Consider the following 72,089-nt stretch of genomic DNA (forward strand, 5'->3'; position numbering starts at 1 on the left):
TGTCCACTTCTCAGTTTTCTTTTTTGTTTCTTTTTCCTTGATTGAAAGTTGAAACTGCATCAAATCTCTCCTTTTAAGAGCTCCTTCATCCTTTCTTTGTCCTTCTTTTCTCCTGTATTTTTGTTGCTTTTTATCTCTTCGAGTGTTCAATCTGTAAGAAACACTTGGTCTCTCCCTAGCTCATGTTTCATGTTCTTCATAGGGTCAACTTTCTTCTCTTCGTTCCCGACCTAGAGCCAGCACCATTAATTACGATGAATGAAGCGCAGAAGATAAGCAGGTGGTGCTTGTTCTGTTGCTGCTCTCGTAGCTCAAGAGTGCAACAGCAACAAGCACCCCGGTTGGGCTTGTTGCCGGATTCTGAACCAGCTCATAACAATTGAACACTCTCTCCTGTGTTTCAACAATCATATAAGTAAAGCTCATTAAAAAAATATATAGAAAGCAAGGAAATTTAACAGTGGAGATTTCTAGGGGTTTTGTCTGTTTTTGTTTCTTTTGTTTACATTTTTTAGATGGGATGAAGAAAAAGAAAAACAATAGTCGAAAGGCACATTCAAAATCGATGGTTTGGCTTTCTCCAACAATGGAGATTGTGATAGCTAATGCAATCTCTGATGGCCAGAACTCAAGGAATCCAATGCCTGCCCATTCAACGAGAGCAATGGAAACAGTATATGAAATCTATAATTTTTAAGATCTTGAAATTGAATGTGGAAGATATAAAGAGAAATAGAGGCATTAGAAACCTTTGGTGGTGATTAAAATCAGCTCTAATAACGAAAAATCAAAGATTTAGGGTTTGGATGTTCTGGGTCTTTGAATTTTGCACAAGAAATAGTCAATGAAAGAAAGAGGCGTCACTTTGTTTGTTCTCCATTTAAGTATTGACAACAACATAAGCTCCATTCTTTGAATCGTCTGAGCTTTCAATCAAGGAGCTTCAACAGTGGCTCACAATGGACGGTAGAGCCTGAACGGAGAGCTTCAACAATGGCTCATGGTGAACTAAGAGCTTTCAACTGGTTTTCCCTTTTCTTCTTCCCTTCCATTCTTTTAACACTCAAGCGCAATAGGCAAAATGGTCACAAAAATATTAGAAAGGGTAATTTTGCCATTTTGAAAAAAATATGTGCAACTGATGTCACGTGATGGTGTTGACTGACGGTCAACTAACCGTAGAGACCTGATAGATACAAAATGAAAGTTCAGGGTATTATAGAGACATGTTTGAATGTTCGGGGTTTGACTAGACACAACCCCCAAAGTTCAAGGTACTAATAAGGAATTTTCCTGTTGAACTTCGAAGCTGTTGGGAGGGTTTGATTGTGTAATGACATATAGATCATTGGTTTTAGGCTAAAGATGCGTTGTAGTATAAGATGTTTCAAAATGGAAATTTTAATAGATGAACGACGAAATCAAAGAATTTAGGGCTGAAATTTGGTGTGATTGGATGTTCAAAGGTTTTGTTTCATGTGATAGAATCTGATTGGGAGACCGACATTGTGGTGTGGCATAACCGCGACCATTAAAAGGGAATCTTGTAGATTTAATAGTGGATTTAAGGGGATTTAGGATGAAATTTGGTTTCCTGGGGTTTTGGCATGTTTTAGAGAGAATGGTGAAGTTTGATTAGGAATTCGTGGTGCAAGAATTGGGTTAGAGAGGGGACCGAACAAAGTCCAAGTGTTAACAACACTCCTATTAAAAAGTGGTTTAATATGATTAGGACATTGATTAGTTTGACTTAGGATGTCTGAATTAGGAAAGCTCCTATAAACTGCCCGCTCCTAATTAGATTAGGATCTTAATAGGGCAATTCAAATCGGAAACTCAAGGCTTTAAAATCCTTGAAGTTGTCCATGTTGCCTAGTGGCTAAACCCAAGAGGGAGTGAATTGGGTTTGGCAAAGAACTTTGCCCTTGTTTATACTCAAAATATTTAACAATTTACTATTTGTGTGTGTGAATACAAGTTAATGAAATATATAATGTAAAGCACAAAAGAACACAAAGATTTATAGAGGTTTAACTATCCTACCTTAGGGGTGTCAATGGACTGGATTCGGGTTGGACCCCATCCAGTCCAAATGTCTTTTAGACGGATTGGATGGTCCAAAAGATTATATGGACTTGGATTAGTCCAAATATAAATGGTTTGTACGCATAGTGGACAAAATTTTGACAAAATTGATTGATCGGTAGTCCAAAGTCATTAAATAATCACAGTGAAAATGGTTTGGTCATGTTTAATATAAAATTACTTTTATGAAACTAATCTTATAAAAACACTTCAAAGTACATTGAAGTATTTTTACAAAATCACTTTTATAAAAGAACTTTTACGAAAGTGTTTTTATAAAATCACTTTTGCGGAAGCATTTTTATGAAAGTGCTTTTACAAAATTATTTTTATAAAAGCATTTTTACGGAAGTGCTTTTATGAAAGTAAAGTACTTTTATGAAAGCACTTTTATGAAAGTACTTTTATGAAAGCACTTTTATGAAAGTACTTTTATAAAAGCACTTTTGTAAACACACTTTTAGGAAGTACTTTTATGAAAGTATTTTTACAAAAGAACTTTTACAAAAGCATTTTTAAGAAAGTACTTTTGTAAAAGCACTTTTATTCATTTACATTGGATTGGATTTGGACCTAATTCGGTCCATTTGCATTTTAATTGGACTGGATTGTATTACAGAATGTGTTGTAGTTTTTTATATATTTTTTGGATTTCTCATGTTATTTTGGTTTTTTATTCAATTTGGATTGGATTGGACCCAATCCGGTCCATTTGCATTTTATTTGACTAGATTGTACTTGGTTTATATGGGTTTGGACTGAATTTGGTCCAGTCCATTTGTAAATGGACCAATATTGGATTGGACCAAATCTAGTCCAATTGAGAGCCCTACCTAGCCTACGTCCTCTCCTAAAGCACATTACTTGAAAGTTTCATTAATGGGTGCTATCCCGACCTTCCTGTGTTTGATTCTAAACACCAATGCTAGAATCCCTTTAGCCAAGGTGAGCACGAAGCTCAACAATTAGGCCTCGTTTAATGATTAAGTGGTTTTTAAAACAAGTGCTTCTTAGAAGTACTTATTTTAACAACCACTTAAGGTTGTTTGGTAACTCACTTTCCAAATCATTTATTATGTTTTTAAGCACTTATTGGGGTGGGGATGTTTGGCAAGCTACTTTCCCCATAAGTGCTTATATTGACACAAATGACAATTTTAGCCCTCACTTCACTCATACATATATACAATGCTTTTCACATCTTATGCTATACATTTTAACTGAGAGTCCACGTGGACCCCACTTCATGACAACTGAGAGCCCACGTGGACCCCACTTCATGACAACTGAGAGCCCACGTGGACCCATACGTGAATCGCCATGTGGACCCAATTGAAGTTGCAAGCTTCACAAGGGTATTAGTGAAAGCCCTGTTAATTGGATTTTCTCACGTGCTCTGGTCTTTGAGGCAAGGCTGCATACCAGCAACCAAATATGGGTTTCGATCCTAGAGTTCGATCCCTGTGGCAGTGTATTCGATCCCAGATTTTTCTACTAGAGTAAGAAGTTATGGGGTTTGAACATGATTGATTCGATCTCAGATTTTAACATCATTGTTTGCATAAAAAATAAATCAAATATTTCCAAAAAATACAAAAAACAAGACAAAAAATGGGACTTTCAAGTTTAAAAAAAAACCCAAGAAGAAAAAACTTGGAGGGGAGGAGTTTGGTAAACTAACCTCTTGTTGCCGCTGGCTGGACGGTGAGACTGTCACCATTAGAATAGGGGAGTTCAAGTTTAGATCTGCAAAGAACAGGGGAGTTCAAGTCTAGATCTGCAAAGAACAGGGGAGTTCAAATTAAAAAAGCCAAAAAAAATTATTAAATGAGAAGAATAACTTCAAAAAATAGAAGAAAGTGGCCAAACGACAGGTCCACTGGCCACTTTTCCTCGTCACCGGTGGACCTGTAATTGGGTGCGCCGCTACCTGGTAGAGATGTTCGAATGAGAGGAGATGGAGGTATAACCCTTGCACGGGGGTATTTTAGGTATTATAAGAAAATATTAGGGACTGGTTCGTCCCATTCTTTTGGAGAAGTACTTCTTCAAGAAGTGTTGAAAAAAAAGCCAACTTGAAGTAACTTTTTTAACGATGCACTTCTTTAAAAAAATACTTATTCCCCATTTTTTTACCAAACAGACAGAACCACTTAATAACCACTTAATGTGTGGTCCCAACTCTTAAAAGAAGTATTTCTTATTATAAGTTTTCTCAAACAGGGCTTAGTCAATTAAATACAATAACAAACGAAAGCAATATAGCCTTTCAGTAGTTAGATGATAAATGATACAAACTCAATCTATTTACTATGTAATGAATGTAATAAGCTAGGATTCAATGATACAAGCTCAAGCCCTTGATGTTCCATTCCTAGACACAAGTATCTCATATACTTACGAACATAAATCTTAAACCTTACATGTTCATATCTTATGCTCGACATCTTTCATGCTTACATGTTTATATCTATTACTGTACATCTTACACATCTTACACTCTACATTTTGTATCGTACATTTATACATCCCACATGTATAGTGCATTTTGATAACTTCTTTTACTAAATACTTTACACCCTCACACCTTGTATTTCAAATACTTGCATCTCATATTTTGAAATTTTTGTGCTTAGCACTATTAGCTCAATGAAATCAATATGATTTAAAGTTATTAATATATTGGAAATGAGTCAAATGACAAACATTTGTGCTGTAGCCGTTTTGGTCACGTACCATTTTTTGTGATGTATAAATTTTTTGGCTAAGTACCTCGTTGTTTGACCCGGTGGTGACATGCCTTGGTGATGAGCTACTTGGTGGCGAACTGCCTGGTAGTGCTCCCTGGTGGCGAACTGCCTGGTGGCGAGCTGTCTGGTGGCGAGCTACCTGGTGGCGTACTGCCTGGGGGCGAACTGCCTGGTGGCGAACTGCCTGGTGGCGAACTCCCTGGTGGCGAACTACCTGATGGTGAACTGCCTGATGGCGAACTGCCTGATGGCGAACTCGTCACTTGACTTGCTCCTAGGCAGTCTGCAACTCAGAGGATGGTGGAGCTCCCTGGTGCAGCGCAACCCGACTACCCTCCGCGTGAGGTGATTTTCTCTCCTTTGTAGACGGCGGGAGCTGAGGGACCTGCGAGAACTGAACCAGAGGACCCGGGGGTATTTTCCCGGTGGGGACTCTCCGATGCCTAAGTTAGCATTTTGATTACAGAGGGCTTGGAGAGAAATGAGAGAGCTAGAGAGCGGGGGTTACCATCCTTTTTTCTCCCCTCTGCCTTTGGGGGTCGGAGTCCTTATATAGTGGTGCCCTTGCGGGTTAGGTGGGTGAAAAGCCTTCAAATGGTAAGACGTCATATCCCGTCAGAACCGGGGTACGGTGATGAAATCCTCGAGGTTGTCAGGCTGGCGCTTGTGCCAGGCGGCCAGGTCGGTGCCTGGGCCAGGTTGTCAGGTCGGCGCCTATGTCAGTCGGCGGGTCGGTGTCCGGGCCAGGTTGCCAGGCCGGCGCCTGTGTTTGTCGGCGGGTCGGTGTCTGGGCCAGGTTGCCAGGTCGGCGCCTGTGTCCGAGCCAGGTTGTCAGGTCGGCGCCTGTGTCAGTTGGCGGGTCGGTGTCCGGGCCAGGTTGCCAGGCCGGCGCCTGTGTCCGGGTCAGGTTGTCAGGTCGGCGCCTGTGTCCGGGTCAGGTTGTCAGGTCGGCGCCTGTGTCCGGGTCAGGTTGTCAGGTCGGCGCCTGTGTCCGGGTCAGGTTGTCAGGTCGGCGCCTGTGTCCGGGCCAGATTGCCAGATCGCGCGCAGGTCGCGCAGGCTATGCGGGCCGCACCAGGCCGCGTGCAGGCCGCCCGTGGGCCACGTGCAGGTCGCGCCAGGCCAGCCAGACCGGTGCCCGGGGGGGACACCAACTTGGTAAGTTGTTGCTTGGGTGCTTGCCTAGTTGTCACGAGGTGCCACGTGTCGCAATTTCACTGGAGGGCCAAATCTGCCCTCATCAGGACTCTCTTTCCAATACACTAAAACTACAAAATGTTAGCTATTTTGCATAGTGCATTTTGATAACATCTATGCATTAAATGGTAATGGTAATGGACACCAGTTGCATAATTATAATACTATACCTCTACAATTACTGCCCATAATGTATGGTTTCAACATTAGGCTACGTTTATTTGTAGTGTAAATGCTGAACCAGTGTAATATTACATTCTGGTCCAGTTTTGTAACTGTTTGGATGGAGTGTGAAACAAGAACGATGATTGATATACAATTCCTTTTTGATAAATTTTTACATCAGTAATCGATGTAAAAAATACATAAAAAAATCAATGTAAAACCTCTTTTCTTTCTCCTTCGAAGTAAAAGTACTCCCAGCATAACGTCTCTTTTCTCCATCTCTGAATTGTTCTATCTCGATATATTGGAGAAATTGTGCTTTCTCCGCTTAGTACCCTTAATTGGGTAGGAAGAACAGACGGGTTTTATTAAGAAATTTTGAGAAATAATGAAGGACAAATTTGATATTTCATTTTTTTGTCACTATTTAATGCTGATGTCCATTGTTAGAAAAGTTAAAGGTTTTAAGTAATTCTTGAAATTGTAGGGTTTATTTTGTCTATTTGCTAAACCATAGGAAGACTTTAAAAGTATTTAATAAGACCCAACTGGGTTCCTATTGCCTTACATTTACAGTCTAAGGTAGAACTTTCTTTTGACAAAACCCTCCAAACCCCGCTTTGAAACTCCGTTGACAAATATTCTGTTTTAACTTTCCTTCATAACCTAATCTGCTCTTTTGTCTGTTAAAGCTTCTTCTTCTTTATTTATGTTTATCCTACGGTGGTGAAAACAAACAAAAACACAAGCCCGGAGGATGTGTTCATCAGGTGCTATGTTGTGGCATCTGCCAAGACTGCTATACCGATCTCCACCAGATCAAGAATGGCCTCGGAATGTTCAACTACCCTATGGTTCTTGGGTATGTAAGTTATATATGGAGAAGTATGGACAGGCCCAATGCAGATTTTTGAATCCTATTGCAGATCTATAAACATTCAAATGTCAAATACCTACACTTTATGCATCAACACCCGCCCATGAATTGGCATCAATTCGAGCTGGCACCTACCCCAACAGTACATTGGGCCTACAGATTTTGGTGCTGGGTTGAACCGTCATCCTCCCAATTATATATTTCTTCGATCGTCCCATTGCTTGTAAATTATATATTATTACAAGACTAAATTGTGTTTTGTATATTTCAATGATTTTGTTCTGTAAATAACTCAAGGCATGAACTCTTGGGTGAAGTGGTGGAGGTTGGGTCTCATGTGACCAAGTTCAAAGCTGGTGATCATCATGTCAGAGTTGGAGTCATAGTTGGGTGTTGCAAAGAGTGCTCTCCTTATAAGTCTAACATCGAATATACACATTCAAATATTAAAATGAAAACAAATGATCAAATTACTTAAATAATTCAATGGTCAATTGGGATCATTTCTTCTGTAACACTGAGTGCTTGTTCAAATCTTCACGTTCTTAAAAATATTTTGGAGTTTATTTCAAGAGAAGTTCAGTTTCAAGGCCGGTTCCACTAAGGCCAACCAAGGCCTGTTCATTGGATTGGTTCAGGGAGGTAAACCCCTAGACCTTGGAACCGACTTGGATAGGGGTTGGTTCCAAGAATTTAGAACCGGACCTTACCTTGTAACAAATTGGATAGGGTCGATTCAAGGCTGATTTCATTCGGTTCTAGGTAGAATCTATCCATTTGCTCACCCCTAATAACAAGAACATTTAGTCTTATAATGATGTCCACCCGGATGATAAATCCACCCAAGGAGGGTTTGCTGGCACCATGGTCGTTGATCAAAAGTAAAAGAAACAAAATCCAAAATCACTTTACTAGTCTCTTTCTTTCCTCCTTTTTAGTTTTTAGTTCCACCCCATGATAAAAATACCAAATGGATTGGCACTAGAACAAGTGGCCCCACTAATGTGCGCTGGGTTGAAAGTGTATAGCTCATTGAGCCATTTTGGATCGGACACATGGGTGTGAAGATTGCAAGGCAATGGGTCACCATGTCATATGACAAGAAGAGAGTTTTATTTGGAAAATTTGAGGAATAGTGGAGGTAAATTTGACATTTCATTTTTTCCATTAGTACTAACTTATGGGTGCTTTAAGAGAATAGGTAAACAGTAAGGGTAGAGTTAGTCAATTTTCTAAAATATAAGGGTACTTTAGCCCTAAAATAAAATTCAAAAATCTGGATTTTAAGGCAGTTCAGATCTGTTCCCCACAACACATCCATGCCATGTGTTGGGAACATCTTCCGATGATGACATTGTCATTTTTGATACTATCATCTCATGATGTTCCCAATACACGTTGTGAGGCACCCCAAACTAAAATCTGCACTCTCAGACATTTGTACTAGTGCAAATAAAATTGCACCGAAACCAAACACAGCCAGGGTTTTTAAGGGTTTAAGATAAAAGAATCGTCAGTCATCCAATCTCAGACTTGCAGAGCTTCAATGGCAATTCGAGCCATTTCGAGATCCAAAGTCCCATTTTTAGTTTCAATGCTCGTTCGAGAACTTATAATACCAATTGAAAGGGTATCCATGCCTATAAAGTTGCAAAATGCCATTCAAGAAATTGATTCTAAGAAGCCCTTCTCCAATTTCAGGCGTTACCACGATGGTAGACCTAGAGGACCTCTTTGGAGGGGGAAGAAACTCTTAGGAAAAGAAGCTCTTTTCGTGATTTTGGGTCTGAAGAGATTCAAAGACGATGAAGAGAAGCTCGACAAGTTCATCAAGTCGCATGTATTGAGGCTCTTGAAGATGGATATGATCGCTGTCCTGAACGAGCTCGAACGGCAGGAGGAGGTGCCCTTGGGTCTCAAGGTGAGCTTTTAGAAATCCCAACTATGTGCTTACCTACTTTTCCCCTATTGGGTTTTGGAATGGGTAATTGGGTTCTTTTGATTCTAGGACGATGTTGAATGAGATTAGGGTTTTAATGTCTTTCTATTTTGATCTGGAAGTTTTATTCATTGACTTTGTTTTTTATTCTCAAAGTCCTTCTTTCTCTCTTCTGCGTCTATCTAGATTAGCCTAATGATTATTCGTTGTCAACATAATGAGTTGAGTGTCTAAATAAATCAATTCATATGAAATGTTGTTGGGTTTTTCAGATGTTCAAAGTAATTCAGAAGCAGGACTGGTATAAGCCTGACGTGTATCTATACAAGGACTTAATTATAGCATTAGCAAAATGTAAAAAGATGGATGAAGCAATGCAAGTGTGGGAAACTATGCGGAAGGAAGATTTGTTCCCTGATTATCAGACGTATGCTGAAGTTATCAGGGGTTTCTTGAGGTATGGTTCACCTGCAGATGCCATGAACGTCTATGAGGACATGAAGAAGTCACCTGATCCACCAGAGGAATTGCCCTTCAGGATTTTGTTGAAGGGCCTCCTTCCACATCCGCTCTTGAGAAATAGAGTAAAGCAAGACTTTGAGGAGATTTTTCCTGACCGGAATGTCTATGATCCTCCTGAAGAGATATTTGGAAGAATTTGAGGTAATCATACAATTTCTTACTCTTTTTTCCACCTAATTATTGTTCAGATAGTTGCGTCTGGAGTCTTTGTATTTACTTACATATTCTTAAAGTTTTCTTCATACTTCAGATGCTTTTGAATCATCAATGTATATGGACTGCATTGTAAGAATTGAAGTTCTAAAATCCCATGGACTTGTCTGTAGCATTGTGTTTTCTCTTTCTTAAACTTTTCTTCATACTTCAGATCCAGATGCTTTTGAATCATCAATTAATATGGACTGCATTGTAGGAATTGAAGTTCTAAAAGCCCATGTACTTGTCTGTAGCATTGTGTTTTCTTTTTCTAATTTAATCATAATATGCATTTGTGTCTTTAGTTTTAAATCACTTATCAGTAGACAGTATCAAAGCTTTTCCATGAGAAAAGATAACATCACGTGTATCTATTTTGCTCTTTATCATTTTTATATTTATTTTTTAAGTCCCTTAAGCCCATTGTTGGATTTGCAGGGTTCAACCTTGTGTACAGCTGTTGAATTATGCTAGTCATACCTGTCCCTGTGAAACAAGTTAATTTATTTGCCCCAGTTCATTGATAACATCTTAGGGGCTTGAAGCTGATCAAGTTCTTGTCTGGTTGTAATTTTGAAACTTTGTCACTTACTAAGGGATGGAATCTATTTCTTTTAGAACAATGAAACTCATTTTTTTTTTGTTTTTTGTTCTTTTTATTTTGTGGTTTTACTTGAAAATTATGGGCATATGTTTGCAAGAATCATTGTTAATCTCTATGATCTGGTACCAGTGCAACATACACACAAAATTATTGGTTGTTACTTGTTACTTGAAAACCATCTTATGCTCCAAATTAATAGAGTCCTGGTGAGTTTTAAAGAGAGCGGGTAAGTTAGAGGGATAGATGGTACTTAAAACCACAAGATAGATACATGTTAGAGGACCTTGACATGCAATCACTGTGGAGATAAACAATAATTTCCAAGTGTAAAGAACACCCTGAGATGCTTTGCAAATGAGCAGGTTATATTTGTCTGAGTCAATTACTTGGCTTCGAAGTACAATTGCAACAGGAAATACTTGATGCTGTTAGAGAGCACCTGGTGATGAAATCATTTCGTTTTTCTTCCATTACATTTTAGAAAACAATTTTGTTTCAAATTATGGTCATCTCTTCAAAATTTGGAATTATAATTTTTTCTGAAGTTTTTATGTCTAATAGAATCATCATCACATATATCCACTTCACCAATCCATCAATAGGCTCCTTTCAGATGCTATGAAATTCAAAATGATGCTTCTATCATATTTCTAGTTGGATTTCTTCTTTTTCCACCTAATTCATCCTTACATATATCAACTTTGCATTTTTCTTTTGAGATATATTGTATTAATCAAAAGGAGGGAGAGATTTCCTGAAAGATGATTTACAAAAGCAATGCATCTGGCCACTACAGTCTACAGCCCAGAGAAACTCTACAAAAAGTATACGACTGTATGAGATGTATCTGGTATTCACTTGTTTTCACAATTAACAAAAAGAACTTTCTCTCATTGCTTTGTGAGCTGCTCCTTTTTCATGCCTGGAAACTCTTTCAGAACACTGGCCCATTCAATCATGCACTCTCAATCTTCCCAATCAGTTTTTCAATCTCTGAACTTGGCCCAGCACACAGCCCCAGGAACCAGATGCTACAACATCATGCACTTGCTATTGAACACTTTAGATGGTCAAGATGCAGTCAGAGAAGCCAAAATCCCTTGGAAGCGCCATAACCACCCTGGCACCCTTTCAATTGCTTCCATTTTGTTTTTGAACACCTCCTTGATGCAGATGGAAGCCTGGACTTCCAGAACTAATCTTTGAACACCTCTTCTAACTTGAGCATAGTCAGCGTATATATACCTCCCTAGACCATTATTACTCAGGTTAGGGTCAGATATGAAAGATTGAGACAGCAACCTGCACAAGCTGTCAAACACAGGCTTTCCTCAGTGTTAAATAATTCTGCATTCACAATATCAAACCTACTATTGCTATTTGAAATCAAATATCAATGAAGGCATTCAGTTTAAATTTCTTAGAGATATTGATCTATTATTATAAGTACATATTGATTCTTTTGTTTTTTGGTCAACAGAAAGTGCAAAGGGGGGTTAACAGTGGATATGGCTTTAAATAGAACAGATTGGTGAACAGGATTCATGTAGCTGACTTCATATAGTTGGGATAAAGCATGGATGATGATGATGAGAAAGTGCATAGGGGTTGCTACCTTAATATTGAAGAAGAAAGTAAAATAGAGCTCCATGCTTTTACTTATCCATTCTTCTAGTTCTGTTTTATACTGTACATTAAGAAACCATGAGTATGCTGCAAGTGGGGGTATGGTTGACCAGTCAAAGCAATAGCCATAACCATAACCATCATAAATGGATTTCCTTTTGTTGATGATTCCGCTAAAGGAAGAGTGGGTGCTGAACATATCCTTGGTTTCATTAGCAGAGGCTTCCAAGAGGAGAGATAAAGAATTGGAACTTGGGAAGGCTCATTATTTACCCACTCTAGTTTAGTTTAGAGGTTTGGGCTTTGCCCTTTGTCTCTTCTTGTTAAATTGCTTTTTCCCTTAATACTTTATTCCAAGTTTTCTGTAAATGTTGCTATACCTTTTGAGCTTCCAATGGGCTAACCTATATTTTATATGTGCACTTGTGTAATTCCCAAGTTATTTCTTTCATTGATCTCGTTACAGAGAACTTGATATTTGGATTAGTGAGTCATGTTTAGTGAAAACACAATTAGAAGCTTATCTGTGAAATTGATTGGATTTCCAAATGGAGTTTAAAAATTACAACAATGAACTTCATTGGATGTTTTGCTTCTGTTGTATATAATTTGTATGGATTCATATGTTTTGGATTGATATATGAATAGATTTCACTAGTTTATGTATATAAAGGGTCATTAACCATCTTGACTCTGGCCATCAGGGATGGTTTGGGGGGGGGGGGGGGGGCGGGGATATGGGTTGGGTGATGGGCTACCCCCCATTGTGTAGCCCTTAAAAAAAGAAATGATACATTTGATAAGTTCCTTTACCATTGAAGTTAGTACCCCGCATGACTACTGCATTTTTGGATTCCTGTGGTGCTTATGGAAAAGGGTAAACCAGAGATTTTTTAACTATAACGAATTGGATATGCTTAACATTTTGAAGAAGTTGGGTCTAAATCAGTAAAGTATCTTTGCGGGCTGAGTTCCCACGTTCACAAGGATTTGTAATCCATTACTTTCCATCTTTAGTATCAACCAAAATGATTGGAATGTTATTATGTATTCTTCTATGCCCACCGACAAAATTCTTACATAGCTAGAATTACAAGTAACCATCTGATTCAGGGGTAGGAAATTTATAACACATATTCACATGATTGCCATGCTAGAGGAGGAAGTAAATATCAAGTTTTTGTGCCATCTGCTATTGCATTGAAATAGTCTGCAATTTTTTATCTTTAATAGATTCTATGAGAAATTGGAGAAATTTTGTCAATGTCGTTTTAGTTAGGACCTTATAAAGAAGATTTTGTAGATAATTTTGTATCGTGCTCCCATAATTTTAGGATTGAGTATATTTGGATGCTTGTTTGTGTGGTGGATTGTGCATTGGTGATGGGAGTGGTTCCTCCGTTCTTTAGGTAGGATAATAACCAAGGCTGAGATATATTGCAAATTACTTATGGGATTAATACACCATTCATGAGGGAATTCCTTGTCAAGCTGTAGGAAGCATGTTACAAAGTGAAGTAGGAGAAGCCTGACTAATCAAGTTGCAGGAAACATGGACAGAAGCTGCTTACAGAATGAGGGAGGGCAAGCCTGATTACTCAAGTGACTGGATTAGTTTCTTAATTAAACACTAGGGCTCCATTTCGCTTGCAGTCAGTATCGGAATCAGAATTAAAATGGTCTATTCCCCGGCTATTTGGTTCAGATGGGAATCTGAATTGGAATCGGCTGGAATGGATTCTCATCCCTAAGGGAGGGGGAGGGTTCATTCCTTCAAATGGGAGAATACCATTCCACCAAAAATAGGACTTGAATATTCCAATTTTGTCTAATCAAACAGTTGGACCATTCTGATTCTAGCTTTCCTCTTCAATGCAATTAAGCTATGCAATCCAACACTCATGGTTACTTTCCCTTTGGCAATATATCATTTGGATCTGTGACAATAATTCCATGTAACGATACCTTACATAATGAACACAATGACCTTGTTTTAGCAGGGGGTTCTCATAAATTATTAACAATTTTATATTGGTACCTTAGTCTAATCATTTTAGAAAATGCTAGCTTGAAAAAACCATCCATAAGCATTTAAGTGAGGAAAGTCTGAATTGGCTGGAAAGGAAGTTTGATGAGGAGGAAATTAGACGGATAGTGTTCATGATGGACAGATCAAAAGTTTTAATAATGGCCTTTTATCAAGATTGTTGGGAGGTGGTCATTAAAGAATACCTACTTGGGGTCTTTAAGGAGTTTGTTGATAGACATCAAGTGAGTTGGGGAGTCAATGCCACTTTCTTAGCCTTAATTCCTAAAAAGTTAGATGCGAGTCACTCAAAAGATTTTAGACCGATTAATTTGGTGATGAGTATCTACTAAATTTTGGCAAAGACATTGTCTATGAGGCTAAAAGTAGTACTATCTCTTCTAATAAGTCAAGCTCAAGGGGCCTTTGTGCAAGATAAATAGCTGATCAAATACTCATAGTCAATGTATATGTGGAAGATACGAGGACATATCAATAAGGTGTTGTTTATAAATTGGACATTGAAAAGGCTTATGACTTAATGGACTGGGGTTTCCTTTTGGAGGTCTTGAGGAATTGTGGTTTGGGGGATAGGTGGTGTAATTGGGTGAAGGGCTGCATTAGCTTTACTTACTTTTTAGTGTTGGTAAATAGTGTCGTTAAGGACTTCTTTATAGCTTTCAAAGGATTAAGGTAGGGAGATCCCTCTCTCCCTTTATCTTTACCCTTATAGTAGATGTTTTTAGTAGGCAACTCTCAAAGGTTGATAAGAGGATGAAGACTAGGACGGAATAAAGTACCAGTGACCCATCTCCAATTTATGGATGACATTATTATTTTTAGTGAGGGGTTGACATAAGGAAAGTGAGGAATCTCAAAAATTTGCTTGATTACTTTGAGAGGGTCTCAAACATGAAAATAAATATGGAAAAGAGCAGTGTGGTAGGGATAACTTGGATGATGGTGTTATTAAGTCTATGGTAGAATGTTTGAGGTGTCGGGTTGCTTCTTGGCCTCTATCTTATCTTGGGCTTCCTTTAGGAGCTGATTCGAAAGAGAGCGGTTTTTGGACCTTATAATCTCCCAATTTTTGCTTAATTTACTACCTGAACCCCTAAAAAATAATATATATGCATTCAAAATTGCACGGGTTCCGATTAGTAATTAATTAAATTAAATTAAACCAATTAACTTAATTATAATTATTATATATTTCATGACAAAAGATTAAATTCTATTTAACTGTAATTTATATCCCATTTATCATTAAATGGTAGATTATAGGCTACATAATCTATTTCCATTTATTTTTTGAGCTAATTAATTAAGTTAATTCCGTTTTAGAATAAATATAATGTACATAATTTAACAATAAAATAATTAATAGTTGAAATGCTAAATTTCGTTTATTCATAATCATAACCCATTTAATTTCCATTTTAAAAGAAATACTATAATTATTAGTAAACTTAAAAATTATATTCTAAAATCTACTTAACATACTTCCATTTAATTATAATTATTAATATAAATGGAATACTATTTAATAAAAATGTATACTTATTAACAAAAAATTAACTTTATATAATAAAAATAGTCACAATTTAATATTATTCAATAGAAAATATATAATTAAATAGTACAAATAAAACATCACAAAAATAAAAGAAATCCATTTGCATTCCATTTAAAAATATTAAAAATTAATTAAATATAGTAAAATTAATTTAAGAAATTACTTAAATATAATAAAAAATTATTAATTGTTATCAATGATAAAATTATAATTTTAAATCCATTTAATTTGGAGATAAAAGTAATCCAAATTAATAAAATAATAAAATATCTTAAAATTAATATATATATATATATATATATATATATATATATATTATATATGCATTCAAAATCCATCTAAAAATTAATACAAAATTGTCTAATAATATTAAAAAATAAGCAAAAATAATACAAATTTATTTGTTTTAAATTTTGTTTTCAATATTTTTAATCCATTTAAAAGTTGGTAAAACCAAACATTAATAGATTTATGGTTTGGGTTGAACATGGACTACATCGGCATATACTTGAGAATAATGTTATATGGCTCCTTATACTTCAATTTCACTTAACAAAACCCGTGTAGCATGGGTCCCAACTAATAAGTTTTTAGAAAAGAGCAAACATGGTGAAGATGAACCCCTCAATGTAATCAACACAGCTAGAAAAAAACATGAAAAGGAGAAGAGAGGTGTTTGGGCTTAAAAAAGAAAAAAATCTTTGGGTTCGGAGAAAATAGCTCTAGCTGTTTGGGAGCTTTCCCTGCACTAAACCTTAATTACCCACTCAATTCCTTTTTAGGCTGCGTTTGGAAACGATGCAAATAAGTGTGAATGCAAATATGTAGTGTAAAATGGTTCATATAAATTGTAAAGTTGGGTTAGTTTTGTACTGACAAATTTACCTTCTTACCAAACAGACTTTTAACTGTAATGGATGCAAATACGAATTCCAATAAAACAAATATTTTTTTTTTATCAAAAGCCCACTTGAATGCAAATTTACTTCTTTTTTATTGATGTACTTTTACATCTTATTATCAATGTAAATATGCATTGGTCTGTCATTTGTCAATGCAAAAATGTAATGTTGCTAAACACAAGCAAAAGTGAACCAGAGTGCAAATTTACCCTGAACTGGGATTTACACTCCATTTGCATCTTTTCCAAACGCAGCCTTACTCTTTTGGCTTGAGAAGATATTATTGCAATGCAAATACTCTTTTACCTCACATCCATGGTAACAAATGTCATGTAAGGGTGTTAATGGACCGGTTTTGGACTGGACCCCATCCAGTCCAAAATCAATTTGGATGGATTGGATGGACCGATAAGACATATTGGATTGAACCAATCCAGTTTAAAATATTTATTAGATTGCATAGGACCTGATCCATCCGTAACAAATTTATATTGGATTGGGTTTGATTAAGCCAATATCTGATTCATTGATATAAGATAGGAAAGCTGCCATATATTGAATGATCCAGACATTGAATTGGACCGGTCCAAATTGATCTAAAACATTCATTGGATTGGATTGGACCTGGTCCATTTATAATGGACTCTCATTGGATTGGATCGGATTGGACCAAATCCAGTCCAATTGACACCCCTATTCGTCATGCTATGTCATGTGTAGGAAGCTGCCAAACAACCAAAGATTGTGTTTGGTTTTAAACATTGTTATAAAACTGTGTTTGGTTTGAAAGAAAAAGACCCTAGCTTCCTTCCCTTTCTTTTCCTTCAAACCAAACACAGCATAAAGTTAAGGGAAGAATTATTGTTCAATAAAGACAGTGGTAACGGAGGGTTTAGTGCCCTCTGCTTCTGGTTGCACGTGGGAAGTTTCTTTAAAAAAATTGGGAAATATGGAAGGTCCTTATTGGGTAACCAGCAATGGGCATTATAATAAAGGAATTAACAGATACAAACTTTAATACGCTCTGCTTTACTTACCATAAATAGGGAAAAGTTATTAATTAATGAGACCATGATTTCAGCTGTGAGATTTTAATACACGTTAAAAGAGAAAATTCATGGTTGCTCAGTTGCTCACCAACTATATAAGCAAGTACGCATTGTGTTAAGTAGACCAAACCATTACCGCTGAAGTGCTTCTTGTGTTCTACATTGTAATTGCAGGGTCTCCAAGGAGAAGATTATGGCCAAGTCCTCAAGACCTTCATCTGTCTTTCTTCTTATCTTCCTTGCCTTGATGTTTGTCATGGAGGTTTCATTGGTCTCTCTCTCTCTCTCTCTCTCTCTCTCTCTCTCAATTTTTTCTATGATTTGCTAATATTAGACCATGTCATGGAGGTTTCTTCTTATCTTCTCTTTCAGGCTGAACCAGTTGATAATGGTCAAAACACTACTTACCATCCTGTAAGAATTTATTTTTTCCTTAGAATTAAATATTTTTTGTATTAATGAGTCGTAAACTTATTAATAGACATGAACTCACTGGCTACAAGACTCTATATAGCCCGCACATTCGGAATATCTCTTGTACTTGATGTCATAATTCATGAGAAGATCTTCCTGATGTGCGGTTGTAGTATCTTGTGCACAGAATGTGGCTAGTGTTTTTATGATTTTGTGATATTTGATTGTTGCATAACTTAACAGGAAGGAGCAGAAGGTTCCGTTCGCAGAGAAGGTAAAGGACTCCATTTCTCTTCATTAATTTCTCATTTATCAATTTGTATTTAATGGAATGGTAAACATGTCTTGGGCCTAGGCTGAACATTTTATTTTTATTACATTTTGAATCAAATTCGGATAGCAATTGGATATTGAATGGTATTAAGAAATTAAACTAAAAGTGTTCAAAATATTTTAAACTGTGATATTGTATTTAATGAACAAAGTGAATTTGAAATATAAAACTTAAACATATCTTAGTAAAACTATAAATGAAATGAAATTGGATTTTATTGAATTAGATAGTGTTGGATCCATATTTGATCCATTTATAGACGGACTGATCTGGATTGCCCTTGATGGGATTGAATTTGAATTAAAAATGATGTGCAGCCCTATTGCCCATTTGAGTCCTTGATCTATATGTTATTGCTGGACAAATAAGATGGATGCATGCAAAGTTAAATAGATTATTTGTCCTCCGAATGAAAGAATTAATCATTCTCTACATCTGTTTGGCAGATTGCCCAAAAGAGTGTGCTCGTAGATGTTCAGCGACATCTCACAAGAAGCCTTGCTTATTCTTCTGCAATATGTGCTGCGATAAGTGTCTCTGCGTTCCGTCTGGCACATACGGGCACAAGGGGGAATGCCCATGCTACAACAATTGGAAAACACAGAGAGGCACGCCCAAGTGCCCTTGAATTAATTAAGTGATCCATCCAGACAAATATTTTTATCTCTTGGTTTGTGAGCGAGCCATGGAGGATGGAGCTTAGATCACTAGCTAATACTCTTGTCTTTGTGCTCATTCTAATCAAATGGATCAGAAATAAATTATAAGTTGCTTGAAGATCTCTCTCTCTCTCTCTTCCACATACCCATTTGCTTTTAGGAGATGTTTGATAATGGCTGAACTGAACGACGTATTGCTTTGCTTTACATTGAACATAATAATTTAATGGCGTAATGATCAATCCAACTTCAGCCTCAGCCATTAAGAAAAGCTTTCAACCTAGAATAACTTATTTGCCAAAAGACGAAATTAACAAATATATATATGTCAGTTGAGCCACTTTGGATGTTATCAGACCACCCCTTAATTGTATTAAAAGGCAGAATTTCATTCAACAAAAATAGCAAACCGAGCTAACCTATGGGTTACTCCATTACACAATTGAGATGCAACAAACAAGTTGCACTGTGAGAATGAAGAGCAAAGATTGTGGCAATCAACAATATTGGTGTGGATTCTCCATGGAGAATAAATTGCTTCAATGACAGCCTTAGCATCGCTCTCTAGTTGGATAGCCTCCATCGACATGTAATCGGCAAGTCTCAGACCTTGCACCACCGCAATGCATGGCCTCAAATTCCTCCTATGTGGAGCAAAAGATGGGGGGCAACAATGAAACAGCCATTGTGATCTCTAACGATGATTCATTTCCACTGTAGCTTTTTGAGGTGACCATGCACCAAAGGAGTGGGTTTAATCCAATGAGGAGGAGTTTGATATGTAGGATTTGGATTAGGCCCAGTTTCATTATGCTCATTATTTCCAGTCTTCCAACAAATTTTCAATATGTGCCTTGCCAGAATTAATCACACTTAATGGAGAGAAGTTCATATCTTCAAAAATTATACTAGGTTTAATTCTCGCTTTCTAAATATATCACATAAACCCCACTCCATGGACAAATATAGGAGTGAGCATATATGAATCATGTAGGTTGGGTGCGTTGGGTTAGGTTGGGTTAGGTTGGGTGAGGGTTGAGTACCAATCCACTCATATTGACCCGCTAACCCATTTGCCATCCATGTTTGTGGGTCAGAGTCGGTTGTGACCCACCCTAACCCACCCATTTGACCATCTTAATTTAAATTAGACTTTTTTATTTTTCTCTATTTTAATTGTGTAAAAACATAGAATAAAAGAATATAAAAAGTTCCAAATTTTCAATTAAAAAATAAAAAACCTATAAAAAACATAGAAAACGATAAATAATATATATTTCATGTAAAACACCAGAAATTTTATAAAAATTACAGAAAAATTAGAAAAAATTAAAAAATGTAAAAATTTTCAGAAAAAATATAAATACACTTATACACATGCACTATATATATAAAGTTCAAAAAACATTTTTAAATATAAAATACATAGGAACACAGAAAAATGATAAAACTGCATATATTTCATGTAAAACATCAGAAATTGCAAAACAAATACAAGAAAATTGGAAAAGGCAAAAATAACTTAGAAAAATATAAAATTGGATAAAAACAGAAATTGCAACAATACATAAAATGATAAAATATTCAAAAATTTATATATCATATCAAAAAAGTAAAAGAAATGTAGAAAAACAAGGAAATGATAATTTTTTCATAAAAGATATTTCGATCAAAATCAGAAACTACAAAAAAATGCTTATTAGAAAAATAAAAATTGTAGGTAAACTAATAAAATGGTAATTTTTTTCAAAAAAATTTAAACAAAAGCTAAACATTGCATCCAACGAATATTGCACCAAAATTTCAAAAAATACCTCAGACAATGAGATAAAAATTTAGAAAAATATTTTTGCATAAATGATGTAAAATTTACATTCTAGATTCAATTTGCAAAGTTTACAATTTCAAAATACTAGTGGCTGAAATCTCTAATCATAGGGATCCAAATCTTCAATCTGGAGATTTGACTGAGGAAGAGGGAGTGGCAGTGTGGTGGCTATATTCAAATAGGAGATTTGAGTGGTAGAGAGAGAAAGGGTGGTGGTGGTGTGGCGACCAACTTCAACATCAGAGAGAGAGAGAGAGAGAGAGAGAGGTGGTGTAGTGTCCACCTTCCATAGATACGAGGAGTCGGTGTGACAACCAACTTCAAGATCTAAGAGGGGCGGTGCAGCGTCCACCTTTCATAGATCTGAGGAATCGATAGCGGTTGGTTTTAAATGAAGATCTAGGCAAGAGAAGTAGAGAAGGGTGACCGATGACATGAGAGAGAAAGAGATGGTGTCGTGATCATCTTCAAACAGAGATTTGGGTGAGAGAGAGAAAAGGAGGGGTGACTAGCAACATGAGAGAGAGAGAGAGAGAGAGAGTCAATTAGCTTCTTGGGTGAGAGGGAAGAAGAGAGGGGTGACTTGTGGTGGCAACATGAAAGAGAAAGAGAGGGAGAGGGAGGGTCTTAGGAGAATAAATCTAAGGCTAAAGAGAGGGTTGATGGGTAACCCTTGACCTAATCAACCCTAACCCTTTTTTCTTGACCCTTATGGGTCATTCAAACCATATTGACCCATTATTCAAATGGGTGGGTTATAAAGTAGGGATGGCAATTTTCCCCATTTCCCAGATTCCTGTGGGGATCCGCCCCGAATGGGGCAGCGACGGGGATGGGTTGGGAATGGGGAGAGCACTCCCCGCTCCACGGGGACCTCGATTCCCGCCCGTGGGATCCGCACTGATATATATGTATATATGTATGCATACGTTATATATGTATATATGTACACATAATCTATATATTAATATTTTTAAAAATATGGTTGAATATGTTTGAATCTTTTCTAATAGGATTGTAAATTTTAATTATTTTATTTTTATTTTTTAAATAAAATAAAAAACAAAAACAAAATGGTTAACATTATAAAAAATCACGGAGAACCTTGTCCCCGTTAGCGGGGACGGGGACGAGGATGGGGATAGCGTTGTTCCCGTTAGAGGAGATGTGGATGGGGATTTTGGATATTGAATGGTATTAAATAAAATAAAAAACAAAAACAAAATGGTTAACATTCCTGGCGGGACGGGGATGGGAATAACCTTGTCCCCGTTAGCGAGGATGGGGATGGGAGTGGGGATAACCTTGTCCCTGTTAGTGGGGATGGGGATGGGAGTGACTCTCCATTGCCATTCCTATTATCAAGTGGGTGGATTAAGTGGGTTGGGGTCAAAATTGCTAGCCCTAGAACCATTGACAATATCCACCTGCATCTATTCTTCAAGCCATTGTTTTAGATCTCCATTATTGTTCACCATTGGCCTAACACTCATAGAAGAAGCAAGCCAAATAGGACCAACTGTTTCAGAGTTTGCCAACCAAAGTCTACAAATAGGATCAATTGAGGGACATCTCTTATCTATTTTGGTACCAACTAGGATGGCATTCATAGAGCATCTCCAAATGAAGGTTTTAATGCAAAGAATTATAGGTTTGATTCCTCAAAATTTTTTCTGGATGAGACCTTTGCAAATCCATTCTATTGTGGATGATTCACCCCCCTCTGTCATCAATTTATAGCCCGAGTTGCAGGTATATTTTTTGTAAGGTGTAAACCTCCATATGAGTCTATCCTTTCCAGATTGAGTAGTGGTAGAAAGGGGAACTAATCTGGTCATTTGGTGGGTCCATTTCCGATTGATTCGGGTTATGACCTACCTTCTCTATTGGAGTAATGGGGATTCACAATTTCCATTTTTCATGGCATTTATAAAGGGATCTCCTATTGCATGATCAACAATGTAGTAATTGCTTGAGAGAGATCCATAGATTGTGGCTTGTCCTTTGGTTATGTTATATTAGTGCCATCTTTAGTGCAATGGATGTAGAAAGAAGAGGGGGTGGCGATTATATTTCCCGATGCCATGCTTTTTACAATTGGATGGTCACATACACTCAGTTTCCAAACAAACAAAAGCTGTGAGTAGGTGTGTGAAGAGGGATCAGAATATCATTTTTTGTTTTTGTTTTCTCATACAGAATGCAATTCTTTCTTTCCATCATTATCAACTTTGTTGATAAGAATCCCAATTTGTACATGATATATTGTACAAGTAATATCAGTTTTATTGGAACCAAAAATGAACAACGAATGATGTGAGCAAAAGTTGTGTTTGGTATCATTTCTATTTCCACCTGAAACATTTTGGGTTAATCATAGTCTCCAGTTCTTTTTTTTTTTTCCTTTTTTTGATTATTAGTCCAGTCTCAAATTTTTTATTGCACCTTTAAATGTCATATTACTTCCTATTTGTGAAATTATGGTTTCAGCAAATTGGGATTTGACTAGTAAAAATAATCTAATCAGATCCAAATCCAAAAAATATGATCATTCCCACTATATTCTAGTACAAATAAAAGAAAATACATATAAAAATAGAGAATTATCAAATACAAAGCAGTAAACCAAGAAGAAAATATAATGGTTGTCCACTAATTTGACAAGGTGGCTTCCTTGAGGTCGATTTCTTTCTTGGATTCCATTTTCTTAACTTTCAAAAGCAACACTGAATATAAACAAGTTTGTATTGTAAATCCTGGTGGCATGCCCTTTGTAAATGTCCTCTTATGCTAGTTTTATTTGAAATTATGAGATGTGAAGAGAGGATTTTATTCCAAGAAAAGTTTCATATTATAAATAAACATGAATATAGCCCTTTTGGGTCTGCAAATAAGCCTAGAGTTCAGGATTTGTGGCTATGTTGTAATAGGATAAGGGTATGGAAATCCACGCCCATCTTAAAATAGTCCACATGTTGATGTGGTTTTTGTAGCCATTTCAGAAATGGAAATTGTTAACATTGAAAAAAAAAACTACCTCTAGATTCTAAGTTGTGATGAAATCAAAGAAACTCCAAAATCTAAATATCCCCTCTATTCCAAAATTTTGGAATACTGCTTTGGGATCTTACAAAACACATACCAAGCCCGTCCTAATAGGGGGTAAAGTGGAGGCCCCATTTAGCAAATATAAACAAGCATGCACAGCCATAGAACTAGATTAGAACTTGGATCTATTTGGAAATATTGGAAACATCGTACATGAACAACCATTGAACTGGAAACTCAAACAAGCATGAGAAAAAAAACCATAATGTAAACACAAACCACACATTGAACCCAACTGATAAGAAGCTATCGTTACCTAGTTGAGAAAAGGACGGAGGAAGACTGGGATGTACATGAGATACAGGAAGAAACTATAATGAATAACAACAAAGGAACAAACATTAATATGGACGAGTATGAAGAGAATCTTGTGGCACTCACAGAGGACAATATGGGTCAGGAAGCAACTCAGTTACAAATGAAGATTCTAGCCTGGAATGTTAGAGGGGTTGGAAGGCACAGATTAAGGAGACAGGTATATGACCTGTCCAAGATTCACAGCATTGGTATTTGCTTCTTAATGGAAACTAGAATAGGTCTAGAACGTGCCCAAAAGATTATTAGATCCTTTCCTTTTGATGATTTTGTTATGGTGGACCCGGTTGGGTTCTCCGGTGGGCTTTGGATACTATGGGATAAAATGCAATGTAATCTGAATGTTATTTTCTCTAATAATAGATTAGTTCATGCTTTAATCAAACATCTGAGTACTAACACATCATAGCTTTGCACTTTTATTTATGCCCTCCTAATAGAGTTGAACAAAGAATTGTGTGGAATTGGCTAAAAAATATTTCTGATAACATTGATCAAGCATGGTGTGTCATGGGAGATTTTAATGCTCTGAGAAGTAAAAACGATAAATGGGGTGGTTGTGGTGATGTAAGAAACAGCCAAACAACCGATTTTAATGAGTGCATTGAGCATTGCAACCTCATTGATATGGACATGGATGGTCTTCAATTTACATGGAAGAATAAAAATGTCAAGGAATGTTTGGACTGGGTATTTGCAAATGAAGAGAATGGGTTAGAAAGCACCCAAACTCTTCGCTCCTAAACCTCCCTTTTCTAGCTTCCAACCACTCCCCCTCATTCTCCAAACAATGGATCTAGTCCATTTAGGACCCAAACCATTCCGTTTTGAAGCTATGCGGTGTCAAGACATCAGCTTCAGGGATGTGGTGGTGAATGCTTGGAGCAAGAATTGCAATGGCTCCAAAGCTATGCAGTTTATCAAGAAAAGGAACTGAAATTAAAGTTTGGAATAAAAAATCATTGGGAAACATTTTTCACATTAAGGAAAAGATTTTTAGCCAATTAAGGTAAGTCCAACAGAAATTAATTAAAGACCAGTCCAACATCCTGATTAATTTAGAAAGTGCTGATATGGTGCAGTTTTGACTCGTGAGGAAACTTACTAATCGACTGGACTAAATTAAGGGATAAGAATAACAAATTCTCTTACATTGCGGTCACTATCAGAAAAAGAAAAAAAAAAAAAAAATCTCTCGAATTAAAAATGATATGGGGAATGGATAAAAAACCATGAGGATATTGCCGAGCATCTTAGGCTGTGCTTGGAAACGATGCAAATGGAGTGTAAATCTCGGTTCAAAGGTAAATTTGCACTCTGGTTCACTTTTTCTTATGTTTGGCAACATTGCATTTTTGCTTTGACAAATGACAGACCGATGCATATTTACATTGATAATAAGATGTAAAAGTACATCAATAAAAAAGAAGTAAATTTGAATTCAAGTGGGCTTTTGATAAAAAAAAAAAAGCATATGCTTTATTGGAATTCTTGTTTTCATCCATTACAACTAAAAGTTTGTTTGGTAAGAAGATAAATTTGCCAATGAAAAACTAATCCAACTTGCAATTTATATGAACCGTTTTACACTACATATTTGCATCATTTCCAAACGTAGCCTTAGTAATAAGATTGAAATCAGGTTTAATACAGAGGGCACTGAAGATGTTGATGAATTTGTTAATGCCATTAATCCATGTATTACTAGTGAGCAGAATTAAACTATTATTCAGGAGGTCACAAAAGAAGAAATTCTTACTACCTATGAAAGATCTCAAAGCGTCGGAGCCTGATGGGCCAAATGCCATGTTTTTTAAAAAGTACCGGCCCACGATTGGTGACACTATCTGTAGTGTGCTTAAAGCCTTCTTCTATGCTGGTAAGATGAATAGAATCTTAAATAAGACCTTCATCACCCTTAATCCAAAGAATCAAAAGCCCGAATTGGCTAACGATTTTAGGCTAATAAGATTATCTCTAAAATTCTGGTCAATAGAATCAATCCTTTTTAGGGTGACATTATCTCCACCTTTTAAAGTATCTTCATCCTGGAAGACAAATCACAGATAATGTCCTTATTGTTCATGAAATCAGCCACTCTATGAGAAAGAAAAAGGGCAAGTCCAGCCATATGCAGGGAAGCATATGGTAGGTTGGAGTGGGAGTTCATTGAAAAAATTCTTAGGAAATTTGGGTTCCACAACAAATGGGTGGAGTAGGTTATGGAGTGTGTGAAATCAGTCTCATACCAGATTCTAGTGAGTGGTGTTCTAACAAGGGAAATTATTCATTCGCAAGGGATCAGACAAGGTGACCCCTCTCCCCTTATTTATTTGTTCTCTGTGCTGAGGCACTACCGAGGAACTTTCTCCGAGAGATAGAAACTAGGGACAAATAAATTGGATGTAAAACTTCTAGATATGGGCCTAAAATTCTTATTCTTGACTGCATAATATTCACAAAATTCAACATTATGGCTTGCCTCAAAATGAAGGATATTTTAGACAAGTTTGCTAAAGCCTCCGGGCAAGAGCCAAACTTTGTAAGATCAAGCATTTTATTTTCAAGAAATATTCACCTGAAAATTCGGAAAATCCTTGCCAAAATTTTAAAAATCCCTTTAAGTAGCAAAAGCAACTCTTACCTGGGAGCTCCGATTTTTAATAATAATTTCGGCAAGGAAACTTTTAATTTCCTCTATGAAAGAATGAACAAAAAACTTGCAGGATGGAAGAAAAACACACTATCCCTTACGGGTAGGATCACACTCATCAAAGCCTCTACCAGTATGATCCCTAACTATCTGATTAGGATTTTAAAATTCCCAAAGGGATAATTAAAGACTTGGACAAAATTCAGAGAAAGATTCTATGGACCAATAATAAAGAGAAAAAATCCTATTCACTTTCTCAATTGGAATCAGGTGTGTACACCTAAACATTGGGGTGGTCTAGGCCTCCTCACCAAAAAAGGTACATTTGTAGGCTTGGAAAGGCATCTTGAATTCTAGAGAGCTTATTAAGAGTGGTCTGGGTAAAGTCATTGGTAATGGTAATTTCACTAAGTTCTGACTCGACAAATGAGCTACTAATGATCCTCTCGTTAATTCTGTAGATACTAATCGCATCAGTAACTTAGACCTAAGGGTTAGTGAGGTTTTTGACCATGAGAGGAGAATTTGGAAAGAACAGTTGGTTCCAGATTCTATTTGGGAGAAAATCAAGGCCATCTTCATTCCTTCTGAGCATAAAGAGGAGAAAATCATTTGGAGACCTGATCCAAAGAGTATTTTTCTACTAAATCGGCCTATATGGAAGAATACAAGAAGTATGCTAATTTTACTCAAGCTCCTACAACAATACCTACACTGTTTGTAATCTCAAAATCCCTCCAAAATTAAAGATTTCTATGTTCCTTCTCCTGAACAGGAAGCTCCCCACAAAGAAATCTCTAATTAAAAGAGGTTTTAAGATTGATGGCTCAGGTAGCCTATATGGATTGAACATATTTTTGTTGAATGTTCTCTAGTGAAACAAATCTAGAGATAATGGGAATTCCTCTGTCAAGATAATGGGAATCAATCGCGTGGGAACTTTACAAAAGAAAAACTTGTTATTCTGCTTTGGCAAGTCTGGAAAAATCGAAATGATATAGTTTTTCACAACAGATCATTCTGGATAGGGCCCATAACTCATTTCTGGAGTTTAAAGCCCATATCAATCCAGTTCATGCTGACCACAAGGAAAGCCGTAATGTCTTAGTTAAATGCATCAAATCCATGACACCAAAGCCTACAAGATTGGATCCAGCACTATCAACACCGTCCAAGCTTGGGCCGCCTCGAGGGTCCATATCATGGATACAAAGTTCAGCATTGAAGGAGATTCAAAACTAGTCATCGACACTCTTGACAATAAGGTGGGACTGCCATGGAACAATAGAGTGGTTGTAGTTTTGGGACCTACGTTCCCTAATTCTCTTGAGCTTATTTTCCTTTATTTTATGTTGGGTCGCCCTACCCCACATATCTGAAAAAAGAGAACCATTGATAAGTAGATTGAACTTGTATTGCTATATTGGAAGCAAACTTTGTATAAATATAAGTAGATCGAAGCTAGGAAGTATGAACTGAACTTATTGTTGATATGGAGTTCCACCGTATGAGGGAGAAGCAACCATCTACCTCTGATGGTAGATATTGTAGTTCAGAGGAAGCCATTATCGTATCATTCTGAGGGTTACAGTCGAGAATGAAAGCAAACCATCTACCTCTTTCCTTTGATTAAGAATGAGAGTAAAGTTTGGTTTTTTTTTTTTGTTTTATTTTATCAAACTTTGTTTTCATACTTGAGATAAAACTTGGCACATATACATATTTATGTCGTTTATCGATCCAAATTCATATTCTTACCAAACGGATACAAATCTGAACTGGAGTGCAAATTTGCAATGATTCAGCATTTGCACTCCTTGCAAATGCAGCATAAAGTGCCAACCAGCTTAGTTGGTAAGATGTCCTTCAATATGACTACGGAGTTCCACTCCATTTCTTTTCACTATGTCCGCCTGTCCCTTAGGCTATAGGGACCTTGCAATTGCATTTGGGTGCATTCTCCACTAGATTTAACTGTTGATCATTTATTTCAATTCATATATTTGGTTGGTACTATAGCAGAGACTTGGGTGCTGCTCAATAAATCAAAAGCCTGAAGTCTGAAAAAGGTTTAAAAGCATTTAGTGAAAAATTTACTTTTATATTTTTCAGACATCTTAATATAGTGGAGTTGTTTTGTTAAAGAATGAAAGTTTTCTATTTTACAAATTTACCCTCAAGTTATATGAGCCTTCCTGACCATGACGTCTGTCACACTCTTACAAATTTAACTATCAGGGGATGCAACATATAGGACAAATGCAGCAAGGTGACACTAATTGTGAGCCTTCCTAACCATAACGTCTGTCGCACCCTTGCACTTGAACCAGTAACCGGTCCACCCCTAAAGAGGCCACTTCCTGCGAGCCAAACTCAAATCTACCTAAGCCTTAAATCGTTCAACCTCCCTCACTAACTCCACATAAAGATCCAAAAGGCTGCTGAGGATGGGCTCTCCATATTGCAAATGATGGGCTGAAACCGCCCCAACCAAAGGTAGTGCAAGCAACGCCACAATAGAGGCTCTATAAAATCCACGCCATCTCTTCCCGGGAGATGCACAAAGCAATCAACAAGCCTTAGGAGTCCGGTGCTATGCAGCAACCGGTAGTATATGGGATTTTCGAGAATGTAGAGTATCTCGAAGAAAATTTGATGGGAGACTTAGAACCATTGGCCCTCGGTTCTGGGAACGACCATATAGACATAAAAGCCCATTTCCCTCCACTGCATCGAATGTGTCATCCTTTCCCTTAGGCACACGCATGGGAGGCCAAAATCCCTTGTCGAGATCAAACACCTTAGTTGCTTCATAGTCGGACAGTAGCTCTGCTGTATCAACTTCTCGAACAAAATCAACAAAGGGACAAACTTCACGGACAGCTTTCTTTTGCTTATGAGGAGCCATTTATATCGAATTCACAATAACCCTAGATAGACTGAGACAGAAAGAGGAGAGCAACCAAGAGCAAAGAACGCAACAAGGAATGAAGACTTTGCAACAACAGACGAAACTTATTTGGACACCAGTTAAACACAATACTTATTTCTTGATACAATGTCTTCAAGAAATAGGGGGCTATAATACAGAAAACGACAAACCACAACCCTATTTCGATATCCAGTCGACAAATCATGTAATGAACCCGATGTCTAGTTGCTCTTGTTATTACAGGCACAAACTCCTACTGCTGAGTAACGAACACCCAATCCTGATGAATAAACACCGAACATTCCCATTGCTTCGACAAGATGGAAGAAAAATCACCAAGCCCTACCCCATTCATCGCAATTATAAAAACAAACAAATAAAAGATAGGCTATGAAGGATGCTTATTAATAAACTAGGATCAATGCAACCACATTAAAGAAAAATTATACGGTGGATCCCAACCGGGACACTCCTGTAAACGGAATAGAGACACTTTACCAAGATAATATAGGGCTCATACGCTTGAGGGTCACTTGATGAGCAATGAGCATCACAGGAGAATAGTGACGGATGCAAAATGACATCACGCATTGGTAACAAGCTTAATGCGTTGACAATACCTGTGACGAATAAAGAGATTACGGTCCATCTCCATGATGAACGGTGGAGGAAGTCCGAAACCGGCAATACTGGTTTACGGGTGACCCCTATCACAAGGAAACCATAACGTAGTGGCTCGAAGACACCTGATGAGACGATCGAACACGTCAGCTGGGCTAAAGTCACATGTGGCTGTCGAGGAACCCCCACAAGGATGTAGCCAACACGCACCAAAAGAGAATCCTCAGAAGAAACAAAATTTTATTTCTAGAAGATCTTGGTGGACGCGTGGCAAAACACCAATGATAGTCCTTCGGTTATTAATACAGACAAAAATCTCCTTTCCTTTCCTATAAAAGGGGAGAGAGAAATACAAACAGTCAAACAGCATCAATTCTTTAATCATTCCTAGAGACTCCCAAGACTCCAAGACGACTGACATCCCACCCATTACACGTGTTGCGACCCGACTAAGATACCACTCCATCTTCATCTTTTAATGGAAGACCATCTTGTATAACCTCACCACCGTATTTACGGTGGGCTTCATTATAAGTTTTTCATTCTAATTCCTAAGCAATATGGGACTTGAGATAACACTTGATTCGTAAGCCCCACATTGCTTCGAATTTAGAAATGAAAACCTTGCCTTGGAGGAAAAATCTCATAAATGGGTTGATTCATGTGTCAACTCATGAATGCGTATGATATAAATTAATTTTTACGTATAATATTTAATACAAAATAAAATATGTGTGTATAAAACATTTTATACTATAAATATATTATGTATATATATTATTAAATATATAATATAGTGTGGTCCCATGCTCAGCCCAGAATTTTTCCGGCTGAGCCAGACCAGGTTCCAAGAAATGATAACACCTAAATATTAGTACAGTCTGGGCCATAGCCCATAAGTCAGCCAGACCCCATCTTGTATCAAATTTGGTCCGGCTTATCCCCACAAATTTGGCAAAGAAATTCCTGTGAGGCCAGGCCAGCCCCCCTCAGATCATCTGCACCTCCCAAGGTCCACCAATGAATGAAAACTTTATGTGCTAAGCCAGTGTTAAGACTCGGACAAGGTCGGAGTTGGACCATCAAAACCTGTTTTCAGGCTGCTTGGTTCTTATGAATGTTGACTTTGATTAAATCTACCTTAAATAGATTTATTGATATCTATTATAACTTATAATATAATATTTATTTATATTAAACTTATTTTGATATAGAGTGGTTTTATAAAATATTCTGGAATTATTTATTATTTGTTATGAACAAAATGATAACAAATAATTATATTTCTTTCTTTTATTTTATTTGAATGAACCAAATAATTGAACCCTGACGTTCAGAACTCTAAAACCAATATTGTCCCACTTGTACTCTCTTTCGATTATTGACTCTAAACTAAATTATAAGATGCATTCGGAAACAGAACTGCTTTCAACTCGACTCTGATTTTCGGATCAGTGGTTCAATTGCGGTCAAAACGATTGAATGGTATATTTTGCATCTGACCGTCATGTTAGAATATTATGTTAAGATTATAGGATGAATGAGATATAAATATATGTTATGAGAGAGGAGAGAGTGAGAAGGGCGTTTGGTTGAAGAAAGAAAAAGAAAAAGAACCGCAGTTGCCAACTTGCCAGCTGTCACTGTGTAATTGTTGAGTACTGTCCACTAGCACCATTGTGCTGCCCAGTCACTGCCACAACCTATATCTTGTTCACTTCTTGCCGTCAAAAAAATGGAAGCCAATTTCCGTTTACTGCTATAGGAAACTCTCCAAGAGATGGAATTGGATGTCCTTGCATCTCTGTTGTCGTGTTGAAGTTGAGATCTGCTTTCATCAGGGAAAACCTGTACTCATACCATTCTAACAGTACAAATATAGCAATACAAAATAGAAGATTTTGTGTTATCTATCTATCTATTTATCTATCTATCTATTTATATATATTTACAGTTTTAGAAGAAGTACAAATATGTATAATATGAATATATACAAAGTTTTGCACTGTCTATTTTAGCTTCAATTCACGGTCATGATTCATTCCTCTGTACTTTGAGGCTATAAAATTCTGATCTGGGCTGATTGATCATTCTCCCAAAGTTAAAACCTGATAGTCTAAAATGTAGATTGTAGACCCTACTTCTATTAAAAGTAACCTTTAGTTAAAGTGGGTTAGGTAATAAATTGGGTCCAACAATTTAATAATTAAACCACCCAAATCAACGTCTCAACAGTTCTTTAATTCAATAAATAATGGACTTTTAATCGATAAAGACAATTTTTTTCCCTAATATCAATAAAAATAACAATTTTCACACAATAACTAGAATATGATAACTTTTTGAAAAAAGTATTAAATAAGGGCACTACATAGTGTTGCTCATAAAAAAAATACTCAAAACCCATGTACAATCAAATTAATTAATGGGGTAATAGCATATAAGGACAATTTTTGGGGTTTAATATCAATAAAAGTAATGTTTTTAAAAAAAAATTCAAAAATATGTTAACTTTTTTAAAATAATATCAATAAAAAGCAAAAACACTGTTTATCATCTTCTTCTTGCCATTTGTTTCACCAGCACCACCGTCCATCGCCGCCCGCCGGCGACCGCCACCACTGCCACTGCCGTCCGCTACCGCTCGCCACTGCCTCCGCCTCTGACAACATTGCTAGAGGTGGCCGGAGGCAAAGGTGGCGGCAGCACTGGTGAACAAATGACAAGAAGAAGATGATGAACGATGCTTTTGCCTTTTATTATTATTATTTTTAAAAAGTTAATCTATTTTTGAAATATTTTTAAAAATATTATTTTTATTAATATTAACCCCCAAAAATTGCCTTATATGCTATTATCCCTTAATTAATTCTCACCTAACCAATCTGAGAGCATCTTCAAGCTCCTTTCCCTTTGGAACGACACCGGACATCACCGTACGGACGGACGGACGACAGGTCATAGCTATCGACGGCCGGGTTCTTTGTCATTGCCAAGATGATCAGAGGGAGAAACGGACTGACGGTTACCTTATATTTTTGTATGAGCTCCATCATTGCCACCGCCTCGAATTTTTGCATGATCAGAATTGCCTCGTTGGCTCGTAGCCCGCAAAACAACATCGAGATAAGCGAGTAGATGTGGAAGAGAGGAAGCAGTGCAGCACACATAACAATACGTCCTCACTGTGAAGATACATGTTAGGGTTGTCTCCGTCAACCTGTTGCGCCATGCTGGTGACGAGACCCCTATGAGTTAGCATCACCCCTTTGGGCAACCCAGTTGTCCCCGTTGAATAAGGTAGGGCGACGACGTCGTCGTGGTGAATCTTTACAGCAGGCATTTCTGACTCATCAGAATGAGTCAACTCAGAGAAATGCAGAAAACCATCGGTGGGTAAGTCGGTAGTCATGATCTTAACGTCGTTCTCCTTGGCGAACTCCCTCAGTTTCTCAACATGGCAGGCTTGTGTAATGATAAGTCTGGCATTTGAGGCTTTGGCTTGTTTGGCTATCTTCGCCGAGATGTAGAAGGACTCGCTACTGTGTTCGTGGCACCACGGTACGTAAAACACACCGAAAAAGGCAAAGATGAACTCGAGCGAGTTGGGCAGTAGAAGCATGATCACTTGACCTCAAGCCCTGCTGCTACTTTTCTGGAGATGAGTTCTACTTCAATGTAAGTGTATGTCTCGTCAGTGGCGCCGTTTACCAGACATGGCCGGGAGCCGAACTACGATATGTTTTCGAAACAATATGAGTGCAAAGGGAGATGGTTTGAGATGTAGATATCAGTAAGCTTTGACCAGTAAATGAATTCCTTTTATTTCATTGCAGTCTCCATTGGAGCAGCTGGAGCCATTGAAATAAGTTTCATAGAGAGAGAGAGAGTTCAGGTTTGAGGTTGGCTGGGATCCTGAGGTTGTTGACGACGTCACTTTGATTAAAGAAGCAAGAAGACATTCCACTGTGTCACCTATCATTTTACCTAACGTGGCTTCTCCTAAGGATCCGGTTATAGTTAGCGTCGATGACCTTAACCTACCACGGTAGTTTAGAACTTTAGATGGACGTGGTGATGGAGAAACCATGTTCCGGCAACAGTGCCATTATCCTTATTTGATACTTTTTCAAAAAAAGTTATCACAGTCGGTGCAAAGTTGCCTTTATCGGCCCGAAGCCCCCATATGAACCGCATCCTGCCCATGGATTTGGTATTAATCCACGGTCAAGATTTATCCCACCATATGGTGGGGCTAAGATTTAAAAAACCCCTTGAATTAATGGTTTTTTAGGTTTCTTTGGCCAATTTTACTTCAGAATTTGAAATCTCAAAGAGGCCGGTACGGAATTCAAAACTCCCATCGCCCCCATCTAACAATTCTGATTTTTTTTTTCAACTACACCCAATCCACACGTCAGCCAAAAGGTTGAAATATTTTTACCGTTATACCCCTGGATGCAAAAAAAGAATAAAACGAAGACATTTCGAAGCTCCTTTCTCCCAAAGTTTCGACCGTCTTCCCCGTTCAAACGTTGAAAGGTTTCTCAGAGGCTCTCTACATTCACCATCCGGTAGAGGTCCCATTTTTTCATTGGCCGAAGGAAGCTCGATTTACTCACAAAAAACAAAAACATTTATTCTCTCCTTTCATCCCCTTGTTTGAACGTTGGAAGATTTCCCAGAGGCCCCCTGTACCCATTTTGAACATTGAAAGATTTCTCATAGGCTCCCTGTGTTGCCATCTGGTAGAGGTCCCATTTCGTCATTGATCGAAGGAAGCTCAATTTACCCGTCGTTCAAAGAAAACGAAGACACTTATTCACTCTATTCGTCCCTTCGTTTCAAACGTTGAAAGGTTTCTTAAAGGCCCCTTGTAATGGCCATCAGAGTTTGCTGTTGTTCACCATTGGAAGTGAGGTTTACTAGACTTTGGAAGAAATATCTTCCGTCTGTTTCTTCTTCTGTCTCCTTCTTCCCCTGTATTTGAACATTGGAAGGATTCTCAAAGGCCCCCTTTGTTCATTGGTTGAAGGTTTTCCAATTTACCGGACATCGTGCATCCCTCCGCATCCAATTCCAATGGGATTTGCTCCTCCAATACTCTGTTCCATTGCTCTGAGTTTGATAAGGAACTAGTTGTGATTGAATTCAATTCTTTAATGTGTTAATGTGGGAGTTTTACTTTGCATTTGCCATTACTCGTTGTGTTGTTTGTCGAACTGGAGTTGGAATTGCTCCATTCTGTTAGGCATTCAAGCAATAGGCATTCTATCGCACTATTGTTGCTCTATACAAACAATTTGTTTGGTGAATACCCTGTATTAAATCGATTATCATTGGGAGTTGATTTCTTGGTTTTGTGGGACAAGGTGCTCCACTAAACATTTTATGGAGATGGTGAATAGTTTGTCTCTAAGTCTGAAGCATAAGCGAAGGCTCTAACAGACTCCCTTTGGATATTTCTTGGATTTGCCATACGTGCTTGTGGAGGCATCTCACCTGAGTTATCTAATGACATCATGGGACTCAAATAGCCATTGCTTTACAGTTGGTGGAAGGACTATGAAATTCTATGTGGCCGATGTTGCATTGATAACGGGGCTTGGCCTATTGGGTAGTACAATTTCCCTATCGGAAGGCCTTCCCAATAGGAGATTGTTCATGGATTCGTTTGTCTTGGATGAAAACCACTCTGCCTCTATAGAGTTGGATCTGGTGTGGTGTAGGTTGAAAAAGATTGTGTTGTTGGATGGTGAGGAGCATATTGAGGAGGTGGTGAAGTTAATTATTTTGTTCTTATTCGGTTATGTTTTGTTTTCCCAATGCAGTTTGAGGGTGCGCTCTTTCTAGGCTGGATACATTGATGATTTACGATGTATTGGTGATTATGCTTGGGGTAAATGTGTACATGAATACCTGGTTTATGGTCTTGACCAGTTTGTTTCTTGTTGTGGTGTTGGATCGAGTAGAGCCTTGTTTAGTGGCTACCCATTTGGATGTAGCATTGTATTGATGGTTAGTGTGGATGGTATTCATTATTTTTTATTTATACTTTATGTAAATCTCATTCAATTGATCATCGCTTATTGGTTGTTTGTTTTTTGTTGTCATGGATTTACGAGCACACAATGCTTTTCACTCCTTCAGTTCCCTATAACAGTCCTCGTTTGTTCAAGTGGTAGAATGTGGAGTACCAGTGGAAGCTGTAGAGAGCTAATTTGTTAAGAAAGCTAGGTCAGAAATGGTTTTCACTTATGTTCCTCTACTTATGGTGTTTATAGTTTTTAATTGTTTAGTTATGGGGAGACCTAAGATCTCATATGGATTTCTAAACTCGTTATGGGTTCTTGAGGTTCTAAACCCTACTAGTGAGGAGTTGGCTTTAGTGGAAGTTCGGTCGGAGGGTTGTGTAAGCAAAACTAATGATATTAATTTTGTTTTCCGTGGAGTCCTTTATGTGACCCAAGTACATGGAAGCTGATGTATATAGAGTAGTTAACCTTTGGTGTTCATATGTAGTTTGTGGATTAAGGGGGTTATAGTGTGGGTAAGGAACCATTTTCTGATAGAGAGGATCCTGATCACGAGTGGGATCGGAGGGGGCAAAAGGTATTATTAGCGTAGCATACATGTTTTGAGTTATATATAAGATGACGAACTACTTGTGTAGAGATTTGTTAACTAGCTCCTAACTTGATTTTACAGGGATTCTACAAATCTTATGTTGAATCTATGGAATATCAAATTTTGTGTATAGAGGCCAACCAATACACATCGATGAGAAAGTAGAACAAAACACTTCATGATGAAGTTAAAAAGCTTAGTGCAATGTTGACAAATAATAGTTTGGACCCAGATGCAGTATCATTGAGTGAGAGGCTGATAGCTTTGGCAACCCGCGTGCCAGAAGATGATGAGTATGGTGCAGACTTGCTTGTTGAAGTTGCAGTCGACACCATGGGGGTAGAGCAATCTCCTAAAAGGACCAGCGTTGTAGCCCTATCTTGCGAGATCGTTAATGTTTCTCCTTTCATTCCCTCTACCTATAAACGTAGGTTTTCTCGGTCAAGAAAAGAGCGAAAGCAAAACAACATAGTGGTGTCACCTTACCGACCTCTTGGGCCACAAGGGTAGGTAGTGAAAGAGTTTGTCATCACTACAAGGTCCAAAAGAGCAATAAGGGCGGGGTGTCTTCTTCTTTTCTTTCTCCTTCTCTCTCTACTAGTTCGAACTGTTGAAGCTACTGAAATAACATGGTATCAGAGTGCTAAATTAAAGAGAAGAAGGCTGCGGCACCAAGGTTCATATTTTGCAATTTCTTCTTCTTTTGGGTTCTTCTTCTTTGGGATGCAAAATCTGAGGTACTCAGTTTAGTTACTGCAGCAAGTTTTATTTTTTTTAGGACTGCCGAAGTCCCTATTTCAAGTGTTAGGAAGGTATGACAGTCCTAGGCTATCAGTTCCATATTGCTATCACCATGTGTGATAGCTTTGGTAGTGTAGTGGTGTTCACCCTTTATTGAGCAGTTCAAGAGGGTTTGTGTGTAGTTAGTTGAGTTGCTAAGTTACTGTTATTGAGCTTTATGTTTTTGAGTCACCAGTAGTGGTGTGAACAAGAACAAAGTATGTGTTTTTTGTGTTGGAAGAAGTGGACAAATAGTGCACATCAATGTTTTGACTTGTCATTGCTGTCTGCATGCTAGTTTACATCTTTATTTTAATCTACAATGGTAGCCGAACCTGTCTGAAACATCAAGATTGTAATCTAAATGGTAGTTTACATAATGGTGGTTGATTGTGACTGAGTATGAACCTATTCTCTATGTTTGGAGACTTCTGTAGTGTTTGAAACATTAAGCTCTTGACAGCAATCGATTGGTGACTGGGGTTTCAGCATTAGAAGTAGCATCGGGAGGACATAATGGCACCAACTAGAGATGGTTGTATTGATGAGAAACCGAGTGTGATGATTTCCTCCGACTATTTGGGTGTGCAGATGACTTTAATTAAACTTAATGGTGAGAATTATGTGCCATGGTCCAAGTCAATGACTGGGAACAGGAAGATGCCCAAATCATGACGTGGTTATAGAACAATACGGAACCCAAAATAAGTGCTAACTATATGTTCTTAGATACAACTAAGGACATATGGGAACATGCCAAGAAGTTTTATTCTAGGCAGGATAATACTATGAGGGTATATCAACTCTATCAGGAGTATTTCGATCTGTAGTAAGGGAATAAAACCCTAGAAGAGTACTATGCCACTATGAAAAACCTCATAAATGAACTCAATGTCTATCATCCCCTCACTCCAAATGTTAAGGTCCAACAACAACAGAGGGAACAACTTGATGTCACTGGGTTCTTGGTGGGGCTTAAATCAAAGTACAAACTAGTTAGAGCCCAAATATTGGGAGGCTCTACTCTTCCTACACTTGAGGAAGTGTCTGCACGGCTTTGTAGGATTTCTTTGGGATCTACAGAGAATCCCACACCATTTGATAGATTAGTATTTGTGGTAGCCAGAGGAGGTGGATGTGGTACTAGAGGGGGAGGGCATGCATCCCAAGGAGGTCGTGGTGGTTCCATATTTGGCCGTGGTGGTGGTCGTGACTCATGGGGAGGCTATGGTAAAGGAAAATGTAACTCTATTAGGAAGTGTACCCACTATGGTAGGGAAGGACATTTAATGAATTTATGTTATTATCTCCATGGCCCATCTTCTACATGGGCTAATCATGTAGTAGCTGGTGGGGTTGATGTCAGTGATAACCAACAAACAAATTTAATACCTTCCACATCTGCATTTGTTTCTAGGAAGGAGATGATGAATCTACCGCGTGATGAGTATGAGAGGTTCCTCCATGCTACTTCACAATATACTACAACCACCCTTGCATACTTAGGTATAGCTTGTCTGGCATCCAAACCCTCTCCCTGTATTTTTGACTATGGAGCCTCTAATCACATGATCGAGACTTTAGGTGTGTTCTCTTCCCTCTTTGAAACTTTCACACCTCAAATTGTTAACCTTGCCAACAGTTCCTCTTTTCCCATCTATGGTGTTGGTAATGTTGACACGACTTCTCTTTCTTTATCATTTGTTTTATATGTACTTAAATTTCCATTCAATCTTATTTCGGTTAGTAAGTTAACTAAGACCCTTAATTTTTCTATTACATTTTCCCTTCCTTTCGTGTTTTTTAGGATCATAAGAAGGGGAAGAAGATTGGTGGAGGGCATAAAGCTGGTGGATTGTATTATCTTGACGATGGTGGATCGTCAATTACACTTCAGACTTCACTCACTCATCTACAATGGCTTTTCTCAAGGCACTCAAGATACTGGTTCCGTCTGACTCATTTGTTGTCTTTACAGTGTTAGTTGTGTCAGTATGTGAAACACCATTGGGTTTCCTTCAGTCATAGAGTTGATAGTCGTATGTTGAGTCCTTGTGCTTTAGTTCATTTAGATGTTTGGGGTATGATTAAAATAGACTCTTATAATGCTTACAAGTATTTTGTCACTTTTATTGATGATTGTTAAAGGGTGACATAGATTTATTTAATGAAAGAAATGAGTGAATTATTTTCCATTTTTCAAAAATTCCTTGCTAAAATACGTATGTAAATTGGTGTTCCTATCAAAGTCCTTTACTCAGATAATGGTCATGAATACTTTCTTACTTCCTTTCAATAGTATTTAGAACAACATGACATCATTCATCAAACTTCATGTGCATCCACTCCTCAACAAAATGGGGTGGCTAACTGAAAGAACCATCACCTCCTTTAAACTTCTCGGTCTATTTTTCATCATATGAGTGTTTCTAAACGATTTTGGAGTGGTGTTGTGCTTACTACTTGTTTCCTTATTAATCGGATGCCCTCCTTCGTCTTTCATGGTCAGCCTCCCCTTTCTATTCTGTGCCCCACCTTGTCTCCCTTTTCATTAACACCTCGGGTCTTTGGTTGTGTGTGCTTTATTCACAATCTGAGTCATGTGTTAGACAAGATGGATGCATGCTCTATTAAGTATATCTTTCTTGGCTACTCTTACACCCAAAAAGGGTATAAGTGTTACAATCCCATTACTCAGAAGTTCTATGTTTGCCATGATGTCACTTTTTTTGAGTCTATCCCGTTCTTTTCGGGACCTAAAGTATTGGTATCTCCACCTTTGCTTCCTCTCCCTCTTCCATTCCGTGATCCCATTCTAGTTGTTCTAGTTGGGGCTGAACCTTCACCTCCTGCATTGCAAATTCCTACTGAACGACCACCAATTTCGCACGTGTATACTCATTGACAAATACCAGTTCCTCCTCTAGCTATTACCTTGTCTACGGATCCTGTTGTTGCTCCTGCCCCAGAACCATTAGAGCTTGATATTCCCATTGCTTTACGGAAAGGTAAACATAGTTGTTACCTCAATTCCATTTCCAATTTTGTTTCAGTCTCTCACCTTTCTGCTTCACATCGCCAGTTTGTTTCACTGTTGTCATCTATCTCTATAACTAAGAATGTCCAAAAGGCCCTTACTTCACCCGGGTGGCGTCAAGCAATAGAGGATGAACTCTCTGCTCTTCAGCATACTCAAACGTGGGAGCTCACTACTCTTCCTCCCGATAAGCATGTGGTGGGTTGTAAATGGGTGTATATTGTTAAATACTTACCGGATGGCATGTAGAGTGTTTGATGGCCTAACTTGTTGCTAAAGGTTACTTGTAGTTGTATGGGTTGGACTATATGGAGACCTTCTCTCCAGTGGCAAAGATTGGCTCCGTTGTTTCTTAATGTCCTTGGTAGTTATGTATGGTTGGCCCTTGTTTTAACTTGACATTAAAAATGCCTTCTTTCATGGTGACCTTATGGAGGAGGTATATATGGAGCAACCACCTGGGTTTGTTGCTCAGGGGGAGGATGGTAAGGTGTGTCGATTGAAAAAGACAATTTATGGGTTGAAACAATCTCCTTGTGCTTGGTTTGGGAAGTTTAGTGAAGTGGTGAAGAATTTCGGAATGAAAAAATGTCAGGTTGACCACTCAATGTTCAACTTTGATTCAGAAGCCGGAAAAATTCTATTAGTAGTCTATGTGGATGATATTGTCATAACTAGTAGTGACAGATTGGAGATTGATAAACTAAATGTCTTTCTGCAAGACCATTTTCAAACAAAAGACCTTGGGAAGTTGAAGTATTTCTCAGGTATAGAAGTTGCCAGATCAAAACAAGGTGTAGACCTATGCCAAAGAAAATATGTCATTGATCTGCTGGATAAAACAGGATTGTTAGGTGCAAAACTGACTGAAACTCCCATGGAAGCAATTGCTAAGTTGAGTAGTGATACAGGTGAAATATTTGATGATCCTGGAAGACATAGATAGTTAGCGGGGAAGCTGAACTATTTGACTATCATAGGACCAGGCATCTCCTTTGCAGTCAGTGTGGTGAACCAATTTATGCAAAATCCTCGAATACCTCACTGTGATGTAGTTCTTATAATTGTAAGGTACCTGAAGGGAGCTCCAGGCCATTGGTTATTGTACAAACCAAGAGGAAGACTCGAGGTAGTTGGGTATATAGATGCAGATTGGGCAAGATAATTGTTGGATAGAAGATCTACTACAGGTTACTGCACAATTTTTGGAGAAATTCTTATGACATGGAAGAGTAAGAAGCAGACCGTTGTGGCAAGGAGTAGTGCTAAAGCCAAATACAAAGCCATGACACACACTACATGTGAATTAATATGGCTAAGGAACCTCCTACAAAAAATTAGATTCTCAATGGGCAGACCTATGAGATTGTATTGTGATAATCAAGTTACATTTCACATCTCATCTAATCCTGTTTTTCATGAGAGAACAAAGCACATAGAGATTGATTGCCACTTTTTGAGGGAGAAAGTCCTTACTGAGAGATAAACACAGAACATGTGGCCTCAGATGATCATGGGCAGATTTTTTTACAAAAGGTTTAAGCTTAGGGAGAGTGAACTATATATGTAACTAGTTGAGATTATATGACATATATTCTCTAGCTTGAGGGGGAGAGTTAGAGTTAGCCGAATAAGGGTAGATTAGTTATTTCATTCAGTTTAAGTTATGTTCTTATGTGGCAATTCTAATATCACTCTTGTAGACATCCTTTCCTATACTTAAGTTGGGGTAGTTTAGTCATTGTACAATAATTAGAACGCCTAATCCATATTATGGTTGACTGGTAGGGTTTAGGCTACCAAGTTTGACTTCTTCTTCTTCTTCTTGTTCTCTTTCTCATTCCCTCTCTACTGGTTTGAATTTCTGAAGCTACTGAAATAACAATTAACAACGCAAATTAGTGTACAGAGCTAATGATTGAGTAGATCTAATTATGTAAATGTACAATTGAATGGCTTAAAGAAATGCAAAATTTTTTGCCTTATCTTTAGATCATTTTTTCCCCATTATGTGTGTGGTGCAATTATGGTGAAATACTAAGATGACTTGAAAACTTTTTTTTCCTCTTTTTCTCATCTAATCATTGTGCAGAGCTAATGATTGAGCAGATCAAACTATGTAACTGTATAGTTGAATGGCTTAAAGAAATGTAAAATTTTTTTTTACCTTATCTTCAAAGTAGTGTTTCCCATTATGCGTGTGGTGTGACTTGTTATCAAATATTTGCTCCATAGGTAGTGGCATAAAGCAATGTAAAATATTTTTAAACAAATAGGAGGGTGTGGGCTTGGTGGCTATGGTACACATCCACACCCGCAGGAGAGGCCATTGGGTGGTTTTACCGTTTCTAACACACTATTTTAGAGGGGGCGGGGTAAATGGGCAGCAGTACCACCTCCACGGGGTGGGGTGATGTCCCCTAGACATCCCATCTGGAGGCAAAGATACTTAGGGGCTAATGAGGATCTTGGAGTTTGCCCAATGCTCAGGTTCACTATCTTTTACCCAACCACCAACGTGTTTGTTCAATGTGAAACGCCTCCTCATTAGTGACTTATACTTGTTGGTGGATCTCGTGTACATGATTTTAAATGTTACAGTCTTGATTGCATCATGCAAATCATTCAATAAACAAAACTGTGTCATGTACGATTTCAGATTTTTCATGAGGCATCCATAGCAGAAGGCATGTAAATCTGATTGAAAAATCCGTTGGACCGCATCCACCAAGCTACTTCCCCTATTTGAAACAACCACAACATCTCTATCATCATTGATTGCTTCTTTAAGATGTCCCATAAACCAAGTGTAATCCTTAAGGCACTTTGTCGGGACAATGACAAATGTCACGGGGAACGTTCCATTGTTGGCATCTATTGTGATGGTGGCTAGAAACTTCCCCTAGTAGTTTCCATTTAAGTATGCCCCAACTACAAATAGTAGTGGCCAGCACATGGAGCGAAATCTATGGAGAGATGCATGGAATGCTAAGAAGAGTTGCTTGAAATGGCCATCTTTGTTAATGCTATACATGACATAGGAACCTGGATTGGACTCGACAATCTTCTCATAGAACCTTAGAATACTTGTGTAAGAGTCATCATCCATGTCGTTGATACCTTTTTGACCTCTTTCCCCTCCAAGCCTGTAATACGTTAACTATAACGTGTAGTCACATTTGAAGTCCTTGATGATATCCTTTGCTCTATAGGATGGACTGCCCTATACCTTTTCAACAAGATCTCTAGCAAACTTATTTGACCTAGGAAGACTTACAGAGGATGATGCACCTATTGTGTGGGAATGTAGAGGTTGACACTTTTGCACTCGGACCATTGGCCCTCCTCTTAGTGCATTGGCTCGAATTTTCCACTAACAGTTGTCCATACTACATTGCACATGAATGCGTGTCCTATCGTTCTTGTTATACTTAAAGGAAAACCTATGGCCTATAGAGTATTTAGACAAGGCAATTCAAAATGCAGCCGCGTCTTTAAACACTTGGTTAACTCCAGTTATGAGACCATGCCACACTCTTGCTACCAAGCTACTGCTATCAAAATTACCATTTTATCCAATATACGTATGCATGCTTTGGTTACTGTCGAAGTCAGGTTCTACACCATCATTTGAGTAATCCTAATCCCTCGTCGATTGATAACTCTGCATTTTGATGCCTTAAGGGCATCAATTCAGGGGTATTTTTAGCCTTAGAATAGTCAAAGTATGTATTTTCCCAATTAAATTCAATGTTGTGGCCTCTGAGGGTATTTGTGCAAATTTTGGGGAAAACTAGGAAGTTTTCATGGCTGAAATGCAGGTTTTGGGAAACTGGTGTGAAGTCCAGCTGAGAGAGGGGGTGTTTTTGTGAAAAACTGAAAGCAGGAGGGCGCCTCCTAACTGCTAAACCCAGTTTGGCGCCCTTCCCGTTGTATTAGCATGCTCCCCACACCTTAGCAAACCCTAGGGTGCCTTTTAACCCATTCTTTTCACTCTTAACAAACCCTAGCCGCCCCTAACTGCTAAATCCTCACCTTCCATCCCTTCTAATCTCCACCATCCATTATAGGGCACTCTCTTTTTCGCATTCTAACACTAGGAGCCACCTAACTTCTAATCTTCACCATTCAGCCTTTAGTTATTAAATCTCAGGCTTACATAATATTGGGCACCCTTTCCTTCTCTTCTCAACCTTAGGATCAACCCAGAACCATCCTAATCGTTCATTAGAAACCCTAGGGCATTCATATCTTTGCTAAAACCCAACTGCCGCCCCTCTCGTTCTCTTTAATCTCAATTGTATCCACCCTTCTCTATAAAAAGGACCTGAAGGCTCATGGGAAAGGGTTGGATTCTGCCCCCAGGTAAGACTGAAAACTGATCTTGAGAAGTTCAAGGGTAGAGGAAGAGGAGGACGCCCTAGCAAGAGGAGGGGTTCCTACTTGCAATTTGCCAACACCACTACTGCCACCTCTGGAATCGGATCCCAACCACTTTTACTTTATTTTAGTTTTACTTTCTGTTCTTTCAATTCCAATTTCGTTATTTACTTTCTACAATTTATTTTCATTCCGTTTGATCTTAGTTTTATTTTCTGTAGATTTGCAATTTGGCCAGGTAAGACAGAAGGCCTAACTCGAGAAGTTCGAGGGTCAAAGGAGAGATCCAGAGACTGCTACCTCTGATCGGATTACAGATTTTTATTTCATTTCTTTTTGTTTATTTATTTATGTATTTATTTATGTTTCTGCGCTTTTAACTTTTAGCATTGATTGAATTCTATATTTATCTTAGTTTAATTAATTAATTTATATTTCTGCACTTCCATGTTGTTGTACTAAATAAGTGCTTGTATGTCACTTTGGTGTTGAAGTCTTAGGGTGCGTCTCTCCTCACATTAGATTTTGTACTCTATTTTCACAACGCATGGGTCAATCCCAAAATTCCCACAGACGGTATGCACAAATTAATTTAATTCTATGCTCTCGTTGATAACCATGCCAACTAATTCACCATTAAAGGTGCAAATGCTTAAGATTGACTTATCCACTCCAGGGTCTATATTTGTTTGTGAACAGAAGGCACACTTGCAAAAAAGATAGATAGCATCAGTCATAACTATTGCTACTATGAGAAGATAGGGGGAAAACATTTTGATGAAAGAACACAATAGTGTGACTTAGCTGAATGACATGTGAACCACCACCAACCTTGGTACAATCCCCCAACGTTCACAGGGTAGAAGCTTCGTGCCTATGAGCCGGGTTTGTGAGAGAAGGCCCTTCAAATATTTTCCATAGTGACGTTCAGAGGCGAGTTCGACATCCAAATGGATAGCTATGGGGGTGGTGGTTAAGAGATAAAGGGTGGAGATGGGGTGAGTGTTTAAGGGAGAGGGGTAGGGAGTGGGTGGACTATGCGGTCAGTGACCAGAGGGCAATGTAATGTAAAGGAGATAGATGATGATGGTGCAGTTCAATGACCATTGGGCAGTCTAATGTAAAGGAGGTGCATTACAGAGTGATGCATGTCAATCAACTAGTAGATTCACCCGTCGACAGACATCACCATGGGTTGGAGGTATAGACCAGACCTAGGTACTACTTCATACAAGTCTTGACCATCCATGCACAAGGACCAAAGGAGACTTAGCATGGTGATGGTGCAGGTCAATGACTAGTGGGCAATATAATGTAAATGAGATACATGGTGATGGTGTAGTTCAATGACCATTGGGCAATCTAATGTAAAGAAGGTGTATTGCAAAGTGATGCCTGCCAATCAGTTAGTAGAGTTGCCCATTGATAGACATCACCATGGGTTGGAGGTATAGACTAGACCTAGGTACTACTTCATACAAGTTTTGACCGCCCATGCACAAGGACCAAGGGAGTCTTAGCATGGTGATGGTGTAGCATTGACTAGTGGGCAATATAATGTAAAGGAGATACATGGTGATGGTGCAGTTCAATGACCATTGGGCAATGTAATGTAAAGGAGGTACATTGCACAATGATGCATGCCAATTAGTTAGTAGATTCACCCATTAACAAACATCACAATAGAATCAACCATTGAAAATCTCTCCAACATATTGCATTACAATGACCTTTGGGCCTAGCCAGGCTCCTATAACATCTATAAATGTGGTAGTTCAAGCATCCGGTGAACATACTTCACAATACAAACATTGGTCACCTTCTAACCAAATTTGTCCTCTGTTTTTTAGGTGGATGATGGAATACAATGATGTCACCACTGTCATACTTCCACAAAGGGATCTACTTAACTTGATCCTTCATGAATTGAACGTTTAGGATGTAGAGTGGATTGTGAGTTCCAGCAACAACCTCAATCAAGCAACCGTGGCCTTCATTGTATGTGGACACGAGACATCATTTATTGGCGAACTCCACATCAGAGAAGCCCACTGCGTCCGTGTGGTGGATCTCACATACATAGAAAATCTCCACATTCCCAGGTAGAGTCGGAACCTACAGAGAGACGTGGACACTTTGATGTAGGAGAATTTGGCTTTGAGGCAGAAAATTATGGAACTTGACCATGAAGTTACACAATGGAGGGCGCATAACAAAAGTAGTGTATGCAACAACAATCTATAACGGGTGGAGAACGGTCCCCGTTGTCGCTAGTGGTGCACTTGGTACCACAAAGGGACTAATCATATCTATTAGCCGTATATTTTGACCAATAGGTGTATTGTCCCTACAACCTCCCCACCCACCCAACCTAAACACTATCCCAACAGCATGGGAGCACCCCCCACTAGGGGTTTTAGGAACCCTTCCTTTCGTTTATGCTAGTATAACATGTATGTGGAAATCTTAAATAGCAATGGACGTACCAAAATTTTAATGGAAGTGGACGTGTATTGCTTTTACATGTGTCTACATCACACATGTGTGAATTGGATTTATCTATACGTCTAGGCCTGCATGTCACACGTGCCAAGTAGCATGTCAAAATTGGCAAAACCACCCCTTGGCGGCTTGGCCGCTCCGACGGGTGCAGACATGTTTTGTGGCCACCAAACCTACACCCTCTTGTTCCACTAGCCCACCGACCATCACAACACCTTCTGGCAGCTCGTCGACCCAACATTCCACTTGATGGTGGGAAATGGTGCTTCTGCAAAAGCACCATTTCCCATCATTGAGCTTCACCGTTAGCTCGGGGTGTCTCTACCTCCCATTGTGACGTACAAGGGACCTCACCCCACCTCGTGGAGGTGGTATCACCGTCCATCTACCCCTGTGCCCCCCTCTGGGACAGCATGTCAGAAATGGCTAAACCACCCACTAGCTGCTTCGACGGGTGAAGACGTGTTCCATGGCCACCAAACCTACACCTAGGGGTGTCAATTGGACTGGATTTGGTCCAATCTGGTCCAGTCCAATGTGAGTCCATTATAAATGGACCTGGTCCAATCCAGTCCAATGAATATTTTGGACCGGTCCAGAGGCTGTTCAATCTGTTCAAATTTATGTTAATTTAGATTGGTCTCAACTCAAGCCTGGTCCATTGACACCTATGTTCTAATCTTCTATCAATGGACTAGAAATTGGCTCAATCCAATATAAATTCATTAGGGATGGACCATGTCCAATCCAATATGTTAGCTCGAAGCATCTCTACCTACCGAGGTGATATACATGGGACCTCACCCCACCTCGTGGAGGTGGTACCGTTGCCTATCTACCTCTGCACCCTCCTCTGGGACTACATCTCATAAATGACAAAACCACCCACTGGCCACTCTGTTGGGTGTGAGTGTGTCTCATGGCCACCAAGCCCACACACTCCTGTTACCACTAGCCCACCGACCATCCAAACACCTTTCGGCAGCCCATCGGCTCAACGACCTAAACCAACGATGGAAAATGATACTTTTACAAAAGCACTATTTCCCATCATTGGGCTTCCTCGTTAGCTCGGGGCATCTTCGCCTCTCGCGGTGATGTATAGGGGACCTCACCAAACCCCATGGAGGTGGTACCATTGCCAACTTACCCCCATGCCCCCCTCTAGGACAGTGTGTCAGAAATGACAAAACCACCTATTGACTGCTCCGACGGGTGCGGACGTGTCCCGTGGCCACCAAACCTACCCTCCTATTGCCATTAGCCCATCGAGCATCCCGACACCTTCCGGCAGCCCATCTGTCCAATTATCTAGACCGACGGTGGGAAACTGTGCTTCCCACCATTTCCGTTTCCCATCGTTGGACTTCCCTGTTAGCTCAAGGCATCTTTGCCTACCACGATGGTGTCTAGGGGACCTCACCCCACCTTGTGGAGGTGGTACCATTGCCCATCTAACCCTGCACCCCCTCTAGGATAGCGTGTAAGAAATTGCAAAACCATCCACTAGTCGCTCCGATGGGAGTGGATGTGTTCCGTGGCCACCAAACCCACACCCTCCTATTTCCCCTGGCCCATTGAGCATCCCAATACTTTTCGTCTGCCCATCATCCCAATGGCTCAGACCAACATTGGGAAATGGTGTTTTTGCAAAAGCATCATTTTCCATCATCATTCTTCCCTCTTAGCTCGGGGTGTCTTCTTCTCCCGTGGTGATGTCCAAGCGACCTTGCGCCACCCCGTGGAGGTGGTTCTGCCACCCATCTACCCTTGCGCCCCCTTCGGGATAGTGTGTTAGAAATGACAAAACCACCCACTGGTCGCTCTAACGAGTGTAGACGTGTTCCATGGCTACCAAACCCACACCCTCCTATTGCCACTGGCCCACCAAGCATCCTGACACCTTCCGGCCGCCCATTAGCCCAATGACCCAAACTGATGGTGGGAAACAGTGTTTCTGCAAAAGCATCGTTTCCCACCGTCAAGCTTCCCCATTAGCCCGAGGCTTCTCTGCCTCTTGTGGGAGCATCTCTTTGATGGATTTAAAAATATTTCTTAGTGAACAAAGAAAAACCTTGTAAATCATTATATTTATATTTAAAAGTTCAACATAACTATAACAAGATGCCAAAAAAGTTCGCCAATACGAAAATAGGGGGGGAGTCTTCTAACACAACCGTAAAACAATTGAACCAACATAATGACCAATTATGACACACTATTTCCACAAGACCAGTGTGAGGAGAATAGTAACAAAAAAAAAAACAAAAACATGTTGCCTAACAGTAACCATCCCTTCAACAACTAGGTCATGGGCTAATTTCATGGACTCAATTTGCCTTAGGCAATCATCGACTACTCTCTCCACATTTCTAAGGAATTCCATAACATTGCCATGACTATTTGCTAATGTAACCTCATTTGACCAACCTCAAGGAATCACCCACTCAAAAAATTTGCAACCACCCTACTCTTGCAAGTGCAACAAATGTCAATTGCAATATATATGCCTTACATAAATTCTAACAAATAATATCATTCCACTGACAATATTACCTCAAATTTTAATCGACAACTATAAAATAACTTTTGTAGGTTATTCTGAGTTGTTGAAATTCAAAGGATGCATTTCCGTTTGCAATAGCAATACTTGGTATCATACTGCAAGCCACTACGGTAATGATCCCCGACACTCTGTTGGCTACTCATACCTACAAATGTTCAATAACCCACTCCATATCTTAATCAACATTAAACAATTTAGTAGCACTCAACTAAATAACATTAAACAATTCATTTATAGGTCATAACATCAAATTCATTTACAGGTCCTTACCGCACTCAACCAAGCAAAAAATAATGAAATAGAGTAAATGGGGATGAAGGAAGACAGTGGCATCCAACAATCGAAACCTAGGGATAAAGGAAAAGGGGGCCTTTGAGGGCGGTTGAAGGGCTACTAAACCCAGCTTCGGGCTTCCTTCCAAAGGTGAATGCAGTGTGCCTCTGACAACCAGTGAATGGTAAACCGAGCTTCGAGCTTCCTTCGAATGGTGAATGAAGAATGTCGTCGATGGCTGGTGAATCCTTCCAACGTTGAAACTTTGGGAGAAGGGAGCGAACTTCATTTTCTTCTTTTTTTGCGGCTCGAGAAATCTTCCTATGTTCGAAACGAAGGGACGAAATGGACTAATAAATGTCTTCATTTTCGGCGGATAAATTGAGCTTCCTTTGGTCGGTGAAGAAACAAGACCTTTACCGGACGACGAATGCAAGGAGCCTCTGAAAAACCTTTCAACATTTGAAATGGGGAAGATGGTTAAAACTTTGGGAGAAGGGAGCTTTGAAATGTCTTCGTTTTCTTCTTTTTTTGCATCTAGGGATATGGTAAAAGCATTTCAACTTTTTGGCTGATGTGTGGGGGGATTGTGTTGAAAAAAATTTAGAATTGTTAGATAAGGGCGATGGGAGTTTCGAATTCCGTACTAGCCTTTTTGAGATTTCAATTTCTGAGGTGGTGGAGTTGGTTGATGAAACCTTTTTTTTATGTAGGTTGGTAATAAATTGGACCAATATATGGTAAACCACAATGTGTTTTCGCACATTCTTGTGCTCCAGTTGCTTTGGGAGCTTGTGGTGCTTCAAAGCTCACTTTTGTTGCATTCTCTTTCTTTTAGATTTTTTTTTTTTTTTATCTTTGGGTTCTCATTTGCATTGTAACAGGTTCCTCTTCTAAGTAGACGTGCAAAAGTAAATTATTGATCAGATGGTTCCTTGCAAAAGTAAAGAGAGTTCCAAATCGTTGCAGAGTTAACTTTAGAGATAGTTCCACACATCTTCTATTTTTGTTGGTTTCAGAGTTTGTTCTAGTTAAAGTTTAAGAGAAGAATGAATTTCAAAGAATCGGTTGAATTCCACTATGTTGAATGGTTATACATGGCTGATTATTTACGCACAATAATAAAGAATAAATTAGAAACAATTACAAGAATAGAAACAGAGAAATAAGGAAAGGTCTTCAGTAGGAAACTTGCTAAGAGGAGAGTTTCCTTTTTGCTCTAATTGATCTTTCTTTGGTAAGAGGTCTTTGTATAATAGTTGGTCCTTCTTTGGCAGGAAGACTAGAGCCTTCTTTGATAGGAGATCCAGGGCTCTCTTTGGTAAGTGGGCTGGAGCTCTCTTTAGCAGGAAGGCTGGAGCTATCTTTAGCAGGAGTGGAAGAACTAGAGCTGGCTGACCTAGTGTTGGCCAACTCCTCAATACACCCCCTCAAGCGAAAGTGGGCTAGAAGCACTTGAAGCTTGGACCTAAGCCATTCAAACCGTTGAGAAGAAAGAGGCTTAGTGAAAATATCAGCAAGTTGATCTTGTGTGGGCAGGAACCGTACGATCAGACACTTCTTAACGATAAGATCCCGAAGGAAATGGAAATTAACCTCAATATGTTTAGTACGGGCATAGAAAATGGGATGAGCTGCAAGGTACGTAGCCCCAATATTATCACAGTAGAGAACCAGTGGAGACTGAAGTTTGACCCCCAAATCAGAAAGAAGAGAATTTAGCAACAAGAGTTTGGTAGTGGCATTTGCTAGAGCCCAGAATTCAGTTTCAGTACTAGAGCGAGCAATAGTCGACTGTTTCTTAGCACCCTACGAGATCAAATGAGAACCAAAAAGGATACCGTAGCCACTAGTAGATCGTCTGTCGTTAGGGAAATCCGCCCAGCCAGCATCAGAAGCAGTTAATGTCTCTGATGTGTGAGCTAAGAAAAACAAACTAGTGTCAATGGAACCCTTTAGATACCGTAGAATACGTTTAACTGCATTCCAGTGCTCAATAGTAGGGGCATGCAAAAATTGACAAACTTTGTTAACTGCAAAAGCAACATCCGACCGAGTAAGAGTGATGTACTAGAGTGCACCCACTATGCTCCTGTACTGAGTGGGATCAAAGAGTAACTCGCCATCAATCCGAGAGAGACGAGAAGAGGTGGCCAATGGACTGGAAACCAAGAAAATAGTGCAACGACTCCAAATCCTTCAAAGCAAAAGTCTGAGACAAACTGCGAATAAGTTGAGAAACATGCAAAGAAGAAGAGTCAGTAATAATGATATCATCAATGTAGACAAGAATATAGATAATGATATGATCTTGACTATAGATGAATAAGGAAGGATCACATTGAGAGCTACGAAAACCAAGATCATGTAGTTTATTACTTAATCGAGAAAACTAGGCCTAGGGAGCCTATTTAAGCCCGTAGAGAGCTTTATGAAGGTTGTAAACATGATTCGGATAATTACTATCCTCAAACCCTTTCAGCTGGTGCATATAAATCGTCTTAGTAATAAAACCATTAAGGAAGGCATTATGGACGTCCAATTGACGGATATCCCATCCACAAGAAACTGCAAGTGATAGAACAGTTGCTAGTTTGACCACGGGACTGAAGGTCTCAATGAAGTCAACTCCCGGAACTTGAGTAAAACCTTGCGCAACAAGACGGGCCTTGTAACGTTCAATCGAGCCATCTATGTGCCGTTTGTTTTTGAAGACCCACTTGGACCCTACCACGTTCATAGAGGAATCATAGGGAACCAACTTCCACATGCCATTTTGAAGGAGTGGATGAAACTCGATAGCCATAACAGAATGCCAATGAGGGGATTTAGCAACCTATCCGTAGGAAGAGGGCTCTTCTTTAGGAGTAGTAACATCATGGAGTAGAGCAAGAGGAAGAGGATGGCGAGTAGCTGTTAGAGCTTGAGCCCATCTGGATGCCATGAACCAAGTTGTCATAGTATGAGTGCGAACAGGGGGTCCCATAGCAGGGGTTGTATCTAGCAACTCTTGAATAGGTCTGGTGCGCCGAACTGGTAAAGGATCATCAGTCATGGAAGCTTCCTGTTCTGGTAAAGAGGAAGAAGTGGCAGATTCCTCATTAATAATAGATAGAGATGGCAGGGGATCAGGAGATACCTCAGGAATAGAACCAGTAGAGGTTGGACACATGTCAACATTATGGAGGCCCAGAGAGGGAAGAGTAACCCCAGTAGGAGCAACAGGACTGGGAGATGGTGATGATTGGACCATTCTAGGGAAGGAATGTTCATAAAAAACAACATGGCGAGCAGTGATCTCCTTGTCGGTAGTAGGGTTGTAACAATGATACCCTTTGTGACTGTTGTTGTAGCCAATAAAGATACAAGAAGTATAGCGGAAATCCATTTTGTGCAAATTATAAGGCGAAGTAGAGGAAAACATTTACAACCAAAAACTTTCAACGTAGAATAATCAGGAGGTCTGCCAAATAACTTCTCATAAGGAGAGAGATTACCAAGTCCTGGAGTAGGTAGTCGATTGATAAGAAAGACTATAGTTTCAGTAGCATCGGCTCAGAAGGACTGAGGGAGAGAAGAGGATGCCAATAGAGATAAAGTGGACTCAATGATATGCTGGTGTTTGCATTCAGCACTGCCATTTTGTTCATTTGTGTGTGGACAAATGAGACAGTGAGAAATACCAGCATTGTCAAGATAACGGGAGAGACAGTGAAATTCACCACCCCAATCACTTTGAAACATCTTAATCTTTGTAGAGAAAAGATTCTCAACATGGTTCTTGAATTTAAGAAACACATTAAACACATCCGATTTTCTCTCAAGAGGAAAAATCCATGAAAATTTTGAATATGCATCCATAAAGAGAACATAATACCAAAATCCTTTATTAGATAAAGTTGGGGAAGGCCCCCATACATCAGAAAATACCAACTCAAGTGGAGAAGAAAAAATTGTATTTGAAGACAGTAAACTTAAACGGTGGGCTTTGCCCATCTAACAAGCTTCCCACACAGAAGGATAACTAAAAGAATGAGACTAAGGTAAACCAAACTTAGAGATATTATTTTTCACAACTCTTAAGGAGGCATGACCATGTCGTTGATGCCATCCTGGCAGGGAGGTTTTCTCTCCAACACAAGCTTCCAAGTTTTCTGTCCTCTGTTGCACTGCTCTAGGAAACTGATAGAGTCCATCTCTACTGGGTCTTCTGAGTAAAATTCTCTCCGTATGGTCATTCAAGACAAAGAAATTCGGATGAAATTCAAAAATCAGATTATTATCCTTGGTAAATTTACTTATATAAAGCAAATTTTTGGTAAGAGAGGGAACATGAAAAATATTCTTCAGAGTAAACTGATTATCATTGCACACTAATGAAGCCGGCCCTGTATTGTTTATACTCAAACCTGTGCCATTACCAATCTTTACTTGATTTGAACCTTGGTACTCAGATCGAACTTGTAAGTTGTCAACATCTGGTGTCATATGATGGGTGGCGCTAGTGTCTGGGTACCATACTGGATCAACTAGATCCAGCCGTAGAGCCATTGTGAGGAACACCACTGTGAAAGGCTGCAGGATTTGCTGGATGCGAGCTGCTTTCTCCTTGATATGACAAATCAAACCGTTTGTAACACTTCAGTGCACCTTGGCCTGGTATATTACACAATTAACAGATAATGTTATTTCCTTTGCTACGGCCTTGGCCACGGCTTGAGGACTAACCTCCATGCCCCTTGCCTCTACCACGATTGTTTCCACCCTTGTTTTGATTGTAGGAATTCTGTGGGGTCTGAAAAATGTTAGTAGTATTTTTATTGTTCGTGGCAACATTCGCATTAGGATTTTCACTAGAAAAATTGTGTTGTAAAAGTCAGGATTCAAGGCTCAAAAGTAAACCAAGGACATCACTAATATTGAGTTGATCTACATCAACTCGAATTGTGATGGCTATAATAAGAGATTCATACTCACTTCTCAAACCAAATAAGACGTATAGAACCAGATCTTCCTTTGCTACTGATTCCAAAACTGCAAAAAGATTATCTGTGATGGTTTTGGCCTTCTGGACGTAGTCACTGATGGAGAGATTCCCTTTCTTTAGATTTTGAAGTTGGCGCCTTAGTTTTAGCACCCTAGATCGAGAGTGAGAAGAGTGCGGCCTTTCCAAAGCTCTCCAAACTTCAGCAACAATGGAGAGACCAACAACTTGCACCAGAACTCCTTCAGTAAGAGAGGCAACGAGCCAAGTAAGGACCAACTGATCTAGTTGTGCCCAGGTAGTGAAGCCTGGGTTCAGAATCATCCTACTGTTGTCATTTGGATATGGTATATCTGTTGGAGGAGGCTTGGCCGGCCGATCCAACAACTAGTCCCATGAATTTGTGAGCTCGAAGTACTGGAAGCAACTGAGCTTTCCAGAGAAGAAAATTATCTCCATTAAGTTTGATGGTAAGATAGTGAGAGATGTTGGAAATCGAACCGAGGCTCATTGGTAGAGAAGCAGTTTGAGAGAAGGTTGAGCTTGAGCTCATTGCTTGACAAGCAACTAATGTATTGTAGGCCATAGGCTCTGATACCAAGTTAAAGTTTAAGAGAAGAATGGATTTCAAAGAATGGGTTGAATTCCACTATGTTGAATGACTGTACATGGATGATTATTTATACACAATAATAAAGAATAAATTAGAAACAATTACAAGAATAGAAACATGGCTCTCTTTAGTAGGAAACTTGCTAAGAGGAGAGTTTCCTTTTTGCTCTGATTGATCTTTCTTTGGTAAGAGGTCTTCGTATAGTAGCTGGTCCTTTTTTGGTAGGATGACTAGAACCTTATTTGGTAGGAGATCCAGGGCTCTCTTTGGTAAGTGGGCTGGAGCTCTCTTTAGCAGGAAGGCTAGAGCTATCTTTAGCAGGAGTGGAAGAACCAACTCCTCAATAGTTCTCAAATGAAATATTGTTGTTGCAGAGTTAGTTTCAGAGTTTTTTTTTTCTTTTTTTTTTTTTTTATAGAGGCTTGTTGCAGATTTCTGAGTTTTTCAAATTTGTTTTTTCCTTTGTTTATCAGTCTTTTTTAGCTTTATTTAAGGTTCATCGTTAACATTCCAGGTTTGTTTGTTCGGGCATGTTTTCTTCAAATAAATACTTGGTTCAAGTCGGTTCAGGCGTTAATCTTGTAGGAACAATAAACCAGGTACGATTTTGCAAAACATGACGTTTTTGTGTTCTAAAATCAACAAAATATGGGTTTTGAAATCCAAACCAACTCATTGGAGGTAAAAAAAATCCGAAAAGTGAAAAAGAATGTAAAAAGCGGGAAAAATATAAACCGGCTCATTGCATGACCCGTTCTAATGTGCGGGTTAAGAAGACAACCAAAACGGGTCATTGCTGACCCATTTTCGAAAAATTGTCCAGACCATATAGAACCAATCCATGTAACACTGGTTAGGTTGAGATATTTATTTTGATAATAATTAACATATTAATAATAATAATAAGAAGAAAAATAGTAATAATAATATAATATAGGGAAAATGCCCTATATCAACCATCCAAACGTTGACAAAAAACTTAACAGTCCCAAATCCTAGCCTCTTCTATTAAAAAAAGTTGGTGACTTTTTCGAAGAATCTAGAATTTGGGACTGTTCATTTTATTGTCAATGTTTGGATGGTTGATAAAGAGAATTAGATGGCATTCTTAGGGCATTTTTGAATTTTCAAATGTCACTTAACGAATGAATAATGGACTGGTTAACAACAGGTATTGGATTGTCACATTTTGAAAGTTCAGATATTGAATTATCGCATTTTAAAGTTCGGGAACCAAATTGTCACTCGAGCCAAAGTACAGGGTACTGATCAAGAATTTTCCCTATAATATAATATTAATAGTAATGAAAAAATAATATAATAAAAATATAATTCAGATATTTATTAAAAAATTTCTACAATATAAGTTTATTTTAATATTTTCATTAATTATTTATTTATTTGAAAATTACTAAAAATTCAAAAAAAAAAAACTAACCTTCATTTTCCACTAAATATTACTGAAAAAGTTTTAGTAATATTGAAAAATAATATTTTACAAAATGTTAAAAATTAATTTTTTAGTAATATTTGAAAATTTTCAGCAATTTATGAAAAACTTTCAACAATGATTGAGAATAATTTTCAGATGCTTATTATTGTTTTAGTAATTATTGAAAAATTTCAATAATTTTTAGTGGAAATTAATTTCAGTAAAAATCAAGTACATAAAATAATTGAAAATAATTTATTGTATTTTTGAAACTTAATTATTGATTTTCAATGATTTATTTTATGTATTTTTATGAGCTGGTCAATCAATTTTTGTCAAGAATAGTTAGTGATACCAGTTGATCACCTCTTTTTATGATACCAGTTGATTCTCTTTTATCATACTGTGGATTGACTGTAAGCTTGTATCATGTCTTTTTAGATATTATGATATCGAAAAGACATAATATATGTAGAGATTTGAGCACCCCATGAATTTTTTAAATAATACATGGTTGGTCACCTCTAAATTTTTCTAGTATCATGTCTTTACGATATGATAGTCGGAACCCTTTATAAATTTTGTTAACCTTGTGTTCCACAATTGGTGCCATAGTCCCTTTGAGCTAAGACAAAATATTCCAATTTAAGGGTGATAATTCACATATTAAACTAAAAATATGAATTATTAGATGAGCCAGGCCAAGTATATTTTTACCGTAGAAAATTTCCCACCCAACGGTTCTAACTTCTAAACATGGGAGAGGGAGAATAACCTCAATTGTTATCCCAAAGAGGATTCCTTTTCTAGACTCTTCAGAAATCAGCCGACTCGGAAACTTTAGAGCAATAAAATATTCGTTTTTTGTGCTCTTTCTCTCTCTCCCCATCCCCAGACAAAGGAAAAACTCGAGCAGGTCTGTCTTCGTCTCCGTTCTCTCGTTCTATTCCTCAAGAGAAAAGAAGAGAAAAATAAAAGAAAAAAGCTTTCTTTATTCGTACATATTTCGATTCTCTATTTTTTGGCTTGTGATGGTGCTTTAATGGTGTGATTTTGCAGTGCCTCTTTAAAAGGAGATCTTCATAGGGCTGTTCGAGAATGACCCATATCCGTGAATTCTTGCTTCTGCCGGGTTTTCATTGTTTTTTGTAGTTTTAATTCAATTTCTTTCTCTTTTTCATTGAATTTCCCTTGTTGATTGTGATAACTTTTGTTTATAATTTTGGGTTAGAGATCCGATCACATCGGGGCATTTCAATTGTTTTTTTTCCCCAAGTACTTGGGGCGTTTTGATCTTGTTTTCCCTTAATTCGAGCTAACGCGGCAACCAAAGAGAGCGTGATCGTGAAAGAGCTCTTGCCAGGAATGGCCAGAAGACGAAAGGAAAAGATGATGGCCTGACCCCTGAACAACGCCGAGAAAGGTTTGATTCTTCTTTCTTGCTCTTTGTTTCTCTGATTCTTTCTTTCTTTTATGGGTATTGACTATTGATGTCGATAAAGAACTTGTATCGACAACATTTTTCCCCCATTTATTTTTATGCTCAGAGATGCAAAGGCGCTGCAAGAGAAGGCAGCGAAGAAAGCAGCACAGGCTGCAGCTGGAGGAGGGGATACGAAAGGTAAAAGCAGCAACAAGAAATAACCGCAGGTTTATTGTATAAGGGAAATGGGGAATTTAGATGCTTGGATCAGATTTTGGGTTTTCTCTATCCGTGGCTAAATGGAAGAGAGTTGTATGTGGGTGTTGATGTTTCGTGGTTCTTTGTCTCTCTGTTTTGTAAAGATTACCTCTTTTGGTCTCAGATGTGAGAACTAGTTCATGTTTGATTCGAGCAACTCTATTTCTATTGAATTCTTAATTGGAATATGATCTAGAATCTCTATTAAGCTTTATTCGATCTGCTTTTGTTACTGTTGATTTCCTTACATTTCGAGCAATTTTATCAAAAGGCCCTGGTTTGTAGTCTCTTTTAGTTCATGAACTTGGAAAACGATGTACGATTACGATCTGCTTAAAATTGTAAATGATATATAGAGCTCAATAATGACTTTCTCTTTATTGTATTGACGATGAATTCATGAATATATTTTGAGAAACTGCTTTCTCGTTAAATTTCCTGTTCTGATGAGCTTTTTTCTTTATAGTAATTGTGATTAAGTTGTGATACCACTAGAGCTTTTTGAGATCAAGCAATGAGCTTGAGCTTTTTGGGACCTTGTGAAACCACTAGAGTACCTGTTAATTTTGAGTAAAAAAGGCAGTTTTTTGAAGCGCAAGTTGAAGAAAAATTAGAAGTTAAGAGGCTTTATTTTTGAGTGGTATAACATCATTGAGAGAGGTGGTCTAGAAGGGGTTAGTGGAATTGACTCAGGAGAGGAGATTGTCTGTTGCAGTAAAGATTGGTATGGTGGAATTGTGAGTGGTTCTTGAGAACAGAACAGAAACCCTGTAGATTTATTATTCAGCCTTCTAGCTCAAAATTATGGTTGTATATTGGTTGGTTACCAACATATGAAGATGTGCAATTATACATAACTATCTAGTGTTGCCACTTCCTACCAGGAATACCATTGTTTGGATTTTGCTGATCCCAAAAAAAAAAAAAAAAAGAAAAGATCGTTGTCTGGATTCAACATTGATGTTGTCTGTGAACTGGGGTTTGTCATTTGCTAGTTCATGAGTTCTCAATATGAGAGTGATGGCTTTGAAGTTCTTATTGGTGATCCTATCTTTGGTTTGATGGTTAGGATTTAGTAGCTGCCTTTCCCAACTATATAGGGTGGGTTACATAAATCTAGTTTTGCAATTCCCTTCTGTTCAGTGTCAAGGAATACCCTAGCATGAGTACTAAAAGATAAATCAGAATATATGACCATGAGTGTTTAGCCAAAGTTTTAGTGCTGGCTGCCTACCTGACACAACCCTCCTTTATCTGGGTTGGGACTTTGAAGTTCTTATTGGTGATCCTATCTTTGGTTTTGATGGTTAGGATTTAGTAGCTGCCTTTCCCAACTATATAGGGTGGGTTACATAAATCTAGTTTTGCAATTCCCTTCTGTTCAGTGTCAAGGAATACCCTAGCATGAGTACTAAAAGATAAATCAGAATATATGACCATGAGTGTTTAGCCAAAGTTTTAGTGCTGGCTGCCTACCTGACACAACCCTCCTTTATCTGGGTTGGGACTGGTGGAGTAAAAAGGAGATAAGTCGTTAAAATAAGGAATGCCAAATGCAGCCTTACTCTGGTATTGACAACTAGTTTGTAGATAGTGCTAGGAATTGTAGATTATCTTCGTTATTTCAGTAGATAGTGCTAGGAATTTGATTCTCTTTAAGGAGCTTATAATGTATGCTTCCCACAATTTCTTTCTTTTTTTTTTTTTTTTTTTTTTTCTAGCATCTGAATGCGAAAGCCAGTTATATGTTCAAATTTCAGCAGTGGCAACCATGTTATTGAAGGGCTGTGAGACGAGAAGAGCATATGCCACAAGGAGGCAGCAGGGCCAATTTTTCTAGCCTCAACAGTCTCTTCTATGGGAAACAAAGTCTTAGGCCTCAAAATTTATGATGGTGCGTTAATTTCTGAGTGGTAACCCTGTAAAAACAGATTAAACATTAATTAAATTAAAGGGAAAATTTCCGATTAGTACCCTGAACTTTGGTCTTAGTGTCACTGGACCCTGGACTTTAAAATGTGACAATTCAGTATCTGAACTTTTAAAACATGATAATCCAGTACCTGCTGTTATCCGGTTGTTAACCAGTCGTTAAGTGGCATTTGAAAAGACACAAATGTTCTTTGAGTGTTATCTAATTATTTTTATCATCATCCAAACATCGACAAAAAATTAACAGTCTCAAATTCTTGACTCTTTTATTTAAGAAAGTTGGGGTCACCAGAATGCCCACTCAAATGTGACCCCTATTTTCTTGAATGGGAAAGGCAAAGATTTTAGACTACCAATTATTTGTCAACGTTTAGATGGTTGATAAAAAAATTAAATAACACTTGAAAGCATGGTTTTAAAAACTTATTCGGAAAGAGAACCGTTATGGCCATCGGTTTCCGGGTTAGTGGTTCGATCATTTGGGTCAAACAGTTTGAATTGTTTGAGCATCTTACCCATTAGATTGGAATATTAGGGTAAGATGCATACTATATAAGAGAAGATAAGGGTTGAAACTTGAAAGAAAATTGTCAGCTGAATTGAAAGAGTTTAGAAGAAGAAGAAGAAGAAGATGAAGAGGACTTACAGGCTTGTAGCGGCGGTGACGGCGATGGCAAACTACAGCGGCGACGGCGATGGTAAACTATAGCGGCGGCGTTTTCAGTCTCAGATCTCACACACTCTCTCTCTCTCACCTTCTCGCGCGAGAAAGACAGATCTGAGATTTCTCAATCTCAAAGATTTCTTAGATCTGAAATTTCTCAATCTCAAAGATTTCTTAGATCCGAGATTTGAGCAGCAAACCGTTCACTGGGTCGAATGGTTTATCGGTCAAAGTGTTCGGATCAACAGTTTGTTGACTAATTCAATGGTATTTGACCAAATGCCGGGTTTGGGGTAAAACGAAACCGGTTGCCTGAACGGTTTTTGGTCTGAATGTTCGGGTCAACAACGGTTTGAAAGCATTGCTTGAAAGGCATTTGTGTCTTTTTCAAATGTCACTTAACGACTGGTTAACAACTAGTTAACGAGATGTACTGGATTGTCACGTTTTAAAAGTTTGGATACTGAATTGTCGCATTTTAATGTTTGGGGACCAGTGTGGCACTAGGCCCAAAATAGGGTAGTAATCGGGAATTTTTCTTAAATATAGATTATTGAGAACGAAGAAAGAAAACTCCATTTTCACAACACTTTGGGGGCTTAGCTGTTTGATGCTTTGCTTGACTCACAACAAAGAATCTAAGATTGGATGTGGAGAGGACAGTTGAGATCATTGAAAAAGCTCATAAACATTAGCTCCCCCTTATAAATCTAAAATTACAACCCCCTCTTATTCTACTCTACTAGTAGCCCCCCTAAAAACCACATCCTACCTATAAATTTGGCATCAATCCACGGACTGGATTCAATCCACCCCTAGAAATCTTAGCTCCTCCTAGGGGTGGACTAACTATAAAAATCCCTAAACATTAAACGTTATGTTTCATCTTTACTTCTTTTCTTCCATTGTGTTTTTGTGAATCGCGTTAACGAAGTATGATGGTTAAGTCTTTTTATTCTCATGATAGGGCATGAGCAACTTGTTCAAAATAAGATACATGTAGTGGACCCCATAAGGCTTAGAAGACGGGGTAGCTCATAAAATTAAATAAATCTTATTTTTTTTAATAGGAAATCAGAGGAGCTACACAAGACGGGGTAACTCTATCTTCCCCACAGATCAGCTAGACAAATGAGATCAAAACTACTTGAATTATAATTAGATATATGCTTGAACATCAAACTAAGGTTGAACATGGATGCTAAATTTTGGCATTCCCTGATGATATTCTTGAAGAGATGTGAGATCCATCATATGGACGTCCAAAAGCTGCAGAATAGGGTGGGCGAATTTAAAAAATTTCTCTTCCTTCAACTGGGAATCATATTCCCTTTTTTTAGAAGTCATATTTTTCAAGGATCAATCTTGAACTATAAACCGAACCAGATTTGAAACGAAACAGTAGGAGGGGGATATACCTGATACAAAGAAATAATATCTCTCAATGGAGATGTTCACGCCCAAAGAAGATCACCAAAGACTGCTCCCACTGAAGATGACACAGTGGATGGAGGAGCAGAATCAGCAGGGTCCGTCCCACGAACCGAATTCTTTAGCAAGAACCCAATGGAGGCAGTGAGCACAACTTTCTATCAGCCTTTCAGCAAAGACTGATGTCAAGATGCAGAATCAGTAGGGTCCGTCCCACGAACCGAATTCTTCAGCAAGAATCCAATGGAGGCAGTGAGCACAACTTTCTATCAGCCTTTCAGCAAAGACTGATGTCAAGATCCAATCTTGATCACTCCTACAATGTTGGAGAACGAACTGGCAGTATGGCGGCGGCAGGAAGGGATCACAGGGAGAAGGCGCAGTCACACTATGTATTCTTCTCTCTGTAATTCGAGATCTGGTATCTCTGGAATTCCTTGGATGATTTGGATGGTTCGCCCCTCTTGCTTTTATAGACTTAAAGAGATCAACTCCTAATCCTATCAGGAGTTTCCTAATTCAGATCATTATCTGAATCTGGACTCTCTTCAAGTGATAAGGATAAGACCCTTATCTTATCTGCAGATTAGATAAGCCTTCTCCTGATCTTATCAGGAGGTTTTCAGATCTGAATTCAGATATGGTCTCTCTGAGTGGATAAGGTAGGACCCTATCCTATCTACTGATTTAATCCCAGATCCGCCCCATCTATTTAACTAATCAAATTAGGCAAGTTCGAAATGGGCTTCAGGCCCAATAAGTCTATGTGCTCAAAAATTGCTGCCCAGTTGGGGACAGTGCACCCCCTGAATACACTGTTGTGGACAGTGCACCCCCTGAAACCCATTACATGGGCTTCTATTGGGCCCAACACTTACATTAAGTGGTCCCTGGGCCAAGCCACTTTATAAAAACTCAGGGATTGTGGGCAGATGCAAGATTAGCCCATCAGGCATTACCCTCAGTGGCCTTACACTTAACCTCTCAGCCCATAATGATCAAACACTGCCCGACAAGAGATGACCTCTCCCTCGGCTGCAAGGAATAGTATTGCACTCTCTGCTTATATGGATCCCGGGAATTAAAACCTTTTGCAAACATTTTAGAAACTGTAATATATACTTTTATATCTCATATAAAATATATTTTGCAAAACAAATCTCAACGATTGGAATCGGCTGCCGGCAGTCTTGGTTTCCATCAGAGAGAGTGCATCCCCGATCATTACCTTTGTCCGACAATGGGGCTAATCCTGTCACTATGATCACCCTCTCAGATGAATTCTCAGACTGTCCTAACATACCCAGGTTTTGACCCCTGCTAAGGATCTCACTGATTGGTACATCAAAGACAGCCAAATCCGACACCTAGTGCAGTATCATAATCAAGTTTAAGGGTCAGGTGTAACTTTCCAGTTTTGCCCATTAATCTCCAAGGTCCAGGGAAATACTAGAAATCTGATCCGGTTCAAAGATTCAATTAATCATACACTGTATGTGCCTTGGGTCTCACCCTGGCGGCTGAGATAGGCCACCCCAACTGACTTGGTGGCACATCGGTGTCAGCCTTATCAGGATAGGTCTCCCCAGACCGACCCCCCGGCTGTGAACATTCTAAACTAACACGAGTCTCATTAAGTGTCCAGTTTAAGGGTATAACACAGAAACAAACCACAAGAACATGAATCAAATATGCACTTTATTCATTTACAATAAACGTCAGAAGTACATCATTTTAATTGAAGCTAAGGGCATACAAAGACTGTCTAACAATTCTCTAGTCTCCATGGGGTTTAACTGATCCTTTGAGATAGTCGATGATTAACTTTGAATCTCTTTTGATGATGATCTGATTATCCTTGCAGTTGTACCCGATGTTGATGGCCTCCCATGCTGCCCACGTTTCAGCTGGATTTATCGTAGCACACCCAATCTTAGATGCTTTGATTTCAAGCACATCCCCCTAATAGTCCCTACTGATACAACCGAGTGCACATCTACCGTCACTTCTGTGTGAGGCATCAAAATTAATCTTAATACAATTGTGATTTGGATTGATCCAGCCATATAAAGATATTTCTTACTATTGGCAATGCTTTCACTCAAAACATTATTCTTAATCTCAAGTCAATAATTCACCGTTCTATTAACTATTAATTGAGGAATAGCAGTATTATCAGTAAAGCACTTTTCACTCCTATATTTTTTCAGATGAATCACAGTAAACAAGCAATCTTCTCTCTGACATAATCTCTATTAGAATTAGAGTGGTTTACATTGTCAAAGCTTGCCCACCATTTGCCACCATTGGTTAAAAGTAGACGAACCATCAGCCGGCGGCGGGATTGGAAGCCACTAACTCGCAATTTGCCACACCTGTTTAGTAAAATCACACTTAGAAAATAGGTGGTCAACATTTTCATCTCTTTTTAAGGACCAGAAGAACGTTTCCTTTTTATTTCTTTTTAGGCTCCGTTCGTTTTTTGGTAAATTAACAGGTAAATGCAATTACCAGGGTAAGTGTATAAGGCAATGATCCTGATAAGCTACTTACCCGAGTAAGTGTATTTATCTATGCTCTTTTATTTTCCAAGTAAATAAGGTAATGGCCATTTTAGCCATAAAAATCCATTATTAAAAAACATTTTTGTCTTATTCAAGTATTGATAATTTTTCCACCAAAGTGGAAAAGTTATTTACCCACCAAAGAGATGGGTATCACTTGCCCGGAAAAGTGATACCTAGGAAAATAAACTTTTCCTGATCCCCACATAAATATGAAAAAGGAATATAAAATTATTGATCAATGGGAACCAAATCCCATTAACCAACTTTTTCCCATCTCAAAATCCCAAAAAAGAACGCTTAGTTTTGAGAAGTATTACCTTTGTCCTGCTAAATCATTGCAATTGCTAGAAATGTTTAACTTTAACCCTAAAGGAGGAGAGAGATTCAGAAAAAAAAAAGGTATTCTCTCAAGTCATCCCTCATCATGTAGTGCAATAACATACTTTGGTATTTCAAGGGTAAACTACCAGGACACGTGGAAAACAATAAAATGTATAAAAAATAAAGATAAATTATCTGTATCTTAATTCTTGGGACATCAATATTGTCTTTTTTTTGTATTTATATAAATATATTATTTTAGTATTCATTATTTTAATTTTTAATGAATATGCATTAAGAAGAGAAAATGACTAAATGCTAAAATTTAAGCAGATAATAACATTGTTACAATTACAACAAAGCAAGTGTGGGCTGTGTGGCCTGGTGGTGGATTAACTGTATTATAGTGTTTTTTTTTTTTCAAAATTTTAAAATATACTCTGAAATTCATATTGGTGGTGGACGTATCAGACTGCCTTTCCTTTTGGTTTTGGGGCACATTTGAGTCACTTTATGAAAACTCAAAATAGTTTAGATTGGAAAGAACGAGCCAAATTGGTGGATCTGTCTCACCACCAAGAGGGAATACTTTGGCTGTTTGGTTTTCCGGCCCCTGAAAAGCCACACTGGTCGGCTTATTTTAATTTGTATTGGATGTCAGTGAGGCTGTTTGTCGTCGATTCCCCTTGTATTAGATGTCAATGCGACAAACATGATAGCTTCAGCTTGCTCTTTGTTTTGCCATAAAAAACTGTGTCATCAGAGTCCGGATCTCCTGCCCACAAGGATTTTGCTCAAATCTGCCCATAATATCGCAGTCACACATATGGAATATCTCATTCTCTACATAGTATTATGCATAGGAGATGTTTCCAATGCATGGAGGTAGTATGTTGTAAGTAAATGTGGGAAGAGTTCTTGTGGGCAGGAGATCGATCCGGAGTCGTATCATCATTTCTCTTGTTTCTTTGAAACCAACGACCAAAGCATATTTTTTATCTCTCCTTCGCTGAAACACCTTCAGCCTTGGCGACTGAAATTGAATTGTTGTTTTTTGTTTTGAGACATTGTTGCAAGATAAACAAGATGCTACAAACAATGATCAATTGCTGTGATAAAGGTTGTGTTTGGTTGCAATGCAATCTTATTTGCACTAGTACAAATGCATGGGAATGTAAATGAAAAGAATGCAAATTTGGGTTTAATTTTGTTTAGGGTTTTGCTTTAATTTGTTCCAGGTCTCATCTTACTTCATTTGTATTGCAATCAAACAAAATATAGTAAAATTTAAAACAAAAATAAATCAAAATTTGCATCCAAATCATTTAACCACCATAGTAAATTTGCACTGCAACCAAACACAGCCAAAGGAAAAATTGGAAAACCAAAAAGCTTCTACCGTGTTTCAATCACCAACCATCTTTGAACCTTTAATATCATGGATGTGCCTCGGTATTGAGAGAAGTGGATGACTGAGTCTGAAGTGTGAAATAGAGAGGATTGGAGCGAATATGGACTAGAACTGTTCATGGGCCAGGCTTTGGGCCTGACTTTACACTGTATCAGGCTGGGGCTTCAGGTCGGGCCCATTCAAATTTTGGTAAAAGCTAAACCCAAGCCTGGCCTATAAACAGGTCTAATATAGACTTTCTCTCTCTCTCTCTCTCTCTCCATCCATTGGAGAAGAGATGTCAATGTAGTAGAAGGGCAAAATTGAAATTTAAAAATTTTAAATGGGTTCACATATATTTAATTCTATTTGAAAATCTTAGGGACACATTTAAAACAATTTATGAAAATTCAGGGTACATTTAAGTCTTTTATCCATATGAAAACAATTGAGAGAAGTTATTAGGAAAGATGTCTTATTTTTACTAGAAAAGGGTAATTTGCTGAAATCTCTCATGAAGTTTGGTAATTGCAATCACCTCCCTAAACTTTCACAGTTGCAAGTAGACCCCCTCTGTTAAAGTCCTCTTTTAAAGATGCATGAAAATGATCAAAATACCCATTTCAGAAAAGTGATTAGAAGGGTTTGGTATAGCAAATAATATGTACAGAAAATTTTATGATATATTGTTACTTTATGAACAAGGTTTTAATCCCGGGATCCATCTAAGCAGAGAGTGTGACACTGCATTTTGCAGTTAGAAAAGAGGTCATTCCCTGTAAGCAATGTTTTGATGATTGTGGGCCGAGAGGTTAGGTATAAGAGACCATTATACGGCTAATTACCTAATTGACTTTACCTTACAGAAGTCCATTATCCTTAAATCTTCATAGGGTGGTTGAGTCCAATGATCATTTATGTTTAAATATTGAGCCCAAATTAAGCCCAAGTTGATTGGGTCAAGGGTTCACTACCCCTGGGCAATGAATTTGGTCAAACCACTTTCAAGGTTGGGTTGTGCCCTATTAGACTTGTGTGAGACTTTTGTGGGTTCCATGCCATACAATGTTCATTCCTACATGGACTTGCAACACATTAGAAAATGAGCCATTAAAGAAAATGGGCCAAAGTCTCATTACTAATATGATTAGTTAAATAGTCCCATTACTAATATCCATATCATCATTGATATAGATATGGAGCACCCATTCTTCTAATAAGATAAGAGTTTATCCATTAGAACAAACTTTAATCCAAATCTAATTAGAATTGAACTACGAGTAGGACTAGAAGAGTGCTCTATATAAGGGAAGAGAGGGATGGAAAAACCGGCCCTAGTAGGGAGGTTTTTCCTTCAGTTCTTAATTATGTTTTTAGAGAAAAACATCACCCCTAACTCCTAAGAAAGATCATATTACTGCATTGATCCCAAGAAGATTGGAGGTTAGAAGTGCAAAAACTACATTGTTGAATCAACTTCACTTCACTACTGTGCCATTTTCAGTGGGAGGCCAGTTTGGGTTTGATATTGGGCATGAATTACCACTTTGGGAGTTACACTTATAGACTCTGTATCAAGTATAATCAGAAATTAATTTGAATTCCAAATCTGATCTGTTTAATGCAAGATCAGCCCCAAAATTTTAAATTTCAAAATTACTACGGAAATAGTTTCCATTAGAAAAATTTTAAAAATTTGGCCAGCTACTAGATCTGATTCATCTACATACGTATATTCTGATTTCTAACCCTTCCAATAGTTCTTCTTTTTCTTTTTAACATTGGTTGCATTAGTTGTTGTTTTTATATGATTTCTGTTTTCAGTTTTCCTTTTTGAATAGCTTAGTAGGATTGGGCTACTATCCATCCGAAGATGAACATCTCTTGGATTGCATCTGATCATTTCTCTCACTCTTTTTAGCATTTAACTTGTGCTTGCATCAATCTTAAACTCATACTTTGTCTTGTAGCTATTAATAATTTTTCAAATTCCATTGTAGTTTAATAATTCCATTCATTTATCTTTCATTCATTATTTAGGATCACATCACGTCTTAGTCTTAAGTTTGGCATCTCTTTGTTCACATGATCAATAACCAATCACCCAACCTATTTCCTTGCATACACATCCCTCATACACGTAGAGATTTCTATTTGTTTTCATTTGCCCCTCTTTGATTACCTGCAGCCTAGTACTACGTTTTCTATGACTAGTCTTTATTTAAGTCCCTCTCTAAATATCAAGTCTCATGGTCATTCTTATATCATCTTATCAACTAGTCATAATTCATTTGGTCACTTTACATCTTTCAATTTGTAGCATCTAGTATGACCCCATAGTTGTTACCGGTCCCTAGCTTGAATTCATAGTTGGCCACCATTTAGGCCTTAGTCAATCCATTAATTACATCATCAAGTTAGGTATGCTAGTAGTTTAAACTGTAGCCTTTTCTATTCTTCATAAGTATGCATTAAGTAAGATTCAAATACCAAGAATTAATTACATCATCAAGTTAGGTATATTAGTAGTAAATTGTAGCCTTTTCTATTCTTCATAAGTATGCATTAAGTAAGATTCAAATACCAAGAATTAATCAAAACCATTTAGCCTCTATATAGCATTTGCATATAAGTTTTTCCTACATCTCGGTATTCATTTAATTTCTTGTAGGTTTAAAATAAATACATTACATAGTCCATCATTTAGGTTATGGATTGCATGTTTTAGCTAGCTATTTGATCCTTCTCTTTTCAGTTGATATTGTCATTTCTTTAGTTTATTTCTTTTAATGGTTTGGATGATGTTCCTCTCTTATTATTCAAGTGTGTGTTAATTTTAAGGCCTAAAATTATTAAATTTTACTTAGAATATTGGTGAAGTAGAGGCTGATTCAACTAGGCATGTGTGGGGTGCCTAACACCGCTCCACACCGTATCTTGGTCCCCGGACCCAAAGAATCTCCATTCCTATTAGGCAATGAGTCGTCAAGAAAAAAAATATTTTTATTGAAAAATCTTAGACTTTCCTAAATTCCCAATTTCTAAAAATTTATGTGGTGACTCCATTGCCTCCCTCTAGTTCGGGTAGCCACAATATTGATATGAACTAAGGGGCAATTCAGTAGAACAAATCCATGACACATGAAATAAATTTTCTTTCATTCGTAACAAAGATATGTGCAATACCTACTCTTCTAACTAACAATTCTTAAGCCTAGAAGAAAGATGAATGCAGATAAAGACTTTCTATTATTTGGGTCGAACTAGGAATCAATATCAGAATATCCAACTAATTGTAGTGAACCTCCTTTAAAGACTAGACAATAGTCTTTTATTTTTTGAAGGCATTTTAGTATGTTCTTTACAACAATCCAATGATTGGATCCTAAATTCGATTGATATTTGCTCACTACACTTATTGTTCGAGTTATGCTAGGTCGAGTGTACAACATTGCATACATAAGGCTCCCTACGACTAAGGCATAAGGTATTTTTCTCATGTTCTTTATTTATTCCGGTGTCTTGGGTGACATACCGTTGGATTAAGTGACCTTGTGTCAAAAAGGCGCAAACCCCTTCCCGGAGTCTTGCACGTTGAACCTCTTAATGATCTTATCAATGTAAGTGGCCTATAAAAGTCTAATGATCCACTTCACTCTATATCTATAGAGACAAATTTCTAATATATAGGAAGCCTTTCCAAGATCTTTCATGGAGAATGGTTGTGATAGCCACACCTCCACTACTGACAACATTCCTATATCATTCTTAGTGAGTAGAATGCAATTTATATAGAGCACAAGAAAAACTCTTTTGTTTCTCACTATTTTCTTGTAAATAGCAGACTCATCCAGATTTTGCTCAAAATCAAATTATTTAATTGTTGAATTAAATTGGATGTTCCAACTTCTAGAAGCTTGCTTTAGTTCATATTTTGATTGCCATGTATTTTAGACCCTTAGCAACAAACCTTTCAAGTTGTTTCATGTAGATCCTAATAAGATCCACATTCAGAAATGTAGTTTTGACATCCATTTACCAAATTCCATAGTCTGTGCAACAATAGTTAGCAATATCCTAATTGGCTTAAGCATAGTCATTAGTGAAAAAAGGTTTCCTCAATTGACTATTTTTTTAATGTATTCTTTCACAACCAATCATTCCTTGTATGTCTCAACTTTACCATCAAGGTCTTTTTTAGTGAAGATCCATTTATAACCTATTGTGTTAACCCCGGTGGGGGGGGGGGGGGTGATGTAGTCCAAACTACGTTAATTGCCATTGAGTCCATTTTAGCCTGCATGGTATTAACCCACTTCACAAAATCTATGTTTAACATTGCTTTTATGCATGTCAAAGAATCTATCTCACTATCCTTAGCTTCCAAGATGTATGTTTCTTAATCATAGCCATATTGGATGATAGTTCTAAATACTCGGGTAGATCTTCTAGGTAGTGTAGGATCCATGATAACCTAGTGCTATTGGGGTGCTCCCATTATAATAACCATATCCTCTTCTCAAGAACTACTT

The 72,089-nt window shown here is 38.2% G+C and overlaps 3 protein-coding genes and 1 pseudogene across 4 annotated transcripts; 3 read left to right on the forward strand and 1 right to left on the reverse strand.

The window, feature by feature from the left end:
- Positions 1 to 8,481: 8,481 nt before the first annotated feature.
- On the forward strand, positions 8,482 to 12,376 carry LOC104609418 (Pentatricopeptide repeat (PPR) superfamily protein). Of its 2 annotated transcripts, none has more exons than XM_010275726.3 (3): positions 8,482 to 8,995; positions 9,286 to 9,676; positions 11,815 to 12,376. In XM_010275726.3, the coding sequence occupies exons 1-2, from the start codon at positions 8,621 to 8,623 to the stop codon at positions 9,673 to 9,675; spliced, it is 765 nt and encodes a 254-aa protein (XP_010274028.1). In that variant the 5' UTR covers positions 8,482 to 8,620; the 3' UTR covers position 9,676; positions 11,815 to 12,376. The 2 variants fall into 2 exon arrangements, with proteins under 2 accessions (XP_010274028.1, XP_010274029.1); XM_010275727.3 differs by having other exon boundaries at positions 8,551 to 8,995; positions 10,169 to 12,376.
- A 5,284-nt stretch (positions 12,377 to 17,660) lies between these two features.
- On the forward strand, positions 17,661 to 19,032 carry LOC104609455 (Gibberellin-regulated family protein). The gene is made up of 4 exons (XM_088901988.1): positions 17,661 to 17,784; positions 17,886 to 17,927; positions 18,171 to 18,201; positions 18,708 to 19,032. Exons 1-4 carry the CDS (start codon positions 17,707 to 17,709, stop codon positions 18,887 to 18,889), a joined length of 333 nt encoding a protein of 110 aa, XP_088758114.1. The 5' UTR covers positions 17,661 to 17,706; the 3' UTR covers positions 18,890 to 19,032.
- Positions 19,033 to 32,045: 13,013 nt separating this feature from the next.
- On the reverse strand, positions 32,046 to 43,151 carry LOC104609456 (4-coumarate--CoA ligase 2 pseudogene; annotated as a pseudogene).
- A 15,222-nt stretch (positions 43,152 to 58,373) lies between these two features.
- On the forward strand, positions 58,374 to 59,466 carry LOC104609419 (uncharacterized). The gene is made up of 4 exons (XM_088900089.1): positions 58,374 to 58,487; positions 58,631 to 58,675; positions 58,891 to 58,994; positions 59,119 to 59,466. Exons 2-4 carry the CDS (start codon positions 58,670 to 58,672, stop codon positions 59,213 to 59,215), a joined length of 207 nt encoding a protein of 68 aa, XP_088756215.1. The 5' UTR covers positions 58,374 to 58,487; positions 58,631 to 58,669; the 3' UTR covers positions 59,216 to 59,466.
- The last annotated feature ends 12,623 nt before the right edge of the window (positions 59,467 to 72,089 follow it).

The sequence above is a fragment of the Nelumbo nucifera genome, chromosome 3, assembly GCF_055504915.1.
Source record: "Nelumbo nucifera cultivar China Antique chromosome 3, China Antique-T2T, whole genome shotgun sequence".
NCBI classification, from domain to species: Eukaryota; Viridiplantae; Streptophyta; class Magnoliopsida; order Proteales; family Nelumbonaceae; genus Nelumbo; species Nelumbo nucifera.

Bases quoted from the DNA above. Each gene is read 5' to 3' on its own strand.
- LOC104609419 (XM_088900089.1), top strand. The intron at 58,995-59,118 runs GTTTGATTCTTC...TTTTATGCTCAG, and splicing joins CCTGAACAACGCCGAGAAAG to AGATGCAAAGGCGCTGCAAG.
- LOC104609455 (XM_088901988.1), top strand. From the start codon at position 17,707: ATGGCCAAGTCCTCAAGACCTTCATCTGTCTTTCTTCTTATCTTCCTT. The intron at 17,785-17,885 runs GTCTCTCTCTCT...CTTCTCTTTCAG, and splicing joins TTGTCATGGAGGTTTCATTG to GCTGAACCAGTTGATAATGG. The intron at 18,202-18,707 runs GTAAAGGACTCC...TCTGTTTGGCAG, and splicing joins AGGTTCCGTTCGCAGAGAAG to ATTGCCCAAAAGAGTGTGCT.
- LOC104609418 (XM_010275726.3), top strand. From the start codon at position 8,621: ATGGCAATTCGAGCCATTTCGAGATCCAAAGTCCCATTTTTAGTTTCA. The intron at 8,996-9,285 runs GTGAGCTTTTAG...TGGGTTTTTCAG, and splicing joins AGGTGCCCTTGGGTCTCAAG to ATGTTCAAAGTAATTCAGAA.